Source organism: Buteo buteo, chromosome 9 (assembly GCF_964188355.1).
Source record: "Buteo buteo chromosome 9, bButBut1.hap1.1, whole genome shotgun sequence".
Classification (NCBI taxonomy): domain Eukaryota; kingdom Metazoa; phylum Chordata; class Aves; order Accipitriformes; family Accipitridae; genus Buteo; species Buteo buteo.
Window position 1 is genome coordinate 35,763,173 of NC_134179.1, and position 60,948 is coordinate 35,824,120.

At 43.4% G+C, this 60,948-nt stretch overlaps 2 protein-coding genes, 1 long non-coding RNA gene and 1 other non-coding gene across 6 annotated transcripts; 1 reads left to right on the plus strand and 3 right to left on the minus strand.

The window, feature by feature from the left end:
* Positions 1-8,658: 8,658 nt before the first annotated feature.
* LOC142034547 (uncharacterized) lies at positions 8,659-16,785 on the minus strand. The gene is made up of 3 exons (XR_012651687.1): positions 16,442-16,785; positions 14,245-14,316; positions 8,659-9,290 (listed from the first exon to the last, which is right to left on the minus strand). It is a non-coding gene; the product is annotated as an uncharacterized LOC142034547 (long non-coding RNA).
* On the minus strand, positions 16,439-16,521 carry TRNAL-UAA (transfer RNA leucine (anticodon UAA)). Its single transcript has one exon. It is a non-coding gene; the product is annotated as a tRNA-Leu (tRNA).
* A 3,339-nt stretch (positions 16,786-20,124) lies between the features above and the next one.
* STX11 (syntaxin 11) lies at positions 20,125-36,262 on the minus strand. Of its 3 annotated transcripts, XM_075036821.1 has the most exons (4): positions 36,160-36,262; positions 26,473-26,610; positions 26,147-26,351; positions 20,125-23,163 (listed from the first exon to the last, which is right to left on the minus strand). In XM_075036821.1, exon 4 carries the CDS (start codon positions 23,156-23,158, stop codon positions 22,292-22,294), a length of 867 nt encoding a protein of 288 aa, XP_074892922.1. In that variant the 5' UTR covers positions 23,159-23,163; positions 26,147-26,351; positions 26,473-26,610; positions 36,160-36,262; the 3' UTR covers positions 20,125-22,291. The 3 variants fall into 3 exon arrangements, with proteins under 3 accessions (XP_074892922.1, XP_074892924.1, XP_074892923.1); XM_075036823.1 differs by lacking the exon at positions 26,473-26,610 and having other exon boundaries at positions 36,170-36,255; XM_075036822.1 differs by lacking the exon at positions 26,473-26,610 and having other exon boundaries at positions 36,160-36,197.
* A 20,252-nt stretch (positions 36,263-56,514) lies between these two features.
* SF3B5 (splicing factor 3b subunit 5) lies at positions 56,515-57,734 on the plus strand. Its single transcript, XM_075036051.1, has one exon. The coding sequence runs from the start codon at positions 56,559-56,561 to the stop codon at positions 56,817-56,819; it is 261 nt and encodes an 86-aa protein (XP_074892152.1). The 5' UTR covers positions 56,515-56,558; the 3' UTR covers positions 56,820-57,734.
* Positions 57,735-60,948: the final 3,214 nt, after the last annotated feature.

The following is a 60,948-nucleotide window of genomic DNA, read 5'->3' on the forward strand; positions in this document are numbered from 1 at the left end:
AATTTTCCATCAACTGTTTCAGCTGGAAACCATCCACCTTCCTGTACCAGGAGAAGCAGAAAGCGGTTAGGAAGAGCAAGCCCCAAACACTGCACAAGGCACGACGTTTGCCAGATGCCCTAGTAACTTTGCCAGTCTCCCTCAGCTGCTGCGTATAGGGTCCCTGAGCCCCCAGCAGAGCCAGCCACCCGCTCTCCCATCAGAGAGCCAAATCAGCTGCAGAAGTTGTTCCTGTCAGCATCCATAGTTCTGCTGCCTAAGAAGTTTCCAGCCCTTGCAAACTGGCACAAAGAGGCTTTTCACAGAGGTCCAGATTGCCTCCAGAGCCTGTCCCTTCTTTATTTACAGGAAGGCTCTTAGGTTACTCTAGGGAGGTCTGCAGATTGCCAGGGGGCTCTAGGGGAAGAATTTTGTCAAAGAACTTATGTTGCAATGCATCCTCAAAAGGGTCTGCTTTCTGATTCATTTAATCTTCCCTGGAAATTAACTTCACAGCACCAGCTCCTTTGACTGTGCATGATGTATCTTCACATGATACTTGCCTTTTACGGCCTTTGTGATCCACTTTGTTCCTGAACAGCTCAATTACTTTGATTTGTAAAGCCAAAGCCAAGACAACTTGCAGGGCCAAGTGGGTTCCTAACCAGGCAGTTCTGTGGTAGCGCTGAGCCAGAGGGTAGCTGCCAGCTGAACAGACACTTCCCTTGCTCACTTGCATGTTCCTACAGGGGCTGTTTCTCTAACACTGCTGTTCAGCTGACTCCAAAGCAAACTGCTTCAGCACTGAGAGGAGCTGTGGGAGAGGGATGCCAAGGGCAAAGAAAACAAAAGCATTGCCCCTCTTGGCCACTAGTATACCTACTCAAGCATAAAACTGCACCATGGAAGAAGCGTGATGGAATGAGAGCCCAAAGCAGACGGCTGAATGGATCCAGGCAACAAAACCAGTGGTGGTGACCTCAAAGTGCTCTTGGCTTTGCATATTGTTTTCAGACACAGGAAAAGGATTTATAATTCACACATCCAGTCCTATTTAGCCACCTAAGAAGAGGTGACATATGGGGCTCATGACACACCTATAGGCACCAGAGGTATCTCAGGTGGCACCACAGGGCGACATTTAGGCAGCAGAATCCCACCCGAAGCTCCAAAAACCAACCTAGAGCTGTCAAACAGCTGGGTTGCCCAGGACAGAGCAAAGTTTCCTTGCAAACAGGGGAAGGGCCACTGCCTCCATCCATCTGGTTGCTGCTGTATGCAAGGGGAGAGAAACAGCAATATTATCAGCTGATAACAAGCTCATATTTTTCTTACCTACCATGCACTGGTTTCTCTCTAATTCTACAGAGAAGGCAGATGCCTCTTATTTCTTTGAACTGGAACAGGCCTTCTCTCTCTCTCTCTGCTTATGTATGTGTAGGCAATGGGGCCAGCTACACACAGTAGTATTATCTGACCCCGCTTTTACAGATTTTCCATAGGAATATAAATGCAGTCAGACTCCCCTAGAGGTGGAGATATCAAATGAATAAGATAGCACTGAATCCATGTCACACACCTCCATGAACCACATCTGGCACACATAAGGACAGCACCGTATTTAAACAAAACCAGTAATGGAGTATTTGGGGCACGGAGCATATGGAGGTATTCATAATAGTAATGTCAGTGGGATGGCCTAATGATAGAAAAGGAGCAAGATTTGAAGAAACGTGAAATAGATTTTATTGGACCAACTGATACACTTAGGAAAGGTAGACAAGTTTTCAGGCAGAAGAAAAATCAGGAAGCAGTTGCTTTCATGACAAAGCAGCATCTGGTACAAAACGCTAGCAGCAGCAGTATGGAAATGAGGGGGAAAAGCATTACGGAAGAAATTATCCAAAGATTCTCATCAAATAAAAAAATCCTGCATTATCATGATGGGATAACTTGGGATACTTCCCGAATTTTGTGATCCATGCCCACGCGTGATGAGACTGATACTTTTTAAAAACAGTCCTGCTATCATGCTAGGATGAATTGCTAGGATGGTTTCTAGTTTAAAATTACAGTGCAGCTAGAAAGAACTGCAGCACTAAGAAGATTTCATTTTAGTGAAATTGCCATTAATGTTTCACCTAATGTAAGGCAATTTTCTCCTTCACTTAGGAAAATGTGTCCTTTCACACTCCATATTTTATTTGATTGCATTAACAGAATTCTATACCACCCGTTCAGAGCAAATCAGCAATGCATTTCTTTTGTACAACAACAGACTGAACACCTGTCTTTTTTATGATTATATGATTGTATTTTTGTTAAGAGTAAAATAAAGTTAAATACTAACTTGGTTGGAAGAAATACCTTTAAATCAGAGGGACAGTAACATACAGTTCCATTGCTTATCTCGTTTGTGGATTAGAAGTCACTCTCATGCTGAGGTTAGTTTGGGTGGGACAGCATTACAAGTGTTTGAGCCATGAGAACAGCATTCTTCATATAGCTCTTTGCAGCTAACACAGTGGGTGGGATTCCCAGAGGAAAACTATCAAGTAGCATTACCGTATGTTAAAATAACTTGAATTTAAAGCCCCCAAAACTATAATCATTGATAGGACTCTGCCTGAAGAACTTAAGTGCTCAGGAAGCAATTGTTTCAATGACAAAATCTTCACAGCAGCAGGCATCAAATGGTCATATAATCAGTACTAAAAATAAATGCAAAAGGCTTTATAACAAGTAGAAAACAAAAATAAAGGTATGCTAACAAATGCAAACTACCATGCAAAGTAATTATACAAATTACATTCCGACTATCCTTTCCACAGAGATACCAGGGTTTTACCATATTCCTCCCTACTTATCTTTAGAGATTGGACATGCATGGAATGCAAAATGTTTTTATCTAGAAGTGCCAAATCTCTTAAAATACCAGACCTTTGATCTCTCTGACCTGAAGTGACAATAACAGAACTTAAGAGACAACAGCTAAATTAGCCATTAGTCATGGCACACTTGCAGTAAGAAATGTATAAATGTATTGCAGTTCTGAATGACTCAAAAAACTATGCAAGTGCGAGGCTTGGTTTGAGAGTGGAATCATACAGAATCAAGTTTTTTCAAAGACGGCAAATTAAATTCCTACTTAAAAAACACGCAAGAAAGTTGTGGTTTATAGTACCTATATTAGTCACTAATTATGAAGTTGAACAAAGTGCTGTGCATCTGTATTTAAAATGTCACTTACAGATATTATTTAGTCTAATCCTTGAGATTATCTTGAGAAAATTTCCCTGCAAGTACAGTATTTGGCTAAGTTGGAGAGTATATGCAAAAGCAGCACTTGATCTTGACAGCTTTGGCACATGCGCCTAGGCATTGTCCGTGACAATTAGGCATATGAGAACTGGATACACGTAGGCGTCACACGCTGCAACACCACCCTTCCTGCACGCACTTGCTTCTGTGATTCCCGGTGCCACCTGCCTCAGACTGCAAGGAAGCCAAACCTCCTCCATCGCACTCTACTTGGCAAGATATTTCAGGATCATGGCAACGGCTGTGATAAAGAAACCGGAGGCACAGGGCATTGGAAAGGGTAGGATCAAATGAACCACAACGCCCTTGATCCGAAGGCAGAGGTGGGGGGGGTCAGGTAGTCGTCAATCTTTAAGCTGCTGGTCATCTACCAGAAGCTACCAACACTCAGTGAGATGATTTTCAGTATGATAAAAGAGGAGGGCTACATGCCAGGAACAGACATTCCTTTGGGAAAACAGCAGATCTGAAAACCTGGGAAAGCTATATTTAAGTGCAAACTGATAGGGCTCGGAGCCTGGGTGAACAAGAGACAACATCCACGAGTCACAAGAGAAAATAGAAAACCTCCCATAAATAGTTCCACTTTTAGTTGAGTCTGACTGGTTTGTTACAGCCCTCGGGCTGCTCTCTGGCTCTGCAGAAGGCGGGACATGCCTGAAGCTCTGCAGGATTCCCAGACTTTGTGCCAACAGCCTTCATACACAGGCAGCCTTCAGACCCCCTGACGTGTGGCCATGCAACCCTCAATCACAGGCGATGTTGCCAGTACCACCTTCCCACACTCTGCTCCTTTCTCCTGTGAAGTAACTAAACATAAACTCTTCAGTAAGGTTGGAAGCTTGACAGTGCTTTCTGCTCATGACCAGACCCCACCTGCCCACCTCCTCCCCAGCTTTCTGGGGCTGTCCAAGACTAACCATGAAACTGCTGGACTGTCAAAAGCTCCTTTAAACTCCCCTGCCGTCATCTGCTTCTTGCACCCGAGGACGTCCACTAGCCAGCAGCTGGGTGGCCTCCAGGCAAAAAAGAAAGGGCAGATCAACACGACAAAAATTAATGCAAGCCATGCCAATGAAAGCACCATTTAAATGGGTGTATTCTCCCACTGACTTTGGCGAGAGCATAATCATACAAAAAATGAGGAACTGATATAAAGCACACTAGGGTTTTAATCATACCTCTCCCACTAGCCTGCCTGGAAAGCTCTCCCCAGACATAGCGTTTGTTTCCTGATGCAAATCTCTGATAGAAATACACTTCTGCCACCTAACAGAGAAACAGGGGCACAATGCAGTAATGGAACCACAGAGAGGTGTAACTCCTAAAGCATGCAGTCACATCCCCCAGCCTGCCCGCCCCTGCTCAGCTCCGCTCTTTGCTCAGCTCTGTCCCCCTTATAACAGGAATTGGTTGTAGTGTGGAGGTAGCATGGGTGACTGTAAGCCACTTCATTCCTTTCAAAAGTTGTCTCTGCACCTATAGACTAAATCTGGGGTTTAGTACAAGGTATCAGAAAGGATAAATCAGTCCTCTGAAAGGCAAAGAAATCAGTCCTCTGAAAGGCAAAGAAAGCAATGGGGCAGAGAAAAGGATCCCCTCTCAGAAGTGGTGCAGGACATGGATTTGTTTGCCACTCAGAGCCCAACCTTTCCCACCCCTGGCCAGCCTGCTCCGATCATCATTTGCCCCCAGGAGGGCACTGCTGGGCCCTGCCCTTGCTGGGGGCCAAGTGCCCTTGCCCACCCACCCGCTGCCCCCCCGGCAGGCTGGGCTCTGCTGCAGCAGGAGACTCCCATGAGGCTTTCAAAGAGCACTCGATATTTCAGGGCTTCTGCCCCTGCGTCGCATGAGACCACCTCGCCACCACCAACCCGCTTCCCCCCAGCCACTGTTTTTCTTCCCCACCCCGTGCTCACGGAACCGAACTCCACTTTCTAGGTGCACGCAGCATGGTACAGAAGAGGCGATGGGGAACGCTGCGATGCCACTTTGAAGGACCCAGTCCAGGTTCAGCAGCTTGCATAGGAACCCCCCAGACCCTGTAGCCCGGTGGGGCCACCACGGGCCCCACCGCCCCAGGAGGGAACCCTGGTTTCTCGGCACCAGGCTCTGGCAGCAGTGCTGTTTCACTGCCCCCACGCAGCTGTCACCCAAAAAAAAAAAAACAAAAAAAACCCAACCTTCCCCTGGGGCAACGCAGTGCTGTCCTCGCCAGCCCTGACTGGGAGGCTAGGTACAGACCAGTCGCCTTTCCAGGCTCATTGTGACTTGCAATAGCCACTCATAAAACGACACTGCCGCTTTGCAACACCCACAAGAAGGAACCAAGGTGGAATACTATTGCACTCCTAAAGGAGTTTATCATAAATTAAGTCATCAAATGAAATCTACAGTCCACCTGAATAACTGAGGAATACAAGTTTCTGTTATGGCTAGATTTAAGGTCAGTCATCTCACTAAATAGCATCTGTTTAGGTAGTATGGTTACGCTTGATGAGAAGCACTCCTTTTAAAAAGTGTTTCTGTTACTAGTAAAATTAATCTTTGGATGGTTCTCTTTCAAATCCATTTAAAGGTATTTGTCCTGGAAATAAACAAGGTATTACCCAAATATTTGTACTAGAATTTGTTATCCCTGAATCTTTTTTCAAATATAGAATATGCAGCAGTCACCTGAAAAATTACACTTTTTTTCTAACACGCAGAAAAAAGGATCCAAGTGTTTTTCCAAGAGAAATCATCCAGTTCAGCCTTGTTAATGCAAACTGGGCCTTCATTTTCCAAACAGTCAAGAGATAATAGTTGTATTTAATTTGTCCCTTACATAAAATTACGGCCAGGCTAGTTTTTGCAGCTCTAATATTCCCCAAAGAATACTCTGTGATTTAAATGATTTGGTGGCATGGGAGAAGGGCTTTCCAAAGAGTTTACAACTTATGTCTCTTCTTCATCAAAGGCTAACTGCTTATGCATAATTTCATTTTATCCATACAGATTTATGTCCCTTCCCATCACATAATATTAAGATGCCTCTTACAACATTCCTGTGAGGTAGGAAAAATACTGTAGTCCTGCCCTTGCACTAGAAACCCCACAGTATCCTGTACTCTTTACGGGCCTTAACGGAATTTTTGCCTGTATTTTGAATTTCATTCTGTGCTGGTTTGAAGATCAACAGAAGGAGGTGACACTTCAGCACGGTAATTTTAAGTGTGTAACTACTGTGCAGGTGCTACAACTTTAGTATTACAAGCAGGCTTCTGTGCCTGTCTAAAACTTCAGTGACAAACAATCTGCTTACACAGTGGCAGCAACAGGATCAGGATCCATGAATGTATGTTCATAAACATTGGCTGCAGCAGCAGAGCTAATTGGGTATATCCTCAGAAGTGCATCCCTTATGGATACCTTGCTAAGGGAAGTCAGCTACCTTGTTAAGAATTAAGTTATATTGTTTTGCATTGATTTTCACACAGATGAAATAGAAGTCTTCAAATTACTTTCTCTGACTACCTTTTTTTTAGCTGAACACATATAATGAGCTAAAAAATAAGATTAAAAAAACAGTCTTTTTTTTTAACTCACTTTTTACAATTGCCAAAATAATGGCCTATGGACCAGAGCAGGTCACTGTAAGCGTTAATACAGAGGTGGTCAGGGATGGTGATTCAGAAAGATGGTACCTGATGTACTGGTTAACAGATAAATAGCAGTTGGCAACTTCTCAGTCAGCTCTAATGTCTCCCTCCAGAGATACCATCTCTGAGGTTTTGCCTGTGAAGGAAGCGGAACTGCTTTAATTATGCCAGAATATATTTACTACCTATAACAGTCATGCCAAGACTGTTAATGACAAACAGTACATGAAACGAAACAATGCACAATGCAAAGTATACACATCCCAGTTTGACAGTTAAGATTACCTTGGTATCATAATTTTTGTTAAAAAAAAATAAAAAATCAACAACGTCCTGAGATAGTTAACATTACAATCTAGGCCCATTCCTGGCTATGGAGACAAGTCTGTTAAGGACTTGCAGGTGAACATGAGGCATTTTCTGTAACTCAGGCTGTGGGTACTATCATGCACCTTAAGATCTCCTGACACCCTCTCTGCAGAGCCCAACCTAAAACAGGAGCACTCTGAAACTCTACTTAAACCCCTGTGTGAGACAACTTACCAAGAAAAGCAACAGAAACAGGCATAGGAAAAGCATCTCTAACCACAACTTTTGTTTTCAGAGCATTTTATTGATGGTTCCAAGATGCCCAATCCCACCCCATTCTTATCTCGTATTTCCTAGCACTCTCAAGTGTGTTAAGACTTCAGCTGGATACAGTCACCCTACCTTCTTTGTCATACAGGTCCTTTTCCTTGTGATGGCTGAGCTCTCTCCCTAACAATTTCATACTGAGCAGAAATCTCATCTCATACATGATGTCTCTCTGTACTGCATATTGGGAGGCATTAACTGCTTTCTCCTCTTAAAGAAATTTGACTCAGGCATTCATACTATACAATTCTTATCTTACCTGATAATTCTTTTTTTGTAGAAAAGTATTTTGCTCAGGGGGCTGGGCAGGCAAAGATATCACCAAAATTGGATCCAGTTGCTTTCAGTATTTCTTCTTTACTGATGTGTCAAGTAACTTTTGGGGCAGGTCACCCAAATGAATGCAGTACAACAGGTTGGGCATGTCTCAGTCTGTTTTCAGTCACAGAACACTATAGGATTTGTTAACTGGCATAGATATAACCTGCACTGTCATAGTGCTATCAAAATACAGATTGTGGAAAACATGGCTATTAAGCTAGCTATATAAAAATTAAAACTACATTTAGCCAAGAAATCAGCTACTCTCACAGCAAAGAAAAGCATAGCATCCTGCAAAACAATAAAAAATAATACAAAATATTATGGTAAAAGATAGAAGTCCTACTAATTAAATAAATCAATTATTTCTGTTCTGAATATAGTAACAAAAGGATTTGGAAAGCATTACGTAAATGGGATTTCTGAACTATGCTGACTCTTTCCAATTCCTCATTCAGAGGCTGCCTCTGGATCTAGGATGAGGAATAATTAGCCACAGCCAGTAAGCAAAGATTGTTCAGGAAGGAGACTACTAACACCTATGTAAACACAGGAATAAGAATTTTTACCTGTAGTTATTGGGCTGCCAGACAATAGCACTGGATGAAGGTGAGCGCTATCAGTTGCATTATCTTCCCTCAACTCAACAGACAGATGTCATTTGTTAACGTTATAGCTCCCAGACCATTTTAAGGAAAAACTCAGATCAAATTACACTAGTCTAACCTGCAGATCATGAACTTTAATAGTGATACTGGAATGGTCTTCCAATGAGTAATGCTTTAGCAGGACTCTGGCTTTCAATAAGCTAAGGCCAGACACAGGTGTTCATTTCTTACAGGAAAATAATTGTACACGTTTATAAACAAAATATTGCACTCCCTTGGTCTTTATTTGGGCAAAAGCGTTCGAAGAATTGCTTTCAGTATCTAAAATGAAGCACCTGATTAGATCTTTGCAGAGGTTTTGTTCTTCTCTCAACAGAGCTCTCAGTAAAATGTGCATGGCAGCAAACCCATGTATCCAATGGGTGTCCTCCTAAGCATTGTGGAATTTGTAGTTACTTCATCTTATCTTGGGATATTTAGGAACAAAACTCTAAGCACAGAGAAACACACAATCATTTAAGACTTACAAGCAGACAGATCTGTAAGTCTGAGATAAGCTTAAACATAAGAAAATGCCTTAAACACAAGAAAACACTTATTTTTAAGACATTAGAAAAAAATTTATTTACTGTAAGGGTGGTCAAACACTGGCATGGGTTGCGCAGAGAGGTTGTGGAGTCTTCATCCTTGGAGATATTCAAAACCCGACTGTTCAAGCTGACCCTCCTCTGAGCTGGGACGTGGACTAGACAATCTCCAGAGGGGCCTTCCAGCCTCTGCCATTCTGTGATGAATAAAACCAGTTAGCAGATCTGTACTGTCTGTGTTAGGGAGCCCAAACCACATAAGAAATTGTCTCCAATTCCTCGTTTCTTCACAGAAGAATTCTTAAAATGAGATAATCTCAGCGATTAATTTTAGATCCAAGTAACATGAAATTAATCGGTTGGTTTGTAACATATTGCTTGACAATCAAAGACTGAGGGATGCAAGAGGGAAGCAGTGGGAACGTGCAGAACAGCCAGGGCAGGGGAAAGACAGCTGCTGCTGAAAGAGGCAGAGATACTAACTGCTAGACCAGCTGGATCTGTTTCTTGGTATGCACGTAAAAAGCAAAAGGTGGAAGTGTGACAGAAAATACCAACAGAGACGTAAGACAGGACAAGTGAAACTAAAATACATATGCACGTCAATCATTAAACATGGATTAGCCATGAAACAACTCATTACTGCAGTCCATACTTCCCACCGGTGACTCCACTCTCATATGAAAAAGTTTGGAACACATGATGAAATAGCAAGAGACAAGTGTCACAAATCCATCAAGTCACACAGTCAGGGAGTGATCTCTTGCCAAGAATTACATAAACCACTTCAACAAACACTTAAAAATGAGGCAGATGAGGTCTGAAGGAAAGATCCCGTAGCACTTCCAGCCCAGGAAGAAGGTCACTGTTGGGCAGATGGTGAAGGAGAAGCAGCAATCAAGGAAAATGAAGGAATCTGGAAAGTGCACGCTTCTAAAATCATTAGAAGAAGGAAGGCATTTTTGTAATTGCACATTTAAGAAGTCATCTCCAGAACAGTGTGCACATTTTCTATCGTCTTCAGACAAAAGCTCTTCCCTGGCAGGAAGAAAGAATCAATTCATTCAGGTAAGTTTAATGCAAGAAAAAAAAAACAGAAAAATGCATGTTAGTGTGCTTTAAGCCCATGCCCTAAGATCCCAGAGATCTTAGCTGCAACGTTCTGCCTTATGCTGCCTTCATTTTAGGGCATTCAGGGCCCCTCATTTCAAGGTGCTCTGGTGAACCTTGCTGCTGTAGTGTCAATTATGACTTGTCTGCTCTGTCCTTCTTCCAGAGGCTACTGCCACGATAGCAAAGCCAGCACAAGGGAAAATGTTCCTGGACTGGAGGTCATCTAGTGCACAGACCAGTCTTTTAACACTTTCAGAAATACCCTTCGGTAATAACCCTGTGCTGACGTAAAGTGTTACCACCTGCATATATTCCTCCTGATGAGAAGAACTGGCAAAAGGGAACACAGGCCCACACGCCTTTGCTCCAGTGCAAAGCTACTGCCCATTGCTCTACCAGTGAAGGTGGCTTTAAGCCAAAATGCCAGACACCAGCTGGAGCAGCTGAAGGGTGGGCACCTGGTCTCTTCTGATGGCTATGTTAGGCCATCCTAACTCTAGGAGAGCAACACTCAGGGTAACACTGGGGGGGATGACGCTTTAAGTGACCATGGCAAGACTTGCAGGGTTCATCTGTTAGTCATAAGAGTAAACCTACCTCCAACAGCACTTTCAGTAAATTGCAGGACTTTGCACTGCAGTAAGTGATATGCAGACCCTTGTTCCATTCTATCAACACTGTGGTCAGGGTGGCCGAGCTCCCCATACTACCACAGTCTGATTCCCTAGAGGTTGCTGCTTGGATTGAACTAACCTAGCAGAAAATACCTTCTTTTTCCTCATCAAACCCAAGAAAAATAGTTAAGCAATAAAATGTTACAAGGATCTGTTTGGGAGTGTATGTTGTAATGCCCTGGAGAAGGAGGCGAATTAGGTAACCTTGCTAATGACACTTGGTTGCTGTGGCTATCAAGTCCAACAGAAATGATTGTAAGAATCTGCAGGTAAGATCAGATGCAATCAGCAGATGAACAGCCCAGCAGCTGTTGAAAATGAACCTGTATGAAGACAGACCTGTATAAACATTGACACAACTGTCTACACTATATAGTGGTAATCTTTGAACAAGCATCCTGAGAATGACAAGAATCCAGAAAACAGAGTCTACCCCTCATTTTTTTTTACCACACAGGCCCCAAAATGAGAACAATTCAAGAATTACCAAGTACGTCACATGTAGTTACTCCTGCTAACCTAAGGTCTTACTCTCCAGGCTTTAAATTAGTCTGCAGTAAGAATCAGAGAGATTATTGATCATCTTACATACAGCATCATACAATAGACAAAGAACTTCACAGCCTTTTTACACCTTTTTCCTCAATATGAGATACTGGTCACTGGGAATGATAGAAAAATAGATAGGTTTAACTGACCTAACAAATTATATGTTTCCATCACACACTAAAATGTAACTGAAAAAAAAAAAGCTGCTGAAAGTTTTTAAAAAGGATTAAACTATACTGAAGTATCACCTAAATAATATTTCACCAATAGGTTGCCTTCTTACTGATTTGATCCCCTTCTGTTTATGAAGCAAGGCACAATTTTTAGTTAAACTATGGCTTGCTGTTTTCCTGTAAGACTCGCACCTTGTTCAGCACACATCATGTGGTGCTTGCTGGCTAACCAGTTGTTCAATACTTTGCAAGGTCTGCACAGCTCAAAGTATGACTCTATACCTTATTTATTTCATGTTATTTTCCAAATTCATTGATATGCTACTCATGGGCTTGTCTAACATGACCAGATTACCCAAGTGTCTATCTGAATTCTTCACAAACAAGATTTACTTCATAGCCCATTTTGCAGATGGTGTATTTCTATTAACCTCTATTTTACACAAAGGGAAATTGAGGTATGGAAAGATTAATGTCAAATATCTCCAATAACTTTGACTGCTCAGAGACCTAGGATATATTTTTCAGAGACTGCTTAAAATACAGGTGATACATTGATTTCACCTGTGTTTGCAAAAGCTCTGCATTTCTGCAAATCAGACTGAGGTTCTCAAGATGGATACCACAAAATAAAGAACATGAAAACAAGTGATTGCTTATGAAAAATCTATTAAAACTGACTGGTTCCTCATCAGACAGGAAATATGCAGTGGCAAAAGAAACACCCCTAGTTCATTAGGGTAGCATTCAACTGTCTGCATACAAAGCTCTTTTTTATTCCAGTTTCTAGCATTAGTCACTATACTTTTTCCAACTTCTTCAACGAATGAGGCAAGGATCCTACAGATAATGACCTTTTTAGAAAAACAACTCATCCACAGAATGGAGTCCAATGGGAAGCAATATTGTTTGAACTAAGGGCCAGAGTATAAGAAGTGCATGTAAGAACGTCAAATTGCAAAGGCAACCACCAATAATTCATGAGGGTTTAACAAGGAAGCTAACAAAAACAAAGAAAAACACCTGCTTGATAAAATAAAAATCTTAAATCAAAACAATGGTCAGCTCCAGAGCTGAAACACATTACACCACCCTGTCATTTCACCTAAAATAGAAACCAATAACCCCAGCAGATTATCCTTTTCTTTATGGAGAAGTGTAGGAAGGGGTTGGGACGTACTTCTTGCCAGTAGATTTTATGGAGATTTCTTGAGACCAGGTAAGGTTCAAAAATCTTTTGTTCCATTCCAGATCTGCATGTGCTGTAACAAGCCATTATAAAAAGCAGGGAACACAGTTTCACCAAATGACTAAGGGAAGTTCTCTCCAAAAGAAATATCTTAAGTGCTGTGCCTGTAACAGAAGTATTTCTAACCAAGAAATCCAGCTTTCTCTTTGCTTTATCATAAAAAATGCTTTTTTTTTTGGTCAGTGATTTCTGTTCTTGTGAAAACTGTGATTGTTTTTACTCTTTTTTCTTTCTCACAATGCTGAATAGCTGCCACTAATTCATCCTGTAACTGGCATAGCTGGGACCAACTTTTCATCAAGATCAACACTGCATCCACAAAATCTACGTGAGCATTTATTGTATGTACAAACATGCTCGTAAATAAGTACATAAGTAGAATTACACAATTTGTATGCAAAGGTGTGGGTTTCCAAGGGCAGCATTTTTCCATTACAACAAGTAAAATGTACCTTCAAACATGCGCCCATTTTTACTAATTTGTACCTTAATGAAAAATAGGAATGAATATTTACTTAATAAAACATTTGAACCTGGCAGTACTGCTTTTTAATGAACAGTTCTAGAAAGTGTGGTATGTTTTGCATTTACAATTTCACTGTGGGAACAGGCAAAAAAGACAATATATGTACTTGCATTTCCTAGAAACTCACCACCAGACCACACTTCTCTCCATAACTCCCTCTTGACTATCATATTTCTATGTTTATACCATGTCCACATTTGTGATGCTAGATCATCTTACATAGCATGTAATAAAATATCCTGTCTGAAATATTTCACCTTCTATTTCATATTATATTGAAGGCCCAAGAGTTGTTCTCTCTCTTGAGAATTTATCCTTTATTTAGTCTGTATCATCACATGATAAATTTGGACTGAAAGCTTAGCATAATTTTCAGCACAAATTATCGGGAACAGGGTGGCTGAGAACAACTATATCTACCTGTATTAGAAATCAACCAGGATGCTCTGGCAAACACTAATATTTTAAAATGTGTCAGTCTGCCCTTGGTTCGTACTTCCTGCACTTTCAGTATAGTAGAACACAATGATATACTACCCTGTCAAAAAAAAAAAAAAATCAACCCCAAACAACAAAACCATGCTATAGCAAATTAAACATTGCAACATGTATAACTGCTCCATCTGCCCTGCTAAATAAAAGCAAGCCAGGAGGTTAGTCTGAAAATCCTGCTCACTCATTCTGCTTAACTTTTAGCTGAACCCATGGCACAGTTTAGGGTACAGACAGCACTAGGGACCATTCACCCAGAAGCAGGGTTTGCCTTCCCTCCACCCTTTGGAGTAGGCCAAAACCACCTCAGCAGCCTCGACACTCGCAGACATCCTTTACACCCTCATCCCGTAACCTAGCAAATGCGGTACTTACCCCCAAATTCACATCGTAAAAGCACTGTGACAGGTTGTCATACAGCCGTCAAAGTATTCAAAGTGCTCGGAACTGAAAAAAAAAAAAAAAAATCCACACAAAAAAACCTTAAATTACGCTTTAGACCAACAAAGTCACCACCTGGGGCTGACAAAGCTGGAGGGCTAAACCTCCACCCAGTGTGCCACAGGCCCCCAGCATGATGGCCCTACCTGCCTCCTCCCAAACGGATGGCTACACCTTCAGCAGACTACTTGCAATGTGATTTTTAGTTACCGTCAGACCAGCTGCAGTTCCCTTGTCAGGCACTTCTGTGGAGAACTGGCCTGAACTACAGAAATGAAAAATGACAGGCGGCATCTTGTCCTGCTGAGGGGATCCGTGGCACCCACCACTGCTGGGCACGGGCCTTTGCTGGGGTGCGTTTCTGTCATGGTTTAACCCCAGCCAGCAACTAAGCACCATACAGGTGCTCACTCACTTCTCCCCTCAGCTGGACAGGGGAGAGAAAATATAACGAAAGGCTCGTGGGCCAAGATAAGGACAGGGAGATCACTCAACCAATTACCATCATGGCCAAAACAGACTCGAATTGGGGAAAATTAGCTTAATTTATTGCCAATCAAATCAGAATAATGAGAAATAAACTCAAACTTTAAAACACCTTCCCCCCACCCCTCCCTTCTTCCCAGGCACGGGGAATGCGATTTACAGTCAGTTCCTCACACCTTGTTTCTGCCACTCCTTACTCCTCAGGGGGAGGACTCCTCACTCGTCCCCTGCTCCACCGTGGGGTCCCTTCCATGGGAGATGGTCCCTCCCACGGGAGACAGTCCTCCACCAACTTCTCCAACGTGGGCCATTCCCATGGGCTGCAGTTCTTCAGGAACTGCTCCAGCATTGGTCCCTTCCATGGGCTGCAGTCCTTGAGGCACAGACTGTTCCAGCGTGGGTCCCCCACGGGGTCACAAGTCCTGCCAGAAAACCTGCTCCAGCGTGGGGTCCCTCACACAGGAGACAGTCCTTCACAAACTTCCCTGGCATGGGTCCTTCCCACGGGCTGCAGTCCTTCAGGCACAGACTGCTCCAGCGTGGGTCCCCCACAGGGTCACAAGTCCTGCCAGAAAACCTGCTCCATGGGCTCCTCTCTCCACAGATCCGCAGGTCCTGCCAGGAGCCTGCCCCAGCGTGGGCTTCCCACGGGGTCACAGCCTCCTTCGGGAACCCACCTGCTCCAGCGTGGGGTCCTCCCCGGGCTGCAGGTGGAGATCTGCTCCACCGTGGACCTCCCTGCGCTGCAGGGGGACAGCCTGCCTCACCAGGGTCTTCCCCACGGGCTGCAGGGGAATCTCTGCTCCGGCGCCTGGAGCATCTCCTCCCCCTCCTTCTGCACTGACCTGGGGGTCTGCAGGGCTGTTCCTCTCAAATATTCTCAATCCTTTCTCCCTGCTGCAATTGCTGTTGTATTACTTTTTTTCCCTTAAATCTGTTCTCCCAGAGGCGCTACCACCATCACTGACGGGCTCAGCCTTGGCCGGCAGCAGGTCCGTCTTACAGCCGGCTGGTATGGGCTCTGTCAGACACGGGGGAAGCTTCCAGCAACTTCTCACAGAAGCCACCCCTGTAGCCCCCCGCTACCAAAACCTTGCTGCGCAGACCCAGTACATCTCCTTTTGGCTCTGGCCAAGCGCCCGGCAGTCTTCGCTGTGCAGCAGGGCCGGGAGGGCCCCGCGCCCCGGGGGGTTCCGCCTGCCAGCCCCTGCCCTCCGCCCCCCCACCGGTGACAACGCGGGCTGCCGCGGCTGCCACACCCGCCCCGGTGACAGGAGGCCCAGGCTCGAGCAGCTTGCGAAGGACACGGAAAAGAAAAAATTAAAAACAAAACATAAAAAAATCTCTTCAAAGTTAAGTTGTGAAACCAACTTCAGCGCAAAGTTACGGTGCCCGAAGCAGCGCCCGGCGGCCCGGGTCGGCCAGGCCCGCTTCAGCCCGAGCCGCCGAGCGCCGACCCGCCGCCGAGCGCCGGCAGAGCCGCGCCGCTGCCCCGCAGGCGGGTGCCGGCCGCCGGCCGCTCCAGCGCCGCTCCCCGTCCCTCGCCGCGGCCCGTCGGCTCCCGGCTCTCCGCGGCCGCGTCTCTGCCCGGCCGCCGCGCTCTGCCCGGCAACGCAACGGGGCTCCGCAAAAAAAAGGTCCCTACCAGGAGTGGGGTTCGAACCCACGCGGACATACGTCCATTGGATCTTAAGTCCAACGCCTTAACCACTCGGCCATCCTGGTGCAGATACAGGGACCGCTCCCAGCCGCTCCTACATCCAAGGCCGCGCTCCCGCCCGCCCCCCGCCCGCCCGCGACCCTCGGCCCGCCGCGGGGCGCCCCCTCCCCCGCCGCGCCGCGCCCTCCCGCCTCGATTTCCAGCGCGGGAGGGCGCAGAGCGCGCGGGCGGCCTCTCCCGGCGGCAGCGGGAGACGAGCGGGCGGGCGGGCGGGCAGGGCCCGGCGGGGAGCCTTGCCCCGGAGCGCGGCCCCCGCGCCCCTCGCCCTCCCCGGGCAGTGCCGGGCCGCGGCCCGCCCCCGCCGCTCTCCCTCTGGCGGGCGCCAGGGCCGGAGCGGAAGGGAGAGGAGGGCGGGCGGGGGAGGTGCGCGGGGCCGGCGCGGGCCCGCCCCTGAGGGGAGAGGCGGGGGGGGCGCTGGGCCAGGCCGCCTCGGGGCCGGGGGCGGTGAGGTGCCGGTTGAGGGGCCGGGGGGGGGCGGCGGGGCCGGCGTGGTTCGGCGGCGGAGCTGTGGGGAAGTTGTGCCCGTAAGGCTCAGACCACCGAAAAGTGAAACAACTCCGCTGTTTTCTCCACCCCCGCCGGCGATGCCGCCTGGTGAAATACCGACTGACAGGTGCTCTTGCGAAAACCGGTGTTACCTACCGACGTTTTACTTATTCCTGCCCAGGTGTTTCCCGGAATAGATCTTCCATAGGAGGAGAACCAAACCCAGCAAAGTCCAAAGCTATCAATTACGCTTAATTAGGAGGAAAATACCGCAGAGGAAAGGTTTCTTGCAGATCGCGACTGCACGCCAGGTATAGGGAAGCGCCTGTCGCGATATCCGCAGTTAGTGCCTGAACTGGGACCTCCCCCCCTTCTTCCCCGCATCAGAGGGGCAGTGGGGAAGTGCCCCATCGCCGGCCTCCCCCCCCACCACCACCCCATAGACACCGGCTCCCACTCCTGCCGCCTCTGCTGTCCGTTTTCCAGAGGAGAAAATGGACATCCTGCATCCCACCAAACTTTGCCACCTTTGAGCCTGCCCCCGAGGGGCAAGAAACAAACATTCGGTACGGCACAGGCTGGGGACGCTGGACCGAGTCAGCCCCCAGCAAACTGGAGGAGGCAGGCAGAGGCCATCTGCTTCCCCATAAGCAGCAGAGGAGCACATCCCCTGCTTGGTTGTTAGACACCCTGGTTGTAGGTGGCCATCTGTAAGGGCGTCTGGGCCTCCAGTTGGCAGGCTGCAGTTGGTGCCTAACCTCTGCAGCCGTTAGTGCTCGGAGACCCCCCAGGACGCTCGGTATGCTCGTGAAGGAAAATGCTTCTCACATACAATAAAAGTCAATTGTTAACTTTTCACAAATGTGAAGAACAGATGTGAAACTCGCACTCTCTTTTTCCTTAGTTTTATTCATGCGCTTGAGCCTGTTAATGAAAGAACAGCTCTTTGGCTGGAACTTACCATGCTGTATCATTTGCTTGAAACGGGCATCATATGGTAGCTAGCATTGCTCTATGTTCAGTAGGGCTGTGCCTTTCAGCAAAGGTATTGAGTAGAAAAAAATCAGGTAGGTTATCTCATTCTTTATTCACATCTAACATTATTTCTGAGAAACGTTGCAAAATGTTACTTTTTCCTGTTAAAACTTTGTGCCCTAATAGTGCACGCACTGTAAGCTAAGGTATGACGGTGGAGCTGTCTTACGCTGGCTGTTACTGGCTTTAGCTCAACTATTACAAAGACACTATATAACATGCTAGAAATATGGAAGAAGATAGATCTGGTATTGCCTTCTCACATATTAGAGATAGAAATACCATGGCTCCATGTGAAAATCACAATGCTTTGGAAATAGTAACTGTAATCACCCCATACAGTATCTATTAAATGATACTGTTTCCTGCCTTCATCATACCTGTGATATTTTTCTAGAGGTAGAAACACAACCATGTGTAGCTCTTTCCTTTTCAAATCAATTCCAAATATCTACCATGGTTCAAAAATCTAGAGAACCCGTTTTGTTTTCAAGAAATTACAAAATACAACTCAGGCTGTGCACTCAACTCATCCATAATGTAGGTTGGCCTCCTTAGATTGGAAAAGCAGCAGTTTAGCTTACTTAGTCCAGCCTCAGGCTTTCTCCTCTTAAACAAAGATACCTGGGTCTTAAACTAAGAGCTATACTTTCTAGAAGTTTCTCCCAAGACATGTACCAGAGACATGCCTGCTCAAGTGCGTCCATAGTCTGAGTCCTTCGCATGGAGGTAGCAAGGGCTCGATTGCCATTTCTCTAAAAAGAAATCCATGCTAAAAAAAACAAACAAACAAAAAAATCCCCAAAGATGAAATGGAGACTCATACACATATGCAGGATGTTCAGGGTTCTATACCAAACATTATATTGTAATAGGGGATTTTTTTTTTCCTTTTTATATTTATACAATGTTTTTTTACATTTTAAGAAGGAGCAAGGTGTGCCTGGTTGCCAGTTTTCCTTTCTGAGATTCATAGGGGGTTTTTTGTGAAGCTTCTGCTGCTTTCAGTAGGAAACAAAACCAAAGTACCAGCAACCCTAAAAGCTAAAGCAGCCCCTCACACCTTTTAACTCCTTTGCCCTCAAACCCAGCTATAGGGTTTGTCACATCAGGAAAAGGAAAAAAACCCCATAGAATATGCTACGTACATCTCCACAGGAGTCCTGTTGACTTTCAGAATGAAAAGGCAGCTTTCCTTAGCAAGCATGAAGATGTCCATTCTGCGGCTTCTGTTATTACTAATGCTAACATATTATCAAGCTACTTTTATCATCTTCTTCCATTCATCCGGTGTGCCATGAGTGTCTTTGCATCCGTAGTGTGATCAGGTTTTTTTCAAAAGTCTTTAACTGTGACTAGGCAAGTTCATGAGCTGGCAAAATTTGAGTTCTTACCCAACTGAAGGATAGAAAAGCCCCATGCTATTAAGCAATGAACACATGCTTGCAAGGAAGTGAATGACTTCTTCAGTTACTGGAAGTAATTTTTTAAGTGCCTCTAATTCACAATGCAACTTTAAAGTAGTTTTAAAGGGTCCCAAGCTGGTGTTTCAATGATTCTCAGTTTCTTCCCTGCAGCAACAGCCTTAAGTCAAAAGACAAGGTCTCCAATTACCTTTTTCTTCATGCTTTCGCTCTCTCCTTCCCCGTGCCTCAAATCAGACTAAAGATTTGAATATAAGCTTTGCATTTCTACTAACAAAATCATGAAGATCTCTCAGAACTGCCAGCGTAAATTTGTATTTTTTCTTGCAGTAGAGAATTATCTTAGAATGCATGAAACTAATTTTTCATGGGTTTTGTAGGAAAAATTATGGGAAGTCTATCTCAATATGCAACACATTTGATTTATTGTGGCAACAGATATTAGGAGGACTTTTTTTTTAGGCATTGTTTAATCTCCTTTCACCAACTCAGTTTAGTCCAGCAGCTTTTAAACTAAACTTTAACAATGCAAGAAACTATTCAGAGCTGCTGATTCAATGTAAAACACTCTGCACTTTCAGTTTTTCTTATTAAATCTTTTAATCCATTTGTAGACATACATATGTGCAAAAAAGAAACCAACAAAAAAACCATGTACACATTTTTATCAAAAGCACTGGTGGGTGCTAAGAATATGCAGATGAAATTAAATGCATATTCTGTTCTTCACTGATTTATGCCCACATGCTGACACACAGAGGTTTAGGGTATTTCTCTACAAATGCACATTTCCATTGCCTTGAATGGCAGTACCTACGGAGTAAGCGACTTTTCTTGAGTAGCACCAAAGCTACTGGTAATGGTGCCAGCTCAACACCCTCCTTTCTCCCACTTCAAGTTTGAGCATTGGGTTGCTGGAGAGGTCCTCAGGCAAGTGTAATTCTGATTTCATCAGGACATCACTGAATATCAAAGTATCTTCTAGTTTAGAAGATTGGTGTTCCTCACTCTTCTGTGTTATCACAGACATGCTCTTCAGCAAAAGAGACTTTCAGTTTTTGAGAAGAGTTATCCATTTAGCTTCTATTTGTGTAAAAAAAGCCTGTCCGGCTAAGAAGCATTTCCCACTAGGATATGAACACTTGGAAGTTGAATTTATTTTGCTGTTTTGTTGTATCAATATAAATAGTAAGAAATGTATGGGTGTTTTTTCACATATAAAATTAGCGTGGAAAAGATCAGAAGGGAAATGTTTCATTGCAATTGGTGCAGGAAGATGGCTATGCACACCTCCCGAGAAAAAATCCCAAAAGCAAAACACTTGAAATGTTTCAATATATTTATTAAAATAGGTACAAATAGGATCAGAGTTTTTTAAAAAAGTCACTAACTTCTGAAAAAATGTCCTGCATTAATTCAAAGGATAGCAATAGATCACAGTGTATCAGGAAGCCACCTAGAAATATTGTAGTTGGAAAACCTCCAGAAGCAGGAGCTGTAATCATTCCCCAGACCTTATGAATACATGCTTCACTGACAATGCTCAGTGGTTTCCAGGGCTGCAAATTTTGTATTCCCTCCTCATATTCCAAACCTACTGTCAGCAGACTCCCCTTACACAAAAGGAGAGATTATTTTTAAGCTTGAAAAGAGCACTGAAATGACATTAAAATGTTGTTTTCTTTCTTCTTCAGGTGTACTGAAGAAATATGTCTATTTTCTTTCCCAGGTGGAGATTTCCTAATAATGGGAGAAAAGTCGTAGTTTTTGTACACTGGTAAAATTGCATGTCAATAAATTTAATCCTTCATGTTATTTAAAATAGATATTAAAAAATCCATATTCAATCAATGCTTATAAAAAAATAAAAGTCTATTGACAGGATAATCCTTCCACTGAAACTGCTTGTGTTTATGTGCCAGCACAGGAGACCCTAAAATGCTTTCTCAACTCCCCAACTGTTGTCTTCTCATGGGTGTTTCTGCAGAAGGCCACTGCATGCATCTCTTCTGGCTGAAGTATTAATTGGCAGAAAAATATATTAGAAGCATAAAAGCATGGCAGTTTTGAAACTGAGAGTACAGACAGTGGCTGAAGTCAAAAGCCAGTGAGATGCGTCAGTGTCGCAGTGCTTCTAGCCACCTTGACAAAGTTGCGGGTACTCAAAATGGAGAAAAGCAATCACTTACTCCATTTGTGAATGGAGCAAAACATGCATACTATCATTTAAGGTGCGGTTACTTCTGTTAAGATTCATGACAGGTGGAAATCAAGTTGAAATAGAAACTAGTTCCTGTGTCCTGCTCCTGCTAACAGGCTCAGTATTTTGTCAAATGAACGGAGCAAAAATCTGTTCAAGTATTTGCATCAAGCAGGCTCCAATCTAGTTAAAATTGAAACCTCCTGATTCTGTGGTGTATTGTGTCACCCCAGGTGGTAAGGCTGCAGTGCCTGCAGACTCACTTTGAGAAGAATAAAGTTATTTCTTGAAATTTCTCATCATCCCTAGGCTGAGTTATCAGCCCATCATTCATTCCTCTTTCTTGCCTATTTGAAACAAGTATCACTGCAGAGACCTTCTTGCACCTTTACTTACAGCAACAGAGTACATTTCAATTAAAAATAGATTAAAAATAGTTTATAAACATTTCTAGGAGCTCTCAAATAGAACAGCCTTCAGCACATTTAGGAAAAAAGGCAATGAACAAAACCAACTGCAAAATAGCTCCCCCCCCCCGTTTATAGGGGTTGTCATTACAGAGAAGTCACTGGAAAGAATGCCTGATTTTGAAGACATTTGAGTTGCTCGGTGATAGCTTCAGTGGGATAGTCACCTTCTGCAACAGGATAAGCAGCAGCAGAGGATTGTTCTGAAGGGGTGTTTTCTTCTGTATTCCAAAGCTTTTTTCACTTGCTCTTTAGCTTCTCCTACATAGTCCTCAACATTTTGCATATTTATCTCAATGACATCGAAGGTGTCCGCCTGTTCCTCCACTAGCAGGGCCACCTGCAGAAAGAGCTCGTGAACTTCCTTAATGCGTCCTTCTAACTTCACCAGCTCCTTATGACGTGTCTCTATCTCATTCAAGGCTGAGCGAGCCCCCTTAACATCCGACAAGAGATTCTCAGAGAAGACATCCCACTTGCCTTGCTCAATCATCTCCTCAATCTGGTTGCTAGAAACATCTTTGCCCATGATCTCTAGCTGCCGCTGAATTCGAATCTTGCAGTTCTCCCGTTGGTTCATCTCTGTTTCATTGTATTCAAACATAGCTTCCTGAAATGCATGCATGAGGTCAACGTAGTGGTTCTTCGCCACCCTGGCAATGACAGACATAGCCCCATATTTTGTTATCGCATCTTCACTGAAATCTCTCATTATCTGGAGTTTCCTGTGGATGCTTTCTCCGCGGGCCTTGATGTCTCTGGCAATACAATTAGTATCTCGTTTGATGCTACTAAGACGGCGCATGGAAGTAAGGAAGCGGCTGTTTTGCTTTCTGAGCCGCTTGACATCCTCTTTTAGGTGGTCATTTTCTGTCCGAATGTTCTGTATGTCTTTATGAAGAATTTCCAAGGCATAATCAGTCTCATAAAGGAGAACATCATGGGGTGAATTTTCATCCTCCTCACCATCAGAAAACTGTTGGTTGTGTAACCTGGCAAATTCACGCAGCTCATTTAGTCGGTCTTTCATCCTGCCTGTAAAACAGAGGAACAGGAGGAAAGAATTTTAAAGTAAATAAAATATTGGTTTAAAAGCATTGAAAGTTCATAACTAATAACTACATCATAGTTATAACTACATCAAAAATAACCCAAAATACCAGATTTTAAATTTGTTCACGGTATTTTATATAGTGATGGATCTCAGATGCAAAACTCTGGTGCTAGAACACTCTTCTAGAAACTACAAAGCTTAGAAACTAAAAACATGCAAGAGAGAATACAACAAATCCTGAAGAAAATCCAAAAGAATAATAAGACGATCCCCAACCCCCCCAAAATGCCAGTCTTTCACTTGGAGAAAAAACCAAACTCTTGAGCAAATGATAGAAAGCCTTCAGCTACTGGTATGTGTAGATGCGTTAATAACTGAATGCTTCCCACTGCTGCTCACTAGAGAAATCTGTACATCTTGACCCTTCATTACATCAACTGCCCTAAATGTCACAGGTCCTCTGTCATTCTAAGCTTGCTTTTCCTGGGAGAAGAGTAGGAAGCCTCTCAGAAACAGAAATGGCATTCACCAATGCAGTTGGGAAAGAAAAGTTTTGAGAAATGGTGTGGAAAGTATCGAGACAGAATTAAAAATATAAAATAAAAAAAAAGGGCAAGTTTAGGGTCTGCAGATGCTATCATTGACCATACGTACCAGGCATCAAACAAAATAACACAGCGATAGCAGCATTTTGTAAGTAAAACCATCCATCCAACCCTTCTTTTTTGTTTGATGGAAATATCCCACTGAAGGAATAAAGTAACACCATTGTTACAGATCAGGATCTGTTTTCTATGTGTTTGTCTCAGGCCTACTTAACTACAAATTTAATTAAAAAGCCACAGAATGAGTAATCTGTACAGACCGGTTACGTGGTAACAAAACATAAGCCTCCTTTAAGTATGTTGTTTACTTGAAGCTCTAGACATAAAGTCTTTGCAGAAAGTGAAATCTGAAAGCTTTAGCAAGAACCCTGCACCAAGTGTTACAGCAAGCAGGAAGCTGAAAATTTTCCATCACAGAAGCTGTACATCCCATGACCTGATTTAAATTAATAAGAAAGAGAACCAAGTTAAGAAGCAGCACCAAGCAGGACATCTCCAGATCTCTGTCTGGAGGATTCATTTTTGTTTTTCCAGGAATTAAAGTATCTTCACAACATTTACAAACATGCTATCCACCATGAACAAGACATCCCTTCACAGGATCATCAGTTACTCCCAGGTTAAGAAAAGTCACGCATACATACCCAGTATAACAGGCCTAGATCTAATGTGAATTAAAACTGCAAGTTTATAATCCATTTCATGGGATTGTAGGATGTGTTAAAGATGCTACGGAGGAGATGGGAAAGATTCCATCACAGACATAGCCTCTTGGGCTCATATAGTTCATTGGGGGTATATACTGGTCTTGAGAACTGTCCTGATTAGAATCACATTTACATTAAAGCAAAAAAGTGAATTTCAACTTAAACCAATACTTTTACAAGCAATGTAAACAAATAAAGTCCATTTAACATCCTGAGAGAAGAGCTTTCATTCAGGAATCCACACATGTAAGATGATTGTTTGAATTTAAAACATAAGCCACATAGATTCAACTCAATCATACAGAGAAAGCTTTAGGAAATGAAAGGTTTTCCACCTCCTCCCTCAACAATAATAAAATCAAGACTTTCACCTCATGCCACAACATCAACATGAAAAATCCCCATCTAAAAGGAAAAAAAAAAAGTGTGGTACAGCTTAAAGGTCAGGTTTACTTGGCTTTAAAACTGTATGGCCAAGTTTGCCTAGAGGCACTGGGACAGTGAGAACATCTACCCCTCCTGTCTGGAAATAGTGGACCGTTTTCTAGACAGCATGGTGGAAAGGGAACAAAGGCATCTAGCAATCTCAGAATTATTAGATCTCTTCTAATCACTGTTTCTGAGATGCTTTGCACCTGAAATGTGTACATGGCTCTGAAAACCAGTTACATTGCTCATCTGACTGCATTCCTGACTCTTACTGGCTTCCCTAGAGTTGGTGATCCTCCCACTTCTAGTCTGATCCTTGAGCTGTCATGTGTTGTGTTCAGCAGTTTATCCTTTTTGTGTTTACCATCTATATTTGGAAACAGCAAACAATGTTTTTTTATGACTTTAAAATGACAATCCACAGCAGCAAGGTGACATTCATGTAAACTAAATCATGTGCGTGCAGGACTACATTGCCTTTGTGCTTAAAATTCCTTGAACTTGAGAAAAACTAAACTTCATAAGCCTTCCACAGAGAGCAGATTGGCAACTGGCTCAACAAGAATAACGTTTTATTTTTTGTGCTTGACAAAGAAAACACAAACAGAAAACCACACTGAGTAAGAACTGCGTAATAAACTTATCAGTTTGTAGGAATAGGTCTACCCTTCCTTCCCCCTACACTCAAAAGTGTAACTTGCAATTTGTCTTTCTCACCCACAACAATTTTAAGGTGTTACATAAAATAAAAATAGGGAGAAATGGAGAAGTAAATACACGGTAATTCACAACATGAAAATACTAATGCTGTAGTAAGTTCATGTGTATACTAATTCTGCAGCATCTCTGTAAAAATATTGTTGCCTACACACAGGAAGATCATGCAGTTAAACACTGGCCTATGTCTTATCACTTCCACCAAGTCTCTGCCTACAGTCTGTATAGGCCAAATAAAAGTTGTGCAACCTAAAATTTAATATTTATCATTCAGTTCATGGACAGATATCTCATTTACGATGTTACTACTGTTAATTTCCTTATGGATTTCTCTTGTGAAATCCCTAGAAAGCTCCTTAGACTTGTAACAGTCTTTTTGGGGGAGGGCGGATCTAACAGCCCCATCCACAGCCACAGGTTTCAGCTTAGAGTGATTAAGGACAACACTATCACTCTTGATGAGTAACGATGCCCACTTGAGACACCTGAAGCACAGTTTTGTGTACCTGGTACATTCAGAAGTCAGCTCCTTCTGACTTCGGTCACTGCTGCAAGCCTTGGGCACTTTGCTGAGTAAGATCACGAAGTAACAAGCCGGACATCAGTGAATGAACACATGGATCGAGGCCACTTGTGAGAAGCTCATCTCCAATGATATGTACAGCATCACCCACGATCTCCGTGATCCAGTAGATCCAGTAGAATCCAATTCTAAAAGTGAACAGAGGGATCAAATTACAGTTGCGCTGACAATCTTCAACCTGGGGTTTCCCAGTTTCTGAGTGCCTAGCTCTAAAAGCCTACATTATTTTAAACTGCATACCAAACTTACATTCAAGGTGATCAACGTGAGGATCTTTTAACTCTGCATTGAGGATCCATACGCATCAGGGTAATGGCTCCACAGCTAAAGTGATCGCACTTTTGTCCTAACAAACGATGCCATCTCTTCAAGCCTGACTTCAGAGTCCTGCAAAATTAGGGATTTTTGACATCTTTCATTTTCCCTGAGTCCTGTCTTTTTCTCTCTGTTTCTAAAGTACATCACCTAGCCTGCTTCCTACTTCATCTTCACATTTGCAAGATGCTCTTCCTTATCTACATACAGTGCCTGGACAGGATGGAGGACAGGAAGAGAATGACTTTCTGCCTGTATTTCAGCATCATATTAGGCCACAAACACCACAAATTGCAGAGGACGCCTATTCAGCTTTATGCAAGAGCATGCACAATTAACTCTGCAGGTTAGCATTTGTAATATTTGGCCAAAGATATCTGTGAGGTTCAAAAAAATGTTTAGGTTTCAGCTTTCTTGAGCACCTTTTGCTCAAGGAACCCAGTAAATTTATTTGGGGCATTTGCAAACTGCTGCTTTGAGAAACTCACAATTTGGCAAAATTTTAGGAGGTTTACATAAGGAAAACAGCAGGCTCGAATGCAACGCCACCACAGAGGTCTTTCCCCATTTCAAATTCCCATTTCAAACAAAGGGGAACCAGATCTTCCCAAGAGAGGACAATAACTTCCAAGCATTCCTTTGGTAGTGTCAGGGGCAGAACTGACACTAAAGAGCTGAAACAAATGAACAAACAAGCATGGGAGAGCAGGGGGGAACAGCCATTTGAAAAATGTCAGCTTAACGAATCAGTATTTAGAAAAATTTATCTCCTTTATCAGGTGCTGTTGTTACTCAGGGAAGTTTGCATCTACTTACATGACGGTAGCATTGTTTGTAATTAAAACAACAATATATTAATACATAGTACATTACTAGTTGTTAGGGATAGCCTCAGCACACATTCTTTAAAATGAGCAGCAATCCCTCCCTGAATAGAGGGCCTGGTGCAGCAGTATAAGGTGGGCTCCCTGGCTAGCAAGCAGCTCTGCAGAACAGCACCTGGGTGTGGTGGCGGACATCAAGTTGAACATGAGTCAGCAATGCACCCTTGTGGCAAAAGGGGGCCGACAGAATCCTGGGCTGATGTAGCAAAGGTGGTCGAGGGAAGTGACAATACCCCCCCCCCCCCATCTGACACTTGAGAGTCCACATCTGGACAGCTGTGTTGGTGCCAGGGCTCACCAGTGCAAGAGACATGGACACACTGGGGAGGCCACCAAGATGGACGGTCAGAGGTGCTGGAGCACCTGATATATGAGGAGAGGCTGAGAGAGCTGGGAACGTTCAGCCTGGAAAGCAGGAAGCTCAAGGGAGATCTTGTTGCTGTCACCAACTGCATCATGCACGGGTAGACCCTTCATGAAGATGCGCAGCAACAGCAAAAGGGGCAAGAGACCCAAGTGGAAATGAGGGAAAAGCCAGCCAGATAGTAGAGCAGGAAAAAAAGGAAAAAAATACATCTTTCAGAAACACTGGAAAAGATGTCCAGAGAAGTTTTGGAATCTGCATAGAAGATATTCAAAACTCTACTGGACATGGCGCTCAGCAACCTGAACCACCTGTGTGTCTTTGGAGGAGGGCTGGATTAGACAACCTCCAAAGGTCCAGTCTAAATTGTTCCAGTACTCAGCCTTAGGTCAAAAGTTCACTAATTTGAACATGAGTGCTAAATATATTCAAGTACTTGCGTGGGTTTATTTAAGATAGTTCTAACATATGAGAATATCAAGACACCAACTACTCTGGAGTAACAGCCCCAAGAGTATAAATACCTTAATTCTAACAGTGTGCATTTTAATAGATTAGCTGTCAGTTTTATTTTCTTCTAAAATACTGTGTATATTCAAACTGGAACATGTACTTCCATGTTTGTATTTTTGGGCTAGATAAATCTGTCCTTGTAAAAATGAAGTTCCTCCTGCAGTCCGTCATGGTGTGTAACACCAAAACACACACTCACGCACACAGGAAGTACAGGCCAGGTAATGACTGCAGAGGTTACAAATTTGAAGCCAGATACCCACCAAGTACAGTCAGCTGAGGACACGTTCAGTGCTCATCTCTTCATGTTAGCATGCTACTTCTTGGTATTAATCACCACAATGACTAGCTTTCCCATGATGCCTGAGAAAGACGCAAGCTGTCCTGGTGCAGTAAAGACTGCAGCCCCACACAACTCTGCATGACATGGGATTTCAGACAGGAAAGGAAATTCACTCTGAAAATCAAAAACTGTGCATACACATAAACCCCCTGTCTGTTAGCCCCATATACAAACAAACAGGAGTCCTACACAGCATATTTCCATTGCTGTGCTAATGTTCTGCAGCCTGTCACCTACATAAAAATAACTTAAGGATGAAAAGTTATTTCTATAGAAACAAATGAGCTGCACACCTCTATCTATTTCAGCTTTAGCATTTGTATATCCACATCACTGAGTTTGGGGACAAACGGTGAAATAAAGCAGCAGTTTCAGCACAGCATCCATATTTCGTCACCAGGAGCTGGGAAGGAAGCCAGTGTACATTTTTAATTTTTACAGCATTCATCAAAGGCAGCTGCTAGTTAATACTAGCTTGTGGATACCCAAAGTCTAGTCAGTAATCTTTTTAGCCTTGAGTAGGGCCTTACAAGATGAAGCTTTGACTTCAGTTGAAGTGGCCTGTTTGAGGAACAACAGATATTTCAAAACAAGCCAGTTAAAATTCGTTTCTATCAGCAGTTCTTCTCTCCCTCAGAAGGTAGAAGTCCTTTTGTGCTCCACTATGAACCCGTGTGGCTCATCCTGTCTCTGAATGACATGTACTCTTGGTTGCATGACACAGAATAGATGTGACTCAAGAAAACAAGTGGTGAACAATTAGGAAATAACCTACTCCCAGGCAGAATTGCTTCATAGCCAAGCGTGCGTCAGCACATTCCAGTATCTTCCCATACTGCTTGTAGAGGATGCAGTATTGATGGAAATCCACTCAGATGGACTGGTTGAGTCGAACACGCTCCATTACAAGGCAAATAGTGTGCTGCTGTTGCACAAAAATGCAAGTCATGTGTAGGGTTCGGCGTTCGGAAGATCTCGCGATGTCACGGAAAGTTAGAGGGTTAGTTGCAGCCTTGTGATGTACCTGTAATCCCGCCTCCCCTTGTTAGTATAAAAGGAATTAACTGTGCAATAAAAGGGGAAGTTGGCGCTCACACTGTGTGTGTTATCTGTCTCTTTCCCTGGTCCGGGCCGACCAGTGATCTAAGCATGGCACCTTGATATGTAGCAAACGCTACAGTCATGTATAGATAAAAGAAGGGTTAAATGCAGCCGAAGCCTTTCAATTAAAGAGTTGGAGTCTCAGATTTAATCACAGTTTTCTAGTATCTTTCTGTCTTGGAAACAACTGTCTTAGACCACATTTAATAATTTTGCCTGGCATCTGTTGTCCAATAATAGATTTGACAAAATTATTTCATTTGGAAAACAGACTGTTGTTTACAATAGGTTTTCCTCTTTCCAAAAGATCTTCTAATTGACTCATAGCACAGTGCTAGTCATCCTTTCAGACCAAATTCCCCATCTCCCCAATCATGTCCATCACTGGTGGAACAGCAGGCTTTAATTTCTCAAATCACTCTTCTTTTTCCTTCCTTCTCATCTATAAGAGCTCAAGGAAACACCAAAAATCATAATCTAATGATAGGACAGCTTGCCTTCTGGAGCAGTTTTAAGATCATATCTGTATATTAACTCCAATATTAACAACTATGACAGAGATCAGCATTTCAAAATCTTTCTGTGGCCTCACTGAAAGGAAGTTATCTTCTCTGGAGTTTCTTGGATTGGGCAATGTTTAAAAATAGAAAAAACATATTCAGGATTGAAAATACACCAGTTAACCCAGAATACCAGTTATAAAGCTACAGAAATCCAGCAAGAAGCCACAAATATATCTGAAGACTCTTAGACACCACCCACTTTATATTGTAGTCAAAGCCTGTGTACAGCAGAACACCTCTTTTAATACTTTCAATACCCTAGTGAGAAGCGCATGCAGTTGCAAATGTCTCAGGGCAGTTTTTTTTCCAAAAGCTTGCATGAAGTGTCAACTTCTCTGTTTGTATTGGAACAAGTTATTTATTACAAGTCGATATATTCAGAGAAGCAGGGATGGCTCCTATTCTTTGCAGGCTATTTCTGCAGCTGTCAGAATCTCCAAGTCTCCAGTGGTTCCTTTCCTACCATAAAGGCTAGGAAAGGCCTAGGGGGAAAAAATTAACATTCAAATAGTTTGTTGCCTCTAACTTCAAGTAATGAGGCAATAATTGCTTGAATACTGATAGCTTTGGAGGGTCCTCTTTGACTTATCCCAGTGTCTTTACCAGTATTCAGTCTCTTCAAGGTAAAGTAACTCTCAATTTTTGTACAACAGCATATTACAAATTCAAGGATCTAGGGTGCACCTCATACTTCCCAGACGTATTCAATAAAGTTAACCATCTTGGTGTTTTCCATAGACTAGTTATCAGGTTTTCCAGACATCAGTATCAAAACTAGGAGAAGCTGCTAGCATGCATTAAGTGCACACATAATATGCATTGCATTTTTCACATATTTATGATAAGACAGACAAAATAATCTGAAGTTTTAACTTGTTACTACACAGTAGCATGTGCTAAGTAAACATTATTCTTGCATTGGAGAGGACAGCTTTTTGCACATAGGTTGACTGCTACTACTTACTGGGTTGTCTAAATTTTCACTGGAGAGCTGGGGATCACCACTGACAAATTTTCAATCCTGGCTAGACAATAAAATGGATTCTTAGTATCTCTTGACATTTTTCTCACAACTCACACTAATGAGCAAGTGTAACTAGATTTGTGTTTGTTTGGCTGGGGGGGTGTGCCTGTACCAGGGCTGTAGACAAAAAAAAGTTTCTCCATCTTCACTACATGGCCCATTGAAGTGTTAAGTCTTCATGTGCATTGTTTGAACCCCCTCCCCAATTTGGGAACCCTCTCCAGCAGTCCTCATGCTTCTGTATACAAATGGAAGTTAAGGACAGGAAAGGCTAATGCAACCCCCAAACTTAGCCCCTTCCTTTTCCTAAGGATGCTAGGAACAGAATATATAGTTAGCAACTGCAGATACTGAAAACCTGCCGAATCCTTGACACCTGCCAGCTAATTCCAATCAGCTTTAACAGCTTGCTAAAAACAGAGTGCCATTATAAAGAGTAAATGAACATGCACAGGATAGAATTTTATCCAAGGGGAAGAAAAACAATCCCACCATCACTCTCCATTCAGTGCTTTTCAGTACACGCAGCGCACTGCAGGCTGACTACTGCAGCGTGCCCGTCCTTCCTGCCATAGGTAACACCAAGGTCTTCAGGTAAAACTGGCCTAGATGGAGACAAGGGGAGCGTGAACTGTACCTCCACCAGCTTGGCAATTAGTTAAGACAGAACCATATCACTAACATAAACAGTGAGACAGCCATCCATGCATTTCTTGGCAATTACTACAGCTCAGCATCGTTATGAGTCATGCGCAAGGAAATCAGACAACGCACTCGCAGGCAGTGCTGTCGCTACGTTGCCATGAGTATATACATTATCTAATTAATTACCTCGGCTTCCCTGAAACACATTGGCTCAGTGAAATAGCTACGTACATACCCCATTTATATAACTACTATTGCTACCTCACAGTGGTATTTATAAGTGATTAAGACATTATGTTGGCATCCGAGTAGAAATATGAGGTTGCACGTGATCATCAGTCAGAAGCAACATATTCTGCAGACAATTTTAAATTAGCACAACAGCATTACTTTTTAAAATACACATATATTTAAAGCTTGTAATACAGTGTTAGAATCTGAGATCAAGTACTCCTTAAAAAATCCCTTTAAGGTTAAATACAGGGTGTTTGTTCATGTTGGCCAGTACACGTGAGGCTCAGTTCTGGGTCCTACTGCAAAATCTACACAACTGTAACTGGACCAAAATAGTTTCAGTCAGGAAATAACCCCCACAGCCACACATGTATACCCAGAGCCTCAGCCCCAGGACATGTCAGGTGCTGGCAGGCTTTATGGCAGTCACTCTACACTACTTAGCAGCCCATGGGTGTTCACAGCCCTGTTCAAAGTACCAGTGAAGTTGAGACAAGATATAGATGTAATTAGGGACACATGGGCCAGTGGTACTTAGAGAATCTGTTCCTGACTGGGCATATCCGAAGCTCAAGCAAGCTTTATTCTTGCTTTCAAAAATAAGTGATTTATCATTAACACAAATAGAGCACAGAGGAAGGGCAGCGCAAGAAAAGCTGGAACATTTAGTACTTTCTTGGCTTTTGTGAATGTGAGTTTGTCAAGAATTATCTTGGCAATTAACGGGTTAACTGTGATAAGCCTTCTGAAGTCAAGATATGTGACATCATCCCCTCTGTGATAAACTACAGAAATGTGGTCTAGCTGAGAAGAGCCAAACAATTTGTGCGATAGGCTAGATGAAATACCAAGACGCTTGACACAATCGGCAAAAGCTATCAACACAGATGTAGAAACTGAACTGCATTGCTCCCCTCCAGCAGGGCCCCCCCCCCCGTCCCACTCCCCAAGAGGGGGTTCCCAGGAGCCAGCCCTAGGCAGGAGCATTGCTGCCGCTCCCTGGGAATGATGTTCCTCACCAGAGATGGCTCGTGTGGGGACCACGTCCTGGAGGGCAGCCCAAAATGCAAGTGTAAGCAGAAGTGGCTTCTCTACAAAACTGCGTAAAAGTGGGAACCCTGCATTTGGTGCTGAGATGAGTTCGTTAGCTCAAATTAACATTGCCTTAGTAATTTCTGCACTGTGCTTTGTCATCCCTGCACTACAGGGATGACCAAAGAATCAAAGAAAATTGATGGACCAGATAAAAGATAATGGAAAATATATCTGATCCAGCACCTTCATACTTGACACAGCAGTTGTCTTCTCTCATCAGAACTGGTTTTGAATAGGCCAACATTATGATGGGTTTCTGCCATACTCGGAGGTTATCCGTATTTTCCATTAGCAGCTTGGAGAGTGGAACCAAACATGAGCCTGTACAGTCTCCAGGTGACACAGAACTGGAAGGGAGTGCAAGTGAGTGTTTGGTGGCAGAGGGGAGGAGAAATGATGAGAATTTAAGATGACCTTGGCAAGTAAGAGAAGTACTGGCAAAAATAAAGGGAAATTCAACAGAGACGAGCCTGGTATGGTACATTTAGAAGAAATTATTCGCACAGATGGAAAGTAGGAAACACCTAGTTTGGTAGCAAGAGAACATTGGTGGGGCTATAGCAGATTGCAAGCTAAAAACCAAGTCCACAATATAATGCCATTGTAAAAAAAGCCATGTCTTGTATGAGAGATGGCATGGGAAGGACTGGTTTTACTCTGCTTGGCATAGGTAGGGCCTCAGTCGGAATAGTACATCCTGTACTCACACTAGGAAAGTCAGAGTGTACTGAGAATTGACTCCAAACGGTTTAGAAAATACAGCCCTGGAGGAAGAACAGTTGAAGGAATTATGTTCATTTCATGCAGAAGACCAGGGAGAGAGACACAGCACTCCAATGTATAAAAGGAGTTTATAAAAAGAGCAACAATCAGTTTGTTCCCTGTGTTGACATTGGAAACACACAAAGTAATCCATTTGTTTCATGCATGAGATCTATGTTGAACTAGCTGTGACTAGCTGAAAATCCGGCCATTTTTCTGTGGGAGCACTGTGGGACCCTCTTCCTCAGAGGATAGAGAGGCTACAGAAACCCCTCTCAGGTCTGGTTTAGGTGCACTGCAACAATGCACGGAATGGATTAGGTGATGTCTTACAGTCTCCCCATGGCCCTGCATTTCCATGATTTGTTCAGTGCCCTTGCTCCTGGTCTCACTGTATGTCCAGCACAGTGTACGTGCAAGCACAGGCGAGCACAGTCCCGCTGCCCATGCTGGGGAGCAATCTGGGTGACTCCTTTCACCCAGTAGTTTCTCTTCTCTCTATTATTTCTGCACCAGCAGCGACTACCATTTCTCCTTTTGCAGCAGATATTGGTTACTGTCATAATATAATGGAAGGTGTTAGACCTGGAGCCTAACCCCACAGCACCCAAAATCTCCAAGACTGTGATATAATATGCAGCTGTGTTCCATAGCATCATGTTTATCTGCAGTGCCCAGAAGATACCGTTATCACATTATACCCATTTTAATGTCTCAAGGGATCTTAGGTACTGTGCTTAGTTTGTTCATGAAGATCTCTTATGACAACAGAGGTTAACTTGCAGTTTTAAGTCTCGGCCAAAACACCCGATAGATTTGCCATATGACTTAACATGCAATTTCAGTTTCAGAGCAGTGGTCATACAAGGCAGTCAGTGAAAAAAAATAAGGTGAGAAAAAGGTCGTCAGAGGCGCTGGGCATCTAAACCATCCTTTCTTAAGGATGACCTTTCATCTGTTCGTCTGCTAGAGCTTTGGTCTGTTTTGAATAAAAAAAAAAAAAGTTACGCTCATCTTGTAGTCTCACCACTTCCATATAAAACTATTTGAACAGCAAGTAACACCATTGGTAAGAAAGGAGCATCCTTCAAATTGTATTCTCATCTTAAAAAGTCATATATTGCCATTTTGATCCCTGACAGCTAAAAAAACGGTTCCTAAAATACCATCTAAAGAACAGGAACAAGAAGTGTGAATGTCTGTTTTAGGCCAGTGTTATTCTTCTAGTCATTTCCTTTCCCGGTATCACACAGTTACATGCAGTTATCTCAGACATACACGACTACTAATTCTTCTTGGCAGAAAGGAAACGAGTATCAATTAATAGGAAGCAATCAAAGAACACCAACTTTTGCACCCACTCGCAGGCTTGGCCATGATGATGCCCAAGAAAGGAGTAAAAGCTGTTATATTTTGTATATAAAAAAGTTTTCTACAAAATCTGCTCTGGTGCAGTTCATAACCGCATACGAGCGTATTCATAACCACATATGAGCATGATGAATGAAATGTTAATACTCGTTAAGCCAGACAAACAAGGCAGCTAGAAACGCAGACACCACTGGCACTGGACGAGGAGTCTCGTATCCGAAAGCGCCTCTGGTTGTCCCTCGCCCCGCGAAAAGCCCGGCCACCCCTTTTGCCCCTTTTGTGGAACCAGACGTACCCGAAGGCAGCCGAGGCACCTCCGGACCCAAAACCCCGGTCCCCATCCCCTGCCGTCCATGCTTCAGACTCTCCCGCCACCCTCCCCGCCTCAAACGGGGCAGTTTCGTTTACCCTGACCCCAAACCGAGGTGCAAACCGCTCCGAAACCCCCGCGGCTCTTCCCGCCTTGCCGGCGGGGCACCGGCCGCGCACCGGGACTCCCCTCGACAGCAGGGGAAAGGCAGGGACGGGCTGACCGCCCCCGCCGGAGCCCAGCACCCGGCCCGGTGTCCCGAAGCAGCTCCGGGTCGGGTCGGTGGCCGGGGACCCGGTCGGCCTCCCGTCCCGGGAGCCGACGGCGACATGCCCGCGGTGAAGGAGCCCAGCCCGGCCGCTTCCCCGAGGAAAGCGCCATCTCGTCCTCCCCCACCCCGGCAGGTACTCACCCCCGGGCACGACAGAACAGGACAGGGCACGACAGGGCACGACAGAACAGGACAGGGCACGACAGCCCGGCCGGTCCCGGCCCGCCTCACCCGCGCCGCTCCCGGCGCCGCCGCTGCCGCCTCAGCGGCCGCGCCGTCGAGGCAAGCGCTCGTCCCCGCCTGGCGTCCCGCCCCGCCGCTCGGCTCACCCGCCTATTGGCTGCGAGAGGGGGGGTGATTTGCATAGCGTCGCCCCGCCCCTGGCGGGCTGTCAGTCACGGCCGTCGAGGGGCGGATGGAGGGGGCGGCCGCAGGGGCCGCGCGCCGTGCCCCTTCCTCCTCCTCCTCCTCCTCCTCCTCCTCCTCCTCCTCCTCCTCCTCCTCTTCCTCCTCCTCCTCCTCCTCATCTTCCTCCTCCTCCTGCGTCCCCCCGGGGCGGCCCTCGGCTCGCACCACTCCCTAGCGGGGGGAAAGTCCGCCCCGCGGGTGCTGGGAAGCGTGGGTGGGCTGAGGTTGCCCGTTTCCCCATGGCCGCCCCTGCCCTTTCCAGCCCTCGCCTCCCCCCCGGGCAGCGGGGGCTTTCCGACTGCCTGCGGGGGGGGCGGCGGTTTGGGGGGGGCGGCGAGACCCCGGGGCGGACAGGGAGCTGAAACCGAGGGAGCGTACGGCGCCTGAGGAGAGAGCTGGGGCTGGGCGCCGTCCCTCTCCTCCTCCTCCTCCTCCTCCTCCTCCTCCTCCTCCTCCTCCTCCTCCTCCTTGTCCCGCTCTTAATTTAGCCCGTTTCGAGGTGGTGACTTCGACTCTGATAACTTTTACCATTCCTGGGAAAAAAAACACCTTCCCCATCATTCTAACTTAAAAAAACCCCAGCAACAAAACTTTGGTCACACAGTTTTTAATACACTTTTAATAAGCCACACAAGTAGTTATAGACGTTGTTCAAGTCTTTATGAGATAGGAAGTTTTTTGCTTTTATTGAATGCCTTGGACATTTATGTGGGGGTACTTTTTTCTCCCTTTCACCACAAAAAAATGCAGATAATTTGAATCTGGAAATTTTAAAACACAGAAGCTACTTTTTTGTTGGTGCCAAGTAGTAGCTGAAAGAGCAACTGTTCTTTCCTGAGCCATTGTCAGTTATAATAAGGCTCCAAAATTTCTCTTACATTGCATCTATCCCATCCTGGGCATGCCAAGAGAAAATTCTGTCATGATGGAGACAGTTGCAGCAACGTAGGAACCTTTCTCCCTCCTTAGTTTCTATACTGTTGTTGTTTCAGGAAAAAAACTTAAGCAATACTTGAGGTTTTATGGATAACAGTTAGTTAAAAATATATCTGACAGAGTGGCTCTTTCTCCTTGAAAAATCCAGGACTGTACTGCAGGGTTCTTCCATGTAGAGTCTTTGCTGGGATTTTTCTCTTAGACCTTGATGCTGGAGCTGAATTTAGGCAGGTGGGTCCCATCGGTCCCCTAAAACTCCCTGAAAGCATTGAATGATGAGTGGGTTTTCTCTTCTTTTCCAAGCTGCTGCTTTGTGAGACCAGCTGCGGCACCCCCTAAGCGCCACTGGACCGCAGAAAGCAAATGGGCCTTTAGTGTTGTTAACGCAAGCGGAGCTGAAAATAAAGCTGCGTGTTAATGTAACTTCATGGGTAATCAAAGATACATTCTGCTTTGTATGGCGTGGAACAACAATTACAAATTAACCTGCTGTTGTTGCAGCACAGGCAAAGCTCTGGGTGCATTGATTGATGTGTCAGACAACTCAGTCAAGAGCAAAATGCTCATCTAGAAACATCTGGTATCTTCCCTATAATTTGTGAGGAGGGTATGGAAGACCAAATAGATGAGCGCCAAGTCTCCTCCGCTTTGGGAGACACTTTAGTTACAATCTCAGTAGCTGAGTAGCAGGCAAGGTAGCAATATTGTTAAATTATTAACCTTCTAAGAAAGGAAATGGAGAGTGAGATGCCCTTATTATTTCTATAAATTTTGTCACCTAGATTAGACGAGGTTAAAGAAGGTTGAAAACTTTCAGAGGCAGCTAACTAATTAAGCTACATGAATAAGTAGCTAAAAAAACCTCACCATTGACAAACAAGGACCCCGAAGTGCTCGAGCATATTATGTTGCTAAATCCTACAAAGGGTGCCCATTTGCATGGTGTTATGAGAAACAAAACCAGAAAAGTTGTATGAAAAGATTCTGGCGTCATCATATGCACAAAAGACACTTGTTTTGGATTATTATGCTCATTTCAGTCACTTTTGAAATAACATGAAGAGTGTAGATTGATAACGAAAATGATTAGACAGAGAAAAGTGATTTGCCCATAAAAGAGATGCTGAATTTTCAGTCTTGTCATTTTATTCTCCCCTGAGTCCTGAGCAGCCTTACATACAAAGCTACAAAAGTAACAAAGTTGTTTTTTTTTTCACTTTGTACTATCTCTCATTATACGAGAGACATTTAATGAAAAATTGTCATTTACTGGTGAAAGGAAATATTCCGGTTTCATAGATAAAGGCAGAATTCATTAATGTAAGGATCACCGATGCCAATAATTTTTTGAAGGAGCTTGGGCAACATAATGGACAATACATCTGGAGGCAGGAAGCCTCCCTTTTAGTTCTTTTTTTCTCTGAAGAGCTGGGTTTTTTCCTTAAAGGCTTCTAACCCTAACCTAGATCTTGAGGGATAGCTTTGGACGAGACACATTTTACTTCCAGTTTTCTCACCTCTAGAAAGAGGAAAGGTGTAATTACTTTCAGTGCTCATAAATGTGTAGTGAAAAGTAATATATAAGTCTCCTGTATGTTAAAATACCTTAAGGACGTCTAGTAGTTCGTGGATGATCCACAGAGCAGAGGGACTGTCCATGCCAGGGAGACCCCTCATCTCTCTGCTCTGGTGCCTGCTGCTTCTCACCAAGTTGCCTACCAGGATAATCACGGAATAGCCTGACTGAGTTTCTTACAAAGCCCAAGAAATTAGGTATTACGTGCACGCAGATTTCTCTTTGTTACCACTTACCGACTCATCGGCATCTGGGAGTTCTGGGGATCTCAATTTTGCGCAAGAGCAGTTTCACCAGGCCACTTATATTTACACTTCCAATTCCCCGTGCTGATCTACTATATAGAAATACCCCTATGTTTCTCTCGAATTTACCCATGTCTACAGAACAGTTTGCACCCACGACACCAGGACTAATTACAAGTATGGAGTTACAGCATTGTCGATCTGTAACAACTGACACTGGTGAAACTTTTAGCTAAAAATGGAGCAAATTGCTACCAGTCCAGTTCTGTAGCACAGAGCCAGCTCTCAGACACATATAAAATCTACGTACACTTTTCTCCATGTGCAGTACAAACAAGGCTCTTTTAAGCTAGAATCGGGTCTGATGTAATCTAGCACACATTGATTCAATGAAATTATTCTTTTGTGGTCTTGGACAAATAACTTTATATTAATATCAACTTTTTTCTTTTTAACCTCATGGATCATTAGGTGCTCCTGAAATTAAATGTTTTATCAATTGCCAAGGTGAGTAGAGGAAGACAATGAGAGACTGATGCTAGGAATTCTTTCACTATATTCATTTACCGGGGAAACTGAGTCTTCAGCTGCAGTACTTCCACCCTGAGTAAGGTCCACCAAACGCTCCTGCTCTGAGTCTTTCACATTTCCTTGTAAGCTACCGACGTTACAGAACAGCTTCTTCACTAAATGTTGCTGATGTAGAGAGATCCTCCCTGGTTGCCTGAGGAACAGACTGCTGAAAAGAATTCAGAAGCCAAGTGTCTCCACAGCTAGCTAAATCCACCTTAATTCTTCACTGAAGCCCTCCCGAGTTATTTGGATTTATGAGGGATAATGTAGTGCTCTAGGTATTGAGCCCTGCAGATGTTTTTCTTTTTGCTTTCCTTTCCTCTCCTTCATTAGGAGGGAAGAAGGCTGTTAGAAAAGGATGGAGTGCTGAAAGCTGTACAGATGTAATTGCTGTGGAACCAGAGGATGCCCGGTGCTAGGGCCGCCTCTTGCTTATATAGGAAAGGATTTAACATTCTTCTCCAATTATGCCTGAAAGGCATGCGAAGCCAGCAGTGTAATGCCCCTGAATTCCTTGTGAACCACATTTTGTCACCCATGTGTGGCTTTGAAGGTTCATTACCCATACGTGAATTCTTAAAGAGCTGCAAATCTAGTTACGGTGGCGGATTGGATGGACGAGAAATAGCCCTGGGACTTCTGTTGACTCAGGAGATGAGGGCAGGTGTCAGCATGTTTTATTAAGCTAGTAACCAATAGATTGACCAAACTCAAAATATTTTCATGTAATGGACGTAAACAAGCATAGTTAGCTGGAGCCAATGGAACAACACTGATTTCTGGGAGCTGAAGGCTTGCTTGATTATCAGGTAAGCCACTGGATTTCTCTGCTGCTGTCACAGCTTTTGAATGCACGAGTACAGCCTGTATGTGTAACACGACAAGGATTCTGTCACATCAGCTGGCCTAATAAAAAGTATTACCTAATCCTACTTCTGTGCTTCAGTAAAGATGTGTATTCTGACTCCTGTTATCAGACAGGAGTGAGGTATCTCTTTGGTACATTTGCATGCCCACAGATTCAGAGCAGTTAGCTTCTGCACTGTACGGGGTGCTTTGTAACCTGGCAGAGCAGAGACAAGGACATGCTCAGATTTGACTATAGTCCCAGGAACAGCAGATTCTAGGGGCAAGTTCACATTGCCAAAACCTACATGCCCCATTTTTGCCCCATCAGTACTCTCTGAGCAGAAAATGGCCAGGCTGTGTATCAGGTGTGAAGGGAGAACTACCTGGGGGGTAAGAACATCTCGGGGTTAAAAGCCTTCTGAGGGAGTGGTAAAGAATACCACTCGCTTTTCACATTGAGAGCCATCAGAAAATGAGAACATTTCCATAGCTTTTTGGAGCATCCTTTTCAAATAATTAGTCATTCACAGAAAAGGTGTTGTTTTCTAAACCCCACCAAGTTTCAATGAAATAGAACAATTCTACCCTAGAGTTGCGTGAGCATAAATTTTACACAGCTGTGTTGATGGATCACCTTATTCATGTTGCCAGTGCTTTTCAACAAGCAATATAACAATATTCATTCAGAAAGGAGTGGGGAGCCTGCACAAACAGCACGGCGTGTTTCTGCACCACGTGGGCTACGTTCCTCGGGAGGCATGCTGCACACTTTCAGGTGGCTTTCTGGCTAGATCTAAATGTTACAGATCTAGGAAGAGAAATAATAGCTTTTTCGTTAGCTGAAGGTGAGGGAAGAATCATTTGGGATCATTTAGCTAGGAATATACAGCCAGGGAGCAATACATTTCACAGCCCAGTCATGACCAATTGCTGCCTAGAGTCCTCTGTGAATGGCAAGGCAGATGGTATATAGGCTAGTTATATGTGATACAGTAACAGCATGACAGATTTCCACGGAATGCAACAAAGTCATTGTTAATGTTTGCATTTTACAGGGTACTATTGTAGCTAGAAAAACCTAAAAATTAATGGTACATGTCAAAGTAGAGGGGTATTTGTCAAACAACTTGCAAAACTTATCTGAGAAAAGTGAAGGCTTATATTTTATCTTTGAAACCTGTCTGTCGACCGTGGTAAGTATCCCAGGATTCTGGGAGGCAGCTGTTACCGGCCACACTTCAAGCCTCATCGTTAAGAAATGCAAAGGCAGAAAGTACTGGAGGCACTGACTAGCTATACAGCAACTCCCAATTACCCCAGCCAGGGAGTAGTTCTGTACATGAAGCACCTATACATGAACGTGAGTAACGCAGATGGGCAACTTAATACCGGCGCCATTTTTATAAAGCTACCAGCTTTTGATGGATGCCGTTGCCTTGGTGGTTGCTTACAGAAAGATGAAAGCTGGCCAGATCTGCTGGAGTCCTGGGTGAGCCCCAGGGCTGCCGGCGCTGCCCGGCTGGCTCTGCGCTCGCAGGCAGCAACGGGGGAGAGACGCTGCAGCAGCCAAGGGGTACGGTCAGATTTTCGTTTCTTAACTTCCCATTAACTGACCATGCATCCATCAGGATGGAGCTGCGCGTTGGCACTGTTACACAGATCCCTTAACTTCTGGACCTTTGAAAGCATCGGATGCTGGCCTTAACATTTGCTCGCTTCATAGCCAAGTGAGCAAACCAATGGGGAGGTCCCAACAGAGGAACCAAACCGGAGCACTCTGCCTCTATTCCAATTTATCAAGAGAATTATTTGGTCTGAAAAATATTTTTTATATATATATATATACACAAACACTTTACAAGTAGCATCTCTGTGTAGGTTGTGTGTTACTATGGCAGATAAGGAGGACTGCACTGCGCATGCATACTCGGTTCTTATTTCTTTCTTGTACTTTCAGCTTCAGTGATGCAACCTATCCCGGCTGTGCCTCTTTTTTAAGCTGGATAAGTATCTTTTAGGAATAATTCAGGTATGGCTGATTTTAAATTGAGGTGGGGAATGGATTAGATGACGTCTTGAACCTTATTTTAGCCTCATTTTCTAAATCTTATTAAAAAAGTGTTAAAGTGTACCTAAATGTTTATTAAAGTACAAAATATTAAAATACACTAAAACATAAGACTACAGCTTCAGATGGGGTAAGTCAGTTCTCCAAAATTCAAGTCAAAGGTTGAAAGTGTGTATTCCTTCTTAAGCTAATAAACAATTACAATGACATGGTGAGATTTTGAGAGATTACAGAAAATCTGTTATTAATATCCCATTAAAAAATATTGTAAGGTAAATCAGGTGGCTGTACTTTTAATCCTGAGAAGTGAATTCACACATCTTTTTACTGAAAGAAAATTGTTTCTGGAAAGATATGTCATCTAATATACATTTGTACCATGCCTAACAAAATAAGCCTTGCTTCTCGGCCAAGGTCAGCAGACAGTCCCCTGGGAGAAATACTATGTAGATGGGGAATAAGCACAGAAAACAACATTACACACCCTTGTGCTATACGGCCTTGAACCATTGGTTTTACTGCAGACCTGGTAGCCGATAATGGCAGTTACACACGTATTGGTAGGAAGGATGTTAAATACAGTTTCTGTCTTAGAGAATAAATTTTTACAACATGATAAATAAAAGAAAACCCAACTAACATATAATTATGCAAGAGAAGATCCTACATAAATAGTAATTTTAAATACTGTTCATATTTAATATTAATTCCACAGCATATACAATTGATGTAAATACCAATTTGGTGTGGATGTAAAATAAGTAAAACTTACCAAAATAATTCAACAACAGATAAACAAAATTAAGTTCCTGAAATATCCACCAGCAAATTTGTTTAAAGTTCACCAATAATCAGTACTCAGAACACATCTAGAGAAACCATTCTATACTTCATTTCCATTCCAAATAACACACCGAATACCTGCATATCAAATTTCATGTGCTCACTACCTGAAGATGACAGGAGATAGACACACCAATTTGTGATGAAAAATATTTCTATTATATGACATGGCAAGAAAATTTTCCAAGTGATGTTTGAAATTTTGACATATCTGCAGCTTTAGTGACAGTTAAATTAATTACGTGTAAGATAATCCTTCTTTACAGAGACTTCCTCTCCCCCTTCATTCCTCAAGGGGGTCAGGTCACCTGCTCAACTGATGCTTGCAGTCCCCTCCTTTAAACCCTACAGCAAACATGGAGGGCCAAAAGACACACGGAGATGACGGATTCCCTACATCTCCATCTCCAGCCACCTTGGAATATACAGTGTTCTTAAGGTTGTTCCATTACCTATATGGCTCTGTTCCTTTGTCTCCCCCGACTGGATTCTCCACATAGGATTTAGCCCCTTATCAGTCACAGAGAAGATCTCGCAATTACTCTTGCAATTCAAAATCACAGCGAATTTGTGGGGTTGCTCTGGTCAGTGAGAATGTATGGACATGAGGTTTGGAAACCTTAGTAATGTTCTCTCTGCTGCCTTACACTTTGCTTACTCTTGGGAAAGAGCAAGCAGATAAATAACCCTCCCTGTTGCTGTAGAGCTACATGACCCAGAAAGTACATCATAGGTATAGGAAGAGTTCTTGCTCCCTTTCCTTTCCTTCTGTAAGAAAGTCATCAGTTTGGGGATTGCCAATATGAGGATCATGTAGATGACCTTCAGTGAGTCCGGCAGAGTCACCAAGATGGTCAGAGGGTTGGACGGTGTGACCTGTGCGGAGAGGCTGAAGGAACTGGGCTTCTTTAGCTCAGAGAAGAAAAGAAAGATTCAGGGGACGTAACAGCAGCCTTAAAGTACTGAAGAGGAGATTACTGACACAACCCAAGTGTATGGCAGGAGAATGAGAAACAATGCTTATAAATTGAGATAGGGCAGGTTCCAACAGGATATAAAGGAAAATTCCCCACTATGAGGGCAATGAAGCATTGGAACAGGAGATTGCCTGGAGAAGTTGTGGAATCTCTGTTCTTGGAGATTTTCAAGGCCCAGCTGGACAAAGCCCAGAGATACCTGGTCAGAAATCAATGTTGACTCTGCTTTGAGCAGGAGATTGAACAAAATAACTGCCCGAGGTCTCTCCTAATCTGTGATTCTAATGTGGTCCAAAATCAACAGCTGTAGATCCCAGACCTTGGCACTGAAGGATGCCTCTAAATAGGAAGCCCTTAAATCCCACATCCCATGTCCTGCCATGCAAGAGCAGCCAGACTTACCATCTAGTGCCTGTTACTGCATGAACAGTGCCTAAGATAGGCTCGTTAGCGGCTACAGCAAAGCCAGCTCTTCATTAGTCAACATTCTCACTGCAACACACCTACATTTCATTTTAATCTTGGTTATCAATCTAACGAGTTTATTTTCCAGAGATTTGTTGTTTCTGATGATACATATCTGCAGATCAACCGTTTGTAGCTTTCTTTGAAAACAACTCTGTCTTCGTTCAGGTGTCTGGGTAGAGACTAATCTACCTACCGTCTGTCTGTCAGTGCAAGACGTAAAACACGCTTGCCTGGCACCAGCCAGTGCCTGACAGCATACATTGCCGAACTGATACTGGATTAGTAGGTGCTGAGGTGTATCCAGGCTGTTTGTGACTTGGTGAAAGAATTTTAGCAGGCAGTTTAATAGGTTAACAAGTGTTTGCAGTATATTACAAGTCGTAAGACAGATTGATTAGATGCAAACAAGCACTCCCCAAATTCTCTTACACACCCAGTAATATGTCCATCAGCCTTCAAACCTGTACTACATGGAAATTTTCAGAGTCTTATTCCCTGAAGATGAAAGGAGATAGAAGTGCCAGTTGCTGAAGGACAAGATTTCACTTGCAAAATGATTTTCCAGGTAAAGTTAGAAACCTTGCCATACATGTGGCTTTGGTGACAATTAAGTTGATGGACTAAGCTAGGTTTTCAATGTATGTGACAACAATAATAATATTGCATTACATTTATAAACTACATTCCACTTCAGGCTCTCTAAACCAATTTGCAAGCAATTACGTTAAAAATACTGCTATGTGTGTTGCTACCCATGTATTATAGATGGGAAAGAAATCACAGAAAGTGTCAAAATGCCTACAGGTGTACAGAAAGCCTTGATCTAACCAGAAGTTGCATCCAAATCCCCTGACTGCTAGTCTGCTCCTTTCATGAAAAGATTACATGTCTTTTCATGTCTTTGCCTTTTTCTTACAGATATTTTGTTTCTCTTAAGGCTTATGCTTCTATACAGCCATCTTTCTACTTCTCTCCCTTAAATTATTTCTTAGGTGTGAATGCCATACAGTTGGCATAGAAAATACTTAAAATTAAGTGTGCCACTTAATAAGAATTCTATGCCAGTTAAAATTAATTGCCAAATTCTGCCTTCAGTGAAGTCAATGGAAGTTTGACCATGGCATCGAGTGAGACAGGGCCAATATTAAAAAATACAGGAAGTGTGAGATGGAGGATAGACAGTGGGCTGTTTTGATACTGGTATAAAGGAGAATCAAAACACAATGATCATGTGTCCAGGTGAGTGAATAGACCATGTGTGTCCTCTAGCCAATGCCTTTAAGACAAGAACCAGAAAGCAAAATGAAATTAATTATACAAATGCTCTGGCAGCTGGCTTTGGCAGTTACAACATGTATTTTTGATGAAATGCTTCCCAGATCCCAGAGACAAGCCCAAACTAGCCCCCACAACCCAGATACTTACACAACTGCAAATCACAACCAGCTTCCTAATGAGCTGATCCCAAAATCCCAACTCTGATGGCCCAAACCTTGGGGAAGTAGGGGTTCACACCCAGATACAGGCATAGCAATCCAAACCCAGTACTCTACCTTCATTAGAGTACCTTTCTTAGAAAAAAACTACTACCAAAGGTCTATCTAAGCCCTAAGTTTGTTTCTGTCACAAGCCATTAATAACATTCAGGAGAAAACTGTAAAAAAGAGGTTGAAGGTGACCTTTGTCTTGAGACAGCTCCCTAATAACCAATAGCTGTGGGTTTTCTGAGATAGAGGTTGCATTCAAGCATTCAAGTAGCTGAAAAGATACCATCAGAGCCAATGTATGAATTGTTGTTTGTATGGAGCATATCAGTAGAAGTACTTTTAGTGTATTCAGATGCACACAGAAACACCACCCCTCCACCCCGCCCTGGCTTATCCTGGGCAAACAGAGTTTCATTTTGGTTTGGGTAAGAAAGCAAAAATTTTCAGATTTGCTGTAAAAGTGGTAGAACTCACTGGAGTTAAACACATGACTATCTCTGCATATAAATCAAAATGCAGCTCTCAGAGGAGCTCCACGGCATACAGTGTGAGAAGGGCGAGAAATGTGTCAGTGTGAGTGTGGGTTCAGCTCAGACTCTGCTCAAGGACGTAGGAGGAAACAGAAACTTAACTGACGATAAAATTTTCCAAAGGGCTAATTTACCCAAAGCAAACCATTACAGTCATAAACAAGTCTCACCTAGAGATGATGTGCTGAATTGAGTCAGTGAAAAATCCTCAGGGAGAGCTGGAGGCACAGCTGGGCAACGGGCACAGTGCAGTGCCAGCAAGAAGCCTGCTCTGCCCCCAGTTTAGCGCGAGGCTTCTGGCAAGGGATTTCATCACTACTTGTATCAACGTCCTCATCTCTTTGATTAGGCTAGTATTTTCCTTTCTTAGTACGGCCATCAAGAGTCAGTGCTTGTAGGATACTACACAGTTCTCAGAAGACTATTGCACTTCCTAAAATGTTTTATAAAGGAAACAATGACATCCATAAAGTAGATGACTGCCCTTGACACTATTTTTTTTCTCTAGATTTATGGCTAGCTTTTTCTTAAAGCAGTTACATGCTTCTGTTTCTTTGGCTGATAGAGCATTGGACAAACTACTCTCTCTCAATGTGAAGTTTTTTCTAATTCTTCTTGAGCATCACATCTTCTGAGCTAAAAGGCCATTTTTTTCTCCCACTAACAGCAGTCAAAACAATATACCTACATCTGTAGGAAGATCTTGGCTTATGATTTCTATGCCACTGTTTTGGAATTCTACATATAGACGAAAGACCCACCTTCTTTCCTAACCCTAACTTACCATTGAAAATAGTTTATTGCTAAGTCCTTTAAATAGGGTAATAATAGTCCCTTAAAAAAGGTGAAAAGCACTGGTGCTGGGTTTTTGACTTAAGCTCCATGTGAGGATCTGTTAGGATAGTAATGGTGAGTGTTTTTAGTAGTGAAGGAAAACAGATTTTTTTTTCCCCTGTGTGAAGGAAGAAACACTTGGCCAAATCCCAGGGGTTATGGAAGAGAGAACAGAACTGCAGAGCATTTCAGAAGGAGACATTCCATGGGTACCACTGAAATGATTCAAACTGTAATCAACTATCCCTGCTACCCCAAAATACAGGTGCATGTGCATTTGGGAATGAGATGAGTATCAAATTGCAAATTGAGTCACTTGACAAGCTTGTTTTACCCTTTTACCCTTCCAATTATGCAAGCAAGTTTGTGACTCAGCATCTACACAAGTCTGTTCTCCACTGACAAGACAAATCAGTTCTGCAGCTGAGTCAGTCAGAGCAGCCCTTTTCACAGTGATAAATTCAGCAGGCAGTCACAGTATGGAAAAGATTGTGGAGCCTTTATTCTGTGTGCAGTTACCTATGTGAGACAGACTAAATACATTTTAAAGGAGAATAATCTTCAGCTCATCTTCACACAAGGAACTAATTAAATGGGGGAGAGAAAAGCTGTCATGGGATTACACTGATCGGTGTTCATGGTCCTTTAACTAAAAGAGATTAGATTTTCTTTCTGATAGCGTTTTCTGTTGGTAGTGTTGTGTGCTCATCCCTTGCTTATAAAAATCATCCAGCAACTTGCTGTAATTGCAGTTGTAGTTGAGAATTAATTTCTTCAATTGTCTTTGACTTTTCTTTCAAGGGTTGCAGATAATTTCCTACATTTTAGAGTGTGACAAGGGTGGAGGAGTCATGCCAGTTAGAGGCAGTCACAGACTCATGCACATGTTGGCATGGGAATCTCTGCCCCAGCCCGTGCCTGGAATGCCGACTTTTTTTGCTGACACATCTGGAACCAACAATAATCTTTCCTTACTCTTTAGGCTTGGTCCTTTTCAGGTGCCAAGTATGAATGACTGTTGCCAATGGTCTTAGCACTTGAAATACCTAACCCTTAACACCTACTGACAGAATCTCTGGGCTGCATTTGGAGCTGAAAGTGAAGAACCTCTGGGGTAGATTGCACTTCCCTCTGCCTGTAAGAAATATAACCCATTAGTCCTGTTCAAAACTAGGTATCTTTACGCCCATGCCCAGAGGTGAACCTCACCAATGGCCACATTAGTTGGCATTATAATAATCCCACTGTGAGGCCATGAATGAGGCCCCACTGGGTGAACTGCAGTACAAAAACTGTAGGAGAACGCCTTAGCCAAGAGAAGCACATTGTTACGTTACATGAGGCTGAAAAAGATAGGGAAAACAAAACAGAGAGTTATGGTTTGCAAATCTTTTAATTTCATACTGAAATCTTTTCCAAAACGTCAAAAATGGGTTTCAATACACAGCTGTACGTGAATACCGAATTGTCTATTCTTCACAACAGCTATTCTGAGAGATGCATCAGTCGTCTTCTACACAATCTACGCACATCCTGTTGGGGCTCTAGATCACAACCCCAGTGTTGACGGTTTTCACAATGACTGGTGCTTTTCTTAAAGCCTCTGTCCCTGCAACCATTCGAGCATGTGAACATTTCAGCCTTAATTTTCTAAAACTAAGTACCTTTAAACATCATAAAAATAAATACTTTCAAACATTTATGGAGAAAAGCAAATACAAACTAATTGAAATACAGACTTTGAAAATGCAAGAAGAAAAAAAAAAGAAAGCGAACAATATACATTACTTAAAAACAATAGCAAAAAAAATAACCATTTTAAAAGCTTACTTAAAAATTTCCAGCTTTAGGTGATTTCTGAGTGCCTGGGTTTGACAACACTTTGTCCAGCAGTTTTTTTGATTTTTTTCCAGTTCAAGGCTTCTCAGTCTGCATGGTGCCGAGGAGATAGGGAGATACATTACAATCTAAAACAGTTAATCTTTCTGCTGTACTCCTGTCGTGGTTTAACCCCAGCCAGCAACTAAGCACCACACAGCCACTCACTCACATATATTTGCTTTCCAAAATCAACAATTCTCTTTCAAGCTCTCAAATCACATGCCAAAATGCATAGATGGGATGGCTATCACCGTACATTACTAACATTGCCCAAACCTGACTATAAATACCTTGCTTCCAGTGGCTCATTCCTTGCCAAGTCTCAACACTCTGGGTTTACTTTTTTATTTTGAGGATCTGTTGAATTAAACCATTTTCAGCTTATGACAAACAAGACATTCCCAAGAATGAAAACAGCAAGCAAGAAGACATTTATCTTGAGTTATAAAGAACTGTGCTTTGAACACATAAACTTCTCTATGGTGCTTGGTGTTGTGAAAAATTATGTTCTATCTGCCTTAAATGTAAACAACAATACTTTGATAAAGCTGAAAGTGAGATACATTGCTTAGCCTTATTAGGGAAAGCTTTACTTTTACAGTAAATGCAAGAGGATTATGTACATTTCTTATTTCAAATGAGGAAGTTCCTAACCCAAATTGAGAAAGAAACAGTTAACTGGCAGTTACTGGTTTGCCTTTTTCTAGAGATGCACAGAAGGAACAGTTATATTCTTCCTTCTGTAATGATGCTAATTTCCTAAATATCCATTTGCTCTCTCCTTTGCTGTCTGCCCCATGAGCAATCCATAGCCTGAAATTTCATAACATAAATTAGTACAACACACACCAAATAGACGAGCTGATGGTTCCCTGATATCAGCAGCTCCATACTTCTCCTGCTATTATTGTTCACTTTTATGAACTGACTTCTGTGCGTTAACAGGTGAGTTTTACCCTTGTACAGAATACAGATGACATATTTTTGTCAAGATAAGGATGATGACACCAATGTCCTCCATGCTTACTGCAGAGGAGGAGGTGAAATGATGAATACTTTTGCATGTGTGTGTAGGGGGGGGGGAAGCTGGAGGGGGAAAAGGCTGGTTACAGATGTGCTTCCTTGTACAGAATATTTTTAAGTACCATTCTGAAGAATCAGTATTTTTAAAACATGATACTTACATGGCAGATAAAAAAAGAAACAGCTGCATTAAGCAGCTTCAAGGGTCAGACTTAAAAAAAGGAAAGTCACCTCCTCTGTCCTTACTCTTCCCTGCACATAGGAAGAAGACAGAGATATGATATACAGAGCTACTCAATGGTCAAATCAATTTCTTCCAATTTAAGCTCATGTACATTTCTGATATCTTCTCTAGGGCCTATTTAAAGATGTATCTTTCATCATTGCTACTTTCTTGTACTTTATTGAACACAATCAATAGTTGCATTAGCCGCAACAGTTTATCTGGGGTGAATGAAGGAAAGATACCCAAAGAAAAGTGTGGGCAGAATACAGCTGCATCTTGGATAGTCCTGTAGTCTTCCCTAGTTTTGTTGTGTTTACTATTATTACTTCATTTTATTTCAAAATGCGTGACAAGAACAAACCTGTCCCATTACAAAAAGGTATATGGACACAAGCAATTTCAATTCACCTGGCAGACTATTATTAGCTCTATTTTTAGCCTGAAGCAGTAACTAATCACATTAGTGGAGGGCCTTTATTTTCAAAGTGATGGCTTTGGAATAGAGAACTTCCCTTTAAACCGTGAGTGAGAGCTGCCTCTTCCAGACCTCCGCTGCGCTCTTGGTAGAGGTGCTCCATCTTCCCCCTTCACACCACATTTCTCAGATCACCACATTATTTCAGAATCTCCTCTATAAGCGCTGTGCTAGTGACCCCTACTGTGGCTCTACTTTTAGGGTGCTCCTACACCATGCTAGGAGATTCTCAGTGGCATCTAAATTAAGCTAATTAAATTGTGGTGCACACCTAAGGCACATAACTGTTAGCCAAACATATACAGAAGAGGAGTAGTGTGTCTAAGAGGAGTAGTGTGTCATGGTAATATTCACAAGCAAGCGATGGAGTGTGAGGCTACTAAACTGAATCTTTGTGCTCCATAAGCTGCTCCTAGGCAAGGGACCATTAGTGCAGGCCACAGATCTACACAGTTTGATAGAGAAGGGTCTAACACAGGGTCAATTAACCTGATCAGGACCTTTACGTTTTCACTCTGCCATCATGCAACAATAGTGTACTACAGAATACATTATTTTAGAAATGCTTTAGGGAGTTTTAATAAAGCTTAGTGCATAAGTCTGGTGGCATATGATGCAACAAAACCAAAACAAAAATATCCTAAACCCGTTGAAACTGATGTTAAAAAGAGTTCATTTTCAATCCAACATTTTATTTCCCACAAGCTGCAAATCACTCAGTACAACAGCCTCCTGTCCCAAGTTTCAATACACCATAACATAGCAAAGCCTAAGCATGGCACTGCCCAATACTAAATGATGCCTGTCCCGAACCTCAGGCCAAGATAATTTTCCAGCAGTGAATTTCTCCAGTTGCAGTCTGATTTAAAATAACATTATTCCCCTTTCCAGATAGGAACATTGATACACAGCAGCTTGAAGTGTAGGCTTTCAATGGTACGATATACAGTGTTGTTTCTTTTCCTATTTTTTTTATTCAATGTTCTTATCTGACAGCTTTGGCAAAGAAACAGCCGCACAACCCTAAAAGAAGCTCTCAGATGTTTGAGTATTTATACACTATAAAATGAAAGCAATAGTAAAACATAGTTTCTAGCAGTGGAGGAAAATTTAAAACTTACCCATGCTTGCAGGGACTGTATTCCTCCATCTCAGAAGCAGCCCCAAAGGCTGCAGGTCGTTACAGTGTGAAGGCATATTCTTACACTGGAGCAGAATCACAATTCTGACTGCAAGGAAAAGAAATTAGAGGAGCTTGCACAGAACAAGGTGGAGAAAGAGACTTGCTTATGAAAACAGATTTTCACAGGATCTCTGAGAAAAGCAGTAAAAAGATCTTCTACCTGTTACAGGGCCAAAATAAGGGCTTCCTGAGGCTGTTGATGTTGGTAGGCTATAACAGCCTTTGAGAAACGGCACACATTACAACACGGCTTTTGCAGTGCATGTGATGACATGGGAAATCTGAGGGAAAAAAAATAAATTAAAGGAAAGTAACTTTTGTGGCCTAAAATTGCTAAGTGGTAATGTGACCTCTGCAAATACTGATTTAAGAACCCTGTTACAGCAGAAGCAACATATTTTTAATGAAATGCATACTTTTAACAAAAAAAGGTAATTTTCCACAAAAAGACATTAATTTAGTATCATTATTTAATTTCTAGCACCATTCTTTCCGGGCTAACGCAATCTCAAATATTCTTTTTTTCTGTGAAATTGTATTTGTAGGATAAATATAGTGAAGAATACAGGAATTTCTGAAAAAAAATACGGCGCACACCTCCATTTTTTCTTCTTCCTGGGTGTGTGTTGGTTTTATCTATTAAAATCGTAGCATCCCCTTGTCTGTGGGGTATTTATGCCTTCATTCTTCTACCTGAAGAGTCAGTAGGAAATTTAAAAACCCGGCTATATCTTGCAGTGGATAGCCGCTATCTTTGTTGGTCCAGCAGCCTACTCTACCCTCTTTCTCTATATTTTGGAGGAGCAACCAACTACTCCCGATTTATGGAAGAAGAATTTATGTAGGTCAAACCCTGACATCAAGTGGCCACTGCCATTCATGACATGCTCCCGGTGCCTCGGCCATTTGAAACTTGGCTTTAAATGATACGGCTTTAATCTCCAAATAAACCATTTTGGCACTTAAATCAACACATTTATGTGATTTCCATAAGTAAGCATCGGTTGTTTCAGACACTAATTATTTATCAACCTGACTTCAGAGACCAAGTCAAATATCAAATACTCTGATAATTATATTTAATGGCATTCAGTACACAACCCTTGAAATATCCTAAAATGCTAAATTATTCAGGAATCCTAATTGTGCAAGCGTATTACCACTAAGTGATAATTCTCTCTATATAAATCTGCATCTGTGCACCCATGCATACTTACACACATCCTCTTCCTCTTCCCAGTCATTTAGTATTCCTAAACTTGAAATGAAACGTGCCCAGGTGCAGGCATTCATTTTGCACAGACCCAACAAGAAAAACAAGGTCCAACAACAGATTTTATTTTTGTGTGGAAGAAGAAATGAAGATAAAGTGACTATAATTGAATATAATTCTTCAAAGCTAGGAGCTGAAACTTGGTATTTTTCAAGTGAAACTTGAAGTTAGGTAATTACTTGTAAATATTTGTTACTTGCCTGTTGGCTGGTAATTTTACTACTTATTTTTTTCTTCCTAGTATTGGTAAGCTTGTCTGGTATTCTCAGAGGAGTTTTTGGTCAAAGCCAACAAAGAGTGAAGTTTTGGTACTTATTTTCCTAGAGCTCTGGATGCCTGAATGCAGTGTTTTAATCTAGCCCGCTATCATGCTTGCTGAAAATTTCAGGTTTACACTTCCCTTTCAGGGTGTTTTTTTGAACTAGAACTCTAACAACTGTTTGAAACTCCTGCAAAAATTGCAAGAGATGGATAAGCTTCTGGGCATCTTTTCTCTTCCAAAGACTGATTGATTATTTTAATCAATACATCTCCTAGCTTAGAGTTTCCGAGATGGTAACTTCAGAACAGCTCTGAGATCAGCCCTACATGTCACTGTGCTGGCACTGATCACCTATCAAAGTTAGCATCCTTCATACCATCCTGCTTTTTAAAAAGATACTATTTAAAAAAGAAATGAAAGCTTTCGCATGTTCATAATATGTCTTTCTTTGTCTTTCTGTACACTAGCATACATAGAAGCTCCTGAGGAGTTGCATTTGTTTGTTTTTTCTCTCTTGGTCTCTCTGGAAGCAACCACAGAATGCAATTGCTGTATCCAGCTGAGTAAAACTGCTTCCTGCTAAGTAAGCCTTGATAGCAATGACTCAACAGATCCTTGTAAAAATAATAATAATAATAAAAAAAATTATAGTCCTCATTTAGTTCTTTGCACTAAAGGATAAGGACACTTCAGGACGTTGTTTTGACGTTGCTTTCTGTGGCCTTGGTTTTATACGATGCTTGCTTTTAAACAAGGGGCTTAGAATCATCTGGGTTTTCACAGAACATTTCTGTGGATTTCTTTTGACTATAGGGCGTTTACAAGGACAGGAAGAAATAGCTCATTGTCCTATTGGAAAATTTCTGGCAATGTGTCTTTCCTATTTTAAAACAAGTAATTAAAACCAGTACTATCATATGAAAGCATGAATCATTTCATGCATTTTTAAACTTAACATCATGCAAGCTCTTGAAGAGAGCTGGAGAAGAAAGACTACTTTTTTGGTGGATGATAAAATTTATTTCAAGCTACAGTTTGACCAAAGAAGGTAGGCAATGCAATTTATAATCGCTGTGGTTTTTATATCTGCTTGTGAGTTTAACATTCACGCAAAAATACTACCTGCGCTGTCAACAAATCTTTTTCAACAGTAATACTTAATTTTGGCTTAAAATCCCTTCACCCTGCTCAGCTGCAAAGCCTGCCTGGGGAAATGTAACTAAGAGCTCTGCACCTTACAAAGCAACAGGGATGGGACCTACAGTACTGTTCCTCAGCTGCATGTAGCAGAACTGACCGTAGCAAACTACTTATTTTGGGAGCACCGGCAAATGCTATGGACTTCTTTAGCCTTTCTCCACATGGACTCCTTGTACGAGAGCTACCACAGAAAATGCAGCATTGCCCTCTAGCTAAGCAAAGGGCTAATGAAAAGGAGTGGTTTGGGTTGCTCCTGGCACCTCCTGTATGTTTTTCTGGTAGCTTTTTCTTTCTTCGGAGCAAGACTTCCAGTGTCACTTAAACCGAGATGCCATGTATACAGAGAGGGTGTCAGGAGCTGGGATAAGCTGTGCCCTGAAGCCTGAGCCTCAGGGTTTGGCTTCCGTATTTTCCAAAGTCTCCTGGCAAACTGAGACTTTCTGCTGTTGTTCCCCATGACCCATTATCTAGGTATTTTGTAGCCAGATTTGATAGGGCATGCCCCTTTGATTTTCAGCTGGATTAAGCAGTAGCTACAGTATCAAAGCTGTATCTTTGCTTTAAAAATTTATTTGCGGCTGGAGGCTTTTAACCTGAGGCACAGGGCTCACTTAAGCGCCAGGCTTGACTTGAGGCTCAGCCTTGTACCTGTCTTGAGAACACCAGACCCTGAACTAGTCGCTAATCCTCAAGTACGAGCTTTAAACTAACGATGTCTCACAGATGCCGGCCTGGAGTCGCGACTGTCACTCGGCTTACTACTGGGTGAGTCAACCGAAGTAGTTAAATGATTCGATTACGGATCCCATTAATCTGCCAGGGCCCTCCCCGCGGCCCTTTCCGCCCCCCCGGGCAGGGACTCCCGCCGTGGCCGGTCTCCTCGGCGCCGACCCCCCCCCCCCCCCGCCACCGCCGCCCGGCCAGGCCGCAGAGCGCAGGGGGGGCCAGCGCCCCCCGCCCCCGCCGCGGAGAAGACCACAACTCCCGTCATGCCCCGCCGGCCGCGCTCCCATCGCGCACCGCGGCAGGAAAGCACCGACCTGATGGAAGCTTTTTTTTTCATTTTTTTTTTTTTAATTTCCGTTCAGACCGGGCGGCGGAGCCCTCAGTAACCGGTACCGGCGCAGCGGCGGGAAAACGGCTGCTGCGCCCCGGCCGGAAAAGGACCGAGGCGCCGAGGCGCGTCACTTCCGCTCGCCATTTCGCGCAGCCCCTCCGCCGCCATGACGGACCGCTACACCATCCACAGCCAGCTGGAGCACCTGCAGTCCAAGTACATCGGGACGGGCCACGCCGACACCACCAAGTGGGAGTGGCTGGTGAACCAGCACCGGGACTCGTACTGCTCCTACATGGGCCACTTCGACCTGCTCAACTACTTCGCCATCGCCGAGAACGAGAGCAAGGCGCGCGTCCGCTTCAACCTCATGGAGAAGATGCTGCAGCCCTGCGGGCCGCCCGCCGACAAGCCCGACGAGTCCTAACCCGCCCCGGCCCCGGCCCCCGGGAAGGCCCCGGCGAGCAGGGGGAGCGTTGGCGCCTGCGGCCCTTCGGCCTCGTGGTCCCTCCGCTTTGGCCTGTTGTCCCCTCGGAGGACCCGGGCAGGGAGAAGTCCTGCAAAATGCCCGCTTCTGGACAGCTTCGGCTCTTCTAGCTTGTACAGTCGTTCGGATTTCTTACAGTGGAAAATAATAAAACTTGCTGGGCATTTCTAATGGTTCGTTTGGCAATCTGCTAATAAGAGCTCTTTCTTCTAAAAGGAGTGCCGGTTACTAGGTATTTAGCCTTTCGATGCAACCGTCCGAGGTGCAAGTCTCAGATACTTTACAGATAGCATTTTCCCAGCCGGGCTGATCGGTGCTTCCTTACCAAAACTGTGTTTTGAGGAGAGAGAGGAAGGTTGCTGACAGTCAAAGGGTCTCATTTGTTGTTAGCATTTGCTGTGTGTGGTGATTTGTGGTACAGCGTCAGTCAGTTGCTCTAGTGCTTTAAAACTCCAAAATGGCTTTTCTTTAAATACCATTTTCTTGCCTTGTCTTCCTCTTTCCTGTACGTTGAGTTTTCCAAACCTTGATTCTCTCTGATCCAACTTGGCTATTTTTTTTTAACTAATGTTTTCTAGTCATCTAGCAATTAAATTTTTTTCTATGTTACACTAAAGTGTATGAATGTGCGCTTAGACACTGTTAATATGGAATGGGAACATAAGGGTTGCTCACTGCTACCTTGAAGTAAAATGTGTTGAGGTGACAAAATCTTAGACTGCAAACTCAAATGATGTTGATTTTGAATTGTCACTTAAAATAGGCTTTCTGTTCACTTGTCATAGTAAAAAGAAATTCTGAGTGCTAACGAATGGGAAGACCTCAGAGTAAAACTTATATATGCTGCTTGGAGAAGTGCTCTAATTTCTGACATGGGGCATTGTAACCGGGTGGGAGGGTTTTTTGGTGTGGGTTTCTTGTTTGGGTGTTGTTTTGTTTTGTTTTGTTTTTTTACATTGGAGAGGAAAGTTCAGTGTTTTCTGAGCCTATTAAGACTGTATGCAAGCTTACCAATGATTTTTTCTTAAATTGGTGATCTCAAAACTTTTGAGTGATAAACTTTTCACACTTTTTATCGAGTTTTATAAAACTAAGCTATTCATAATACTGTAATGGAATAAGAAAAAATGTACAAGCTCCTGGGGCCACATTAAAGTCAGCACATTCATGTTATGAAGAATTCAAAGACAGCATTTTTCCAGTTCTACGGCACATACTGAGATGAGGGCATGGGTGAAGTGGTCCTAAATAAATTTTACCTGCAAGTTTTGTGGGGACCTACGGCAATTTCTAATAAATGAGGGAGATTTGTAGAAAACTACTCCTTTTCACTTTTCATGCAAGCTGGTGCAGGTAATTTGAAGAGCATTTGTTCCTCACGTGTGTTCCTCATATTAACTAATTAAATGCCTGTTCTGGCTATCACTCTTCCTGCAAAAAAAGATATCTTAAACTGAATATAAGGACTCAGGAACAAGTTATGTGTGGTAAATTAACTGTGAGGACACATCAGCTGCTCTGTAGCTAGTGCCCATTGCATGTTCTTACTTTAGTGTCAAATATGAGGTCTTCTGCCTCTTTCTTTAGAGGCTTTTTCCTTGCACTGGGGCATTGTAGGAAAAAAACAGGCAGAAAAAAAACCCCTCAGGCAGCTGCCACAAAGAAGTTAGCTACAGTGTGCTGCAAGTTCAAACCCTGATTTCCCTTGCCATAACTCACATGTCTTTGGTGTGGATCATTTGGGAAACCACCTGAAGTAATTTGGGATGAGTCTCTCCTGCTGAAGGGTAAGAGTGCCTCGGCAGACTGGGGAGCAAAGGGTTGCAGAGAATTTAACAGGGCACTGTGACTGGGTCCCAGAGACATAGGGAATGGCAGCCAAGACAGCAGGGCAATCCTTGCTTGCAGGCATCTCCCATTTCTCCCTGGTGGGCAGTTGAGAAGATGGTTCAAGGGACTCAGGGTTACACACCCACAAAATAATACTTCCCTTCATGTATGTCACAGCTTCATCTGTTTGTTTTTGGGGGTGTTTGGTGCATCATATAAAGAGTTTTTATTAAGAAAGCAGTAGCCGCCAGTCACAACTAGAATGTATGTGCTGGTTTTGTTTGCCAGGTGAGGTGGGTGCTGTGGGACACGTGCCCTGCCAGCACTCGGCTTACCCCACCAAGCTGCAGGCACCCACCTGAGGCACCTGAAAGCCAGTGGTTAACCCTGTAAATTTTTGTAATTGTTGATTCACAGCTCAGAGGGCAACTACAGCCTTGGGTGGCTTGTTCCTTTTCCCTGCTGGCCTTTGACTTGCCTCCTGCTGAGCTAACACAGGTTGTGTAGAGTGAATTGAAGGAGTAACTGGGTTTTCTCCAGTTTCCTGCTTGGTTTGGAGACTATCCTCATGTAATCCTGTGGCTCTGTTTGCAGGGTTTTTTCGTTACCTGCCAGGGTTTCGTCAGAGATAGTTGTGTCCCATCCATGTTAGTGCACATGGGGATTAAAGAAAAGGGGCTGTTGCTGCTGCAGTAGAGGAGATGGAATTGCGGCTGAATTCCCAGGGAGCAGAGCCAAAGTGCCACTATTTTCACCCAAACTGGGGAACTAATGAATTCCAGCCCTCTCTGTGACCTCCTTCACATATCACTTTTAATCACTGTATGCCTGATGTCAACAGGTCTCTGAACAAGAGGTCAGGGCTGAGCTTGACTGTTGGCCTTGGTGTAGCCTCAGTGCAGACCACTGCCTCCCCCTTCTTACTCAGTCTTCTGTCTGTCCTTTCCATCCCATTTTTCCCCTGCAAGGAGCTGGTTATGCTGTGACACACCACCCACAGCAATAGCAGTATTTTGCTGCTGCTTGACATCCCAGCCGCGCAACACTTCTTCCTGGTGCTGATACCTCGGTTTCATTTTTTTAATGATGTTTGAGGAGAAAAAAACAACCTTACTTTGGCAAAGCCCGTTAGCCTATGAGTAATTGCTCTACTTCGGGCTGACAGCGAGCAACTGGCTTGTGTGAGCTGCCCAGTGGAATAATTTGGGGAAGACTGCAGCTCCAAATTAATTCTATATATACACATTTTGAGATAAAAATCTGGACTGGAGACCTTCCAGAACTGAATTGTCCCCCACAGTTGCTGTGGCTAGAGTAAACAGCAAAATGCCATCTGTGGAGTTTATAAAAGCAGTCTAGATGGGGAGCAGTAACTCTGAGCAGCTTTTCTATGGTGCCGTGGTCTGTCCCGTTCCAGGCGGAGTTAAAACCACACGCCCCCGTTGCAGGGTTGGCCACTGGCATGATGCGTTGCAGCCCGTAGTCACCTGCTGATGCACCGCATCCCACCAGAACCTGCCTCTTCTCGCCGCAGCGGGCAGCTGGCGGCTGCCTCACCGGTGGGGAACGCGGCTGTAAGGGGAGGAAGGCCAGGCGCTTTGCCAGCTGTGGGCGCCCACGCCGGGATGCAAAGGGCTGGCTTCTTTTGAGGGACTTAGCTGGATGAACGGTGTACAGCCCTAATTGCTTTTTGTGCTTGTGGTGCCCCTGGAGATCATCCCAAATCCTGCAGTCAAGCCCCTGGGAGCGCAGTTTGTACTCCATACCAGGCTCGGTATCTACAGCATCATGCAGCATCTGCTTGCGTGTAAGCCAGTCCCACGGGGCTGTGTCATTTCGTGGGCCACAGGAGCATCCTTCAGCTCCCTGCAGCACCCTGACTTGTTTGCCCACATCTTCCAGCTTCTCCAACAAGTAAAGCGTGGTTTTAGAGAGTCACATCCTTCCCCCCACACTGCTGGGGGGTAGGGTGCAGCATGGGAAAGATGGCCTGTTTCTGGGGATCAGTCAGGAGGTATCAATGGGGAAATGACTGAAGCTGATTAGCTGGAAAGAAATTTTTTACCTCAGCATGGATTTTCTGGGGCAGGGAGAGGGAGCACTATGAGGAGGAAAGGAGTGGTGAGGACAAGGCCCTTTTTAGCCCTGGGCACCGGGCAGTGCAGATGGCAGCCCATATGGTGGAATGGAGGGCAGGCTGCAAGGTCCAGCCCCAGTGTCACATGGGGTGGCTGGATCC

What these genes read in the sequence shown, in the direction of transcription:
- SF3B5 (XM_075036051.1), top strand. Translation starts at nt 56,559, where the DNA reads ATGACGGACCGCTACACCATCCACAGCCAGCTGGAGCACCTGCAGTCC.
- STX11 (XM_075036821.1), bottom strand. Translation starts at nt 23,158, where the DNA reads ATGAAAGACCGACTAAATGAGCTGCGTGAATTTGCCAGGTTACACAAC.